This window comes from Oncorhynchus tshawytscha, linkage group LG05 (assembly GCF_018296145.1).
Source record: "Oncorhynchus tshawytscha isolate Ot180627B linkage group LG05, Otsh_v2.0, whole genome shotgun sequence".
NCBI lineage: Eukaryota > Metazoa > Chordata > Actinopteri > Salmoniformes > Salmonidae > Oncorhynchus > Oncorhynchus tshawytscha.
This window is the reverse complement of record NC_056433.1, coordinates 67,814,757-67,875,704: the sequence shown is the minus strand read 5'-3', so window position 1 is coordinate 67,875,704 and position 60,948 is coordinate 67,814,757. Positions and strand designations below refer to the sequence as shown.

The following is a 60,948-nucleotide window of genomic DNA, read 5'->3' as shown; positions in this document are numbered from 1 at the left end:
ATATAGTCACTCAGGAATGGATACCTAGAATAGAATAGATTTCAGAAAATTTTAGCAGACACTTATCCAGAGAGGCTTACAGGAGCAACTAGGGTTAAGTGCCTTGCTCAAGGGCACATCAACAGATTTTTTCACCTAGTTGGCTCTGGGATTCAAAGAAGCAACCTTTCGGTTACTGGCCTAACACTCTTAATCACTAGGCTACCTGCCGCCCCAGTCACTTGTAAAGTACTGCATAAAGAAATGGTAGTGTTCAAAGTAAAAATATGCTACTACAATAAAACAAAATAGTATGTCACATTTCAATTTGAGAGGAGAAGGGGTACAATCAGGAAGCTAATGGTGTGTGTATACAGTAATGTCATTTTCCCCACCCTTCCAATAAAATGTTGAGTGAAATCCATGTCCAGCACAATTAATTTAACATTTGATGGTGTCTGGCTACAATGTAACATTCCTCTGTCTAACAAACATTTCACCGTGTGTGTTAGACAACATTATCACTCTACCCCTACAGTTATTGCCATCTTCCAAGCTCCATTTAACCCAACGACTTTTCTACAGTGGGTCTGGGATGGTCCATATTTTGAATAGGGGACCGCTAGTTTTTGTCGTGAAGACCATTGCCATAAATCGAACATGAATGGAATAAAATACCGATTCTATTACATTATGTTCATTGCCTTTTGCAGTGTCGGCGAAAGAGAAGAAGTCCTATGCGCTGTGCTATTCAGCTAACGTTAACATTTATTTCCCTCCGCTGCAAACATCCCTCTCAGAATTATAGTTTAACCTGCAGAATTTTAAGCAAAATGGCGACACTGTAATGGATGGAGGACGAAAAACGTACAGTGTCAAGTGTAATGACAAACTTGATAATTGTTATTGTTTCCTGCATTGGGAAGGTAGGTCTCATGCTTCGATACACGCGTCTATAGACAATATATTATGATTTGGGGTATCTGGTGTTGACATGTTTAGAGGTTCGTGGTAGCCCTGGTTTTATTGAGCACGGAATACAGCGGACACACTGGCACCATACTGGCATAGAGATGAGATAATGCAAGACGTTGGCTCGACATGCATAATGGTCAGTATGGACTGATGGACTTGACTTCCATTCACCAATTTGTGCACTGTCAAGTTACCCGATACTCACTAAGCACTCCATTGTCCTGTATGTTGTAGTTAAGCACCGTTCCAAAAGTTCTTAGCTTTCAGCTACTCAATAGACTCTTTGTTGTTTCTTTAGCTACGCAATGGGGCTGTAGCCTACCTGTACCCAATAACTTAACACAGAGGGCTATACCTTTTAATTAAAGGGGGTGTTGTCAAACTCCAGACAGAGCTATACGTGTCACATCTGCAGCCAGTCTGATATTTTAGTCATTTGACACTTCAAGTATTCAAACAAGCATGGAGCAATGCATTCCTCAACTAATTAGGTCAGATTTGTAGCCACTACCCTAGGCTACCTCCTCAACTTTTTAGAATACTTACACGCATCGTGCACTTGACCTATTTGAAACTTAGACTGATTGTTTCAAAGTATTAAATACTATTATAATCGATTCCCACATTATTGGGGGGGTTCTGCTGTGTTGGAATGCCTTTCCCATACTAAAGATAGACTCAAGTGCTATTTGCATGTATAAATATCACTTTGCTCCACTGTGTCTATTCCATTCAAACATGAAAACAATATGTGAAATGCATTATATGGGTATCATGTCTCTGCATGCCCTAATGTTAACTGTAAACCATTGTTCTAGAAACAGATTCCTGCAGTAGCCTACTTTAAAGGCAATGGGATCTTTGCACTTTGAAGGTAATCTGCCGCAACAACTGCTAATTAAGTATGCCCACATTAATAGAACATTAATAACACCTTTCAGTTATGGGAGTCACTCACCCCAGTTACACTGTACCTGGAATTCATGCAAATTCTGAAGCATTTATAACATATTATGATAATCTATGATTATGACCTACCTCAAATAATATTGACTTTATGTGAAAGTTGATCTACAGTTGAAGTCAGAAGTTTACAAACACTTAGGTGGGAGTCATTAAAACTTGTTTTTCAACCACTCTACAAATTTCTTGTTAACAATCTATAGTTTTGGCAAGTCAGTTAGTGTATGACACAAGTAATTTTTTCCAACAATTGTTTACAGACAGATTATTTCACTTATAATTCACTGTATCACAATTCCAGTGAAGTTTACATACGCTAAATTGACTGTGCCTTTAAACAGCTTGGAAAATTCCAGAAAATTATGTCATGGCTTTAGAAGCTTCTGATAGGCTAATTGACATAATTTGAGTCAATTGGAGGTGTACCTGTGGATATATTTCAAGGCCTACCTTCAAACTCAGTGTCTCTTTGCTTGACATCATGGGAAAATCAAAAGAAATCAGACAAGACCTCATAAAAAAATGGTAGACCTCCACAAGTCTTATTCATCCTTGGGAGCAATTTCCAAACGCCTGAAGGTACCACGTTCATCTGGACAAACAATAGTATGCAAGTATAAACACCATGGGACCACGCGGCCGCCATATCGCTCAGGAAGGAGACGCATTCTGTCTCCTAGAGATTAATGTACTTTGGAGTGAAAAGTGCAAATCAATCCCAGAACAACAGCATAGGACCTTGTGAACATGCTGGAGGAAACAGGTACAAAAGTATCTATATCCACAGTAAAATGAGTCCTATATCGACATAACCTAAAAGGCCGCTCAGCAAGGAAGAAGCCACTGCTCCAAAACCGCAATTAAAAAGCCAGACTACGGTTTGCAACTGCACATGGGGACAAAGATGGTACTTTTTGGAGAAATGTCCTCTGGTCTGATGAAACAAAAATAGAACTGTTTGGCAATAATGACCATCGTTATGTTTGGAGGAGAAAGGGGAGGCTTGCAAGCCGAAGAACACCATCCCAACCGTGAAGCACGGGGGTGGCAGCATCATGTTGTGGGGGTGCTTTGCTGCAGGAGGGACTGGTGCACTTCACAAAATAGATGGCATCATGAGGATGGAAAATTATGTGGATATATTGAAGAAACATCTCAGACATTAAAGTTAAAGCTTGGTCACAAATGGGTCTTCCAAATGGACAATGACCCCAAGCATACTTCCAAAGTTGTGACAAAATGACAGAAAAGTCAAGGTATTGGAGTGGCCATCACAAAGCCTTGACCTCATCCCATAGAAAATTTGTGGGCAGAACTAAAAACGCGAGTGCAAGCAAGGAGGCCTACAAATCTGACTCCATTACTCCATCTCTGTCAGGAGGAATGGGCCAAAATACACCCAACTTATTGTTGGAAGCTTGTGGAAGGATACCCAAAACGTTTGACCCAAGTTAAACAATTTAAAGGCAATGCTACCAAATACTAATGTAGTGTATGTAAACTTCAGACCCACTGGGAATGTGATGAAAGAAATAGAAGTTTAAATAAATCATTCTCTCTACTATTATTTTGACATTTCACATTCTTAAAATAAAGTGGTGATCCTAACTGACCTAAAACAGAGACCTTTTACTAGGATTAAATGTCAGGAATTGTGAAAAACAGAGTTGAAATGTATTTGGCTAAGGTGTATGTTAACTTCTGACTTCAACTGTACACTCTGGCGTCACGCACACGCAAGCACAAACACACACACACACACACACACACACACACACACACACACACACACACACACACACACACACACACAGTAAATTCCTCCTTGTAAACCGATTTCCCAGTTTGACTTAATAAATGAGATGGACTAGGCAAGTTATCCTCATTGATTATATGTAACTTGACAAGGTCAAATGTAAGACGCCAGAATACGCAGAATGCACGGCATAGCAAAACATGTGTACAGAGTTGCATCCCAAATGGCACCCTATTCCCTACATAGTGCACTACTCTTGGCCAGGCCCCATAGGCCGCTCTGGTCAAAGGTAGTGCACTATGTAGGGAATAGGGTGCCATTTGGAACACATCTTGAGTCTGCTGTCTTGACGCGCTCATACTGCTATAAATGAAGACGCCAGGGACTACTGTAACGGGAGTACACTGCCCTGAATTATCAACTCAGATGAGCAGCTGCAGTGAGAGATGAGATATTTTAGTAATCCTTAGGAAGGATATAGTACCAAGGACCACATATCTTTTAGTAGCAAAAGGAAATAAGGGCAGAATGATTGGATGATGTGGCATACATTGACAATATCCTCTTAGTATAAACCATTGAATCTATAGGAAATGCCCTATTGCAGCTACTTCAGTAGCCAACACTGCCATTGTACCATTGCCATTGAAGGGAACATTTGTGTATCACTTTTAAAACTCAAGTTTTGATACTGTATGCTACGCTATATTAATGTGTGGATACATAAAGACCATTTTTATTTCTTTATTACAGGTGGGTTTTCAGAAGACCGTAGAGTGGAACCAATGGTTTGGAACAGATTGGTAAGGAATGACTGCTTTGGAATCATCTATTAGTAAACCACAAGCATTAGTAACATGTCTACAATTGTATTTTGTGCTGAACCATATTAACCATAACCTTTTACTGTAGTGTGCTAAATCAGGGTTTTGGTAGTCTTAAACAAATCTCATTTGAAACCAAAGTATACACTTCACACACATGGTTATGGGCTTAAGAAAAATACACCTGTACCATGTCAGATATGTCAGCTATAGAGTTGAAATGTATTCAATTTTGAGTCCCAATATTACACTTTATGACTGAAATATAACAAAACCATTTGACAAAGAAACACAATATTTTAAGCTGTTTTAAAAAATGTATGTTTATTAATTATGAAATTATAAAAATATTAACAACATTCCACCCATGAGGCCGCTAGTCATTTGACTGCAGGAAAGGGCTACTTATCTTTGTATACTTCAATGAATGCATATTAAATTCAAAATTTAAGAAGATGTCATGCATGACTGATCATTTTTTTCAGGTTATATTGAAGGAAAGGAATCTTAACGCACAATAATGTGACTGTATGTTGTTGAGGTGTGATGATTGTGAGACGCAGTTGTGTTTCTCCATACATACTGCCATAACACCTGAAACTGTAGCTCAGAGCTGTGAACTGCTCTGATACTATAGCTAGGTGTGATTAGATTAAGCAGAGTCAAATTAAATCTCAGATGTCACTTCCGTCGCTGCATCCCAAATTGCAAACTATTCCCTACAGTATATAGTGCACTAATTTTGACCAAGAGCCACAGGAAATAGGGTACCATTTGGGATGCACACCATTTGTCACTGCCATCTCCAACACTACACTACACTACACCACGCTTGGCAGGTCATAGGCAGTGTTAAGTCTATTTCCTGTTACTCTGATTATACCTCTAGTCATACACATAGACCAAGAAGAGATTGACACAAAACAATATGACTGTGATTTTAAGTGTTGTTATGTGATCTAGTAATATTGTAATATTGAAATTAATATTCTATTTTCTTGAATGACATACATTCATGGTACGTTTGATCTATATCCCAGGTAACAGGGGACGTCCTCAGGACAATCACAACATTCACTGTTGGTCCCTTACTGGGACTATATAGTGCATCATGTGTAGAGAGAGGGTTCTAGCCCCTTGCAGGTCTCCTGGGGTTTTGACCCCTAAGCTCACTGGGCACTCCAGTGACACAGGCTTGTTGAAGTATCTCTACAGTGTCAGCCAATCTGTCTGTTCTCCTCAAACATGTCTGTCAGCTTACAGAGGGTTCCCACCACTAAGGGGCACAATATGATCACTAATGCCTTAATTACCCCCCCCCCCATTCAGACGAGTTGAGTTACAGGTCTAGATGAACAATGGCACATAACAATAGGCAATCATTACAGTGATTAATTACTATTTTTGATTTGTCATTGCAGTCTATAATTTTTAGAGAAGTATATGTAGAGTCTGACAACAGTGAAGGTCGACAATCACAAAAAAAGCAATATTTCAGAGGAAAAAACATTTTCATTGTTTTCCATACTAAATTAAACTACATTTCTAAGATGCTAACTCTATACAAGATTTACTTATGACTGAATAGATACGTCTACACCAAGTCTACAGTATGTTGAATGCACATATAAATACAGGTACGTTTAGTGATATTTAAAAGAAATAGAAAGTATTTGTATTTCCATTCTATAGCTCTGTAGTAATAATATAATCTTCATAATGTGACCACATAATGTCATCCAAATTAACCACATGCTAGACCACAGACAAGAAGGCCCAATCAGAAAAGACGTTTGAAAATTCTTGTGCAGATTCCAGGATCAATACAACCAAGGCCGGAAGAATGTTCTATTGATGTGGAAGCTATTCACTCATTGAGCGCCAATTAACCAAAAATGGAAGCCCTGTGTTTGTATTGATTGAGAGGGTAACAGCAGAAGTTTGCCACTAAATTAGTAACAAGGCAGCTGGACCTTTCTGTGATATCTATCAAGGTTGTGGCCATCCTAATTAAATTTCTCATTTATTCTCAGTTGGATGTGACATTTTTGAGATTTGAGCATAGGGCTACACAGGCTAGACTTGGCGCTCCGGTACCGCTTGCCGTGTGGTAGCAGAGAGAACAGTCTATGACTAGGGTGGTTGGAGTCTTTGATAATTTTTAGGGCCTTCCTCTGACACTGCCTGGTGTAGAGGTCCTGGATGGCAGGAAGCTTGGCCCCAGTGATGTACTGGGCCGTTCACACTACCCTCTGTAGTGCCTTGCGGTCGGAGGCTGAGCAGCTGCCATACCAGGCAGTGATGCAACCACTCAGGATGCTCTCGATGGTGCAGCTGTAGAACCTTTTGAGAATCTGAGGACCCATGCCAAATCTTTTCAGTCTCCTGACGGGGAATAGGTTTTGTCGTGCCCTCTTCACAACTGTCTTGGTGTGCTTGGACATGTTCGTTTGTTGGTGATGTGGACACCAAGGAACTTGAAACTCTCAACCTGCTTCACTGTAGCCCCGTTGATGAGAATGGGGGCGTGCTCGGTCCTCTTTTTCCTGTAGTCCACAATCATCTCCTTTGTCTGGATCACGTTGATGGAGAGGTTGTTGTCCTGGCACCACATGGCCTGGTCTCTAACCTCCTTCCTAAAGGCTGTCTCGTCGTTGTCGGTGATCAGGCCTACCACTGTTGTATCATTGGCAAACTTAATGATGGTGTTTGAGTCGTGCCTGGCCGTGCAGTCATGAGTGAACAGGGAGTACATGAGGGGACTGTGCACGCAGAGGGGCCCCTGTGTTGAGGATAATCGTGGCGGATGTGTTGTTACCTACCCTTACCACCTGGGAGTGGCCCGTCAGGAAGTCCAGGATCCAGTTGCAGAGGGAGGTGTTTAGTCCCAGCTTATTGATGAGCTTTTTGGGCACTATGGTGTTGAACGCTGAGCTGTAGTCAATTAATAGCATTCTCACATAGGTGTTCCTTTTGTCCAGGTGGGAAAGGGCAGTGTGGAGTGCAATAGAGATTGTACCATCTGTGGATCTGTTGGGGTGGTATGCAAATTGGAGTAGGTCTAGGGTTTCTGTGATAATGGTGTTGTTGTGAGCCATGACCAGCCTTTCAAAGCACTTCATGGCTACAGACGTGAGTGCTACGGGTTGGTAGTCATTTAGGCAGGTTGCCTTAGTGTTTTTGGGCACAGGGCACAGGCTATGGTGGCTCCTTGAAAACGGCAGCTCTAGCCTTTAGCTCAGTGAGGATGTTGCCTGTAATCCATGACTTCTGGTTGGGGTATGTACGTACGGTCACTGTGGGGACGATGTCATCAATGCACTTATTGATGAAGCCAATGACTGATGTGGTGTACTCCTCAATGCCATTGGAGGAATCCCAGAACATATTCCAGTCTGTGATAACAAAACAGTCCTGTAGCTTAGCGTCTGTTTCATCTGACCACTTTTTAATTGATCTAGTCACTGGTGCTCCCTGTTTTCTGAGCATACCGTTATACTTCTGGTTAGTCGTTACATAGTGATGAACCTTCCTTTCTCTCCTCTCAACCATCTTAGGGAGACAAATCCTCATCTAATCAGCTCCTTCTAGACACATTCCTGCCAGCTTGATTTATAAATGACCTTCAAAAGGATAGATCAGGGACATTTTTTCATATTATATTTTTGAAGGATTTGTATGCCATTTTTAGGGCAGTGCAAATGCTCCCTCAAACTAAGTCCTGTTCTGATTGGAGTATGATTCACTTCTTAAGAGGGGTAAGATCGCTGCATGGTCAGCTGTTCATACTAATGCCGCTGTACTAAACTGCTGGGAATCTCATTATTCTGACTGCAGAGGTTATATTACAAATCTTTAAAAAATTGCATTGAAGGACTGCTACCTGGTAAATTACAGTATCCTACTCAGACATTTGGAATACGTGTTTGATATTATGAAGATAGGAGTAGAACAATATCTTTTTATCATTGGTACAGTTATTCAGTTATTGGTACAGTTATTGGTACAATAACTGGTACAGTTATTAATCTCATCAATGTTTATTGTTCACATACACAGATTAGCAGATGTTATCGCAGATGCAACGAAATGCTTGTTTCTAGCTCCAAAAGTGCAGTAATAACTAGCAAATAAAACAATACTCACATAATCTAAAAATAACGAAATTGAGAAATATCAGAACGAGCAATGTCAGAGTCCGGTATATAAATAAATATATATAGTGGTGTGTATAGACAGTATGAACCGTATGAATAGATAAGGTGTGTACAGCAGTAGTTATATAGGATGAGCCATGACTAGAATACAGTAAATCCATATAAAGTGGCTCATATATAACATCATGAAGTACACAGAATCGTGCCTTTCATAGTTCAGTCTTCTAGTGTTGTGTTGTGTGTTGAGTTTCTGCCTGTGAAGTGTCCAGTCCACCTGTGTGTACAGGACAGGAAGGCTGCAGCAGGGCCATCTGTTGGTTACTGTTGGTATTGGAAGAGGTCCAGTTATACACATGATCAGGTTACAGTAATATACCTCTCATGATACAAATCTGACAAGTACTCCCATGTGACTATGACAATCATAGATTAATGTTAGCTCAAACCAGTACTCAGTTATCTGATAGATAACTTGTAGGGGTAATTGAGGATTTGGTCAATCTCTACTTTATTACTCATATCTTGCTCTATTGATGTAAAGATATAAAAATATATATTTAAACAGAAAGCGATTAAGGGAGTGTGTCTTACAGATACACATGTTCAGCTGGTTGAGAGTAAGGATTGATAGTCTTAAATTGAATTGTTAGAGATTCAAATATTTTGAACGAGCTATAAGTTATAGTTTCAGACTCTCACTCTGCATGTTTGACTGATTGATCGTGACTAATAGTATTTAACTGTAATAAACTGAATCGTTAGAGATTAAAATATTTTTAGGGCTTCCAAATCAGGTTTTCAATGTGAGTAAATCTGATGAAAGCACTGCCTGGCGAACATTTGACTGAGAGTCTTTGAAGAGTCAACTTGAAATGAATCCCACAGCATAGGAAAGTTGGTGAGAAGAAAAGAACAAACTAACAAATTCAATAAAAGGAATGAAAGATTAAATCATCCTTCACGAAAACAGTATTCTGTGGATATTTTTTCTGAACGCTCACAAACTGATGCAATCACGCTCGCAGCAGCATAATAGATGAAGTTATATCATGTTATAGTCATATCATGCATTAGCAATAGATGCCATAAGCTCTGTCTATAATTCATGAATCTATATTTAAAATCACAGATAGCAGGTGGAAGAAGACTACTTCCAATGGTATTTAGTACAGTTGTAATGTTGCTACATCCTTACAATAAAATAAAATATCTCAGAACAATGGGGGGGTCAGTCAGTCGTCAAAAAAGGGACATTTGTGAACCTCTTTGATTTTTCTGATTTCTTTTGATCTGGAAATGAGAGGGAGGTTTTTAACATCTCCTTAAACTCCCCCAGGCCTAACCAGCCTCCCATAGGGTTAATGACCGGGGCCTAGTCTCTGTTGATTAATACACATACTCATAGGATGGACGTGGGGTCTGTGTTTGTGTAGAGTGTGTGTGTGTGTGTAGAGAGTGTGTGTGTGTGTGTGTGTGTGTGTGTGTGTGTGTCAAACCCTCGCCTGTGATCAGTGGCTAAGGGTTAGACGGTAGACGCCAGCCCACCCCACCTCTCCACGGTGTACCTCCATTGATAAGATTATATTAATTGGTATGAATAGAGAGCACTTTCTCCTCCTACTCCACCTCTCCTTGTATACGTTTACCATTATACTCATTAGATTCCCCAGTGCGGTGCCTCCCAGCCAGCTTCCCTTGTCCTCCACATCCCCCTGGGGTCTCCTGGGAGGCAATTTGCATCTCTCCATGGAGCCTCTCTGGGGTTATTGAGGAAATATTAGCCTCTTTTCTTCCCCGGCCGACCCTTTGATTTATTTGGAGGCTGGGCTGGTAGAGTGGCAGGCCCATGTTAATGACTGGTCCTGGTGCAGAACCCCTGGTGCAAGCCACTCTTTGATCCACGCTGGAAAGGTGCAATTGACAAGCACCACTGAATAATCATGTTATGTGTGTGTGTGTGTGTGTGTGTGTGTGTGTGTGTGTGTGTGTGTGTGTGTGTGTGTGTGTGTGTGTGTCTGTGTGGGGAAGAGGTCTGTGTGTATATCTCGATGTATATGTGTCTGTACTGTATGCACAGCTTAGATAGGTGGACCTTGAGAAATGACAAGAGGGAATCCCATTGCTGTCAGGGTCAGTGCGTTCAAGTTGCTCAGTGTCTCTGATCACCCAGAGTGCATTGTGAGTTAGATTATAAAGGTTAATAAATACAATTATGTTTGATTGGAAAGGGTTGTGTTTACTTACTGGTATCCCTAGCTATATCTATGTGTTTTTTATTATTTTATTTTTTGCTTGGAAGGGGAAAGTTATTTTCCTTCCTTCGAACCAGGAACAGTTCATGGGCAGTTGTTATTATTATTGTTAGTCTTTGCAGATAATTTACTTCTTGTTTATGGGCCTAGGACTAAGGACCACATCCCCACTTCTGGCCAGCCATATAGTTCAGCTCAGCTGCCACACAGTAGGTGTAGCAATCTAACAACACTCTAACGGCCTGCTAGATTACACGTTCTTTACCTGGAGAATACACTAATTGCCGAAAGTATTTTAAAACGGAATAATATTATCGGAGAACACACAGATTTAAAAGTATAAAGTACTTTAAATGGGGGACAATGCTCTGTTCTACTGATGAATAATGCTGAATCAATTGAGTTTAGGTTGCTTTGTACTGTAGCTAGCTAGTGAGAGGTCCTTGTTATACCCCCTTCTGCCTGATCCATCCTTGCCATGTACTCTGTACGACTGACGGAGCCAGATATTCATGTTATGTTTTTAAAGAAAGGTAATGAGAGGTTTTTCATCCTGATATGTGCGATGCTTGACATTCCTCCAGATGTAAGCGTGCTGATGCCTGCTCATTCGGCAGAGAGAGGAGCCTGTCCTCTGTTTGGAGAGGAGTTTGACACTGACATCTCTTTCATGTGATTGGTCACGTGTGTGACTACAGAAAAGTGGCAGTGACAAAGTTTTATAGGCCTATATTTTATATAATTCCATCTCAACAAAAAGACAGGGTGCAATCTGAGCATGCCCGATCATGATCATAGCAATTGCTTGTATCATGCATATAGCCCCAAAGTATTTATATATGGTGAGCTCTCACATTTATTAAAAGCCAAAATCCATACAACTAATAAATAAATTAAATAAATAAATAAAAATAGCAAAGCTACCAATGCATTCTACATCTAGGCCTACATCACACATTCAAAACAGATGAGAAGATATGAATCAACAGCTCATGTCATGAAGGATGCAACAAACACAGTAGTACATGGAAATGTGCCATTTTCAACAGGCATGAACAGCACTGCACAGCTTGCCAGAACCAGCCGAGTAGATGAGTGTGGCGGCGATATGCTTTAGTTAGAGTGTGTCCCAAATGGCAACTTATTCCCCATTTAGAGCCATAGGGCTCTGGTCAAAAGTAGTGCACTACTGTATATAGGGAATACAGTGCCATTTGGGACTTAGCCAGTGACTGTTTTCTTCTCAGTATTTGTGTGTATCTAAACAGAACAGATATGATGTTCATGAACCATCTGTCTGCTGTAGTATTCACAGTGACTATGTCCCAAATGGCACCCTACTCCCTATATAGAACACTGCCTTTGACCAGAGCCCATAGGGAAAGTAGCTGCTCCTCTGTGGCCACTGGCCCTGGTCTCCTCCTCATTGTGAAAGAGAGAGAACTCACTAAAACGGTCACATGAATGCTTGAAAAAAACCTCAGACCTCAGATTTTTTTTCTTCTCCTTAAAAAGGAGAGAAGTTTAAAACTAACAAAGCCCAGGGAAATCCCCATCAGACATCCCTCCCTTAATCCATTTAATTTTGAGAGGTATTGTTTAAAGCTTCAAAGTTTATATAGTTTAATCCCCTCTCTAACACTACGGGCAGAAAATGAGGCCATGTCAGCAGTTTGAACAGATATAATCTACTCCACACAACAGAAAAGCCTTGTGCTAGACAAGGTTGCATAGGTTCCCTGTGAACTCAAACGTTTGATGTTGCTACCTGCTATTGAACATGACTTCTGTCTTAACCCAACTGTCACTCGCTCCCTGTCCTCTTTTATCACTCCCAATGTTCTCTCTACACCTTTTTTTCATCAGTAATTCTTCCATCACAGCCATTTAATTTATTCTCTTTCTGTTTTTTCGAGAAAAGGGCATGAAAAGGTTTGGGGGTTTGGTGCGAGGTGTAGTTTTTTACATGCTCTTTAGTCTTAACTCTGTGAAAGGAAACTAGCCCACTTGGTTCTTACTGACAGGATGTATTATTCTTTTGTTTAGTGAAATTCGGGGCTTCTGGCTAGTTGAATTTGAGTCCACTCAACATTGCCACAACTTTACATCACTATTGCCTTCATGGTGTGTAATCAGCGTTTTTTTCCTCTCTGTTTTTGTTATTGTTCCATAGAATAGAAAGAAAGCTCAAGGCATGTTCTATTATTCTTACATTCTTCCGAACCTTTGTTTACTGAGTCCAAATATACACACCACAACCTATTTTAGAACATAGGCTATTAATATATAATTTTAATCTATAACAGTGTCTGTGTCCCAAATAGTTCCCTATTCCCTATATAGTACACTACTTTTGACCATAGCCCTGTCAGCCCTGGTCAAAAGTAGTGCACTTGTGACTAATGCATTTCTTCTAATTAGAACTGTTTAAGTCAAATACATGTCTTTTTACTCTAGCAGTAGATGACATTGTTTGGTTATCAAAGGCTTTGTGTAATTACATTACCATGATTCAGGCTGACAAGACTGAGTGCAGTGTGTCTGCTCAGGATACAGGCATACGTAATCACACCCCAAATCAGGATACAGGCATACATAATCACACCCCGATTCAGGATATAGGCTAGAGGTTGACCGATTAATCAGAATGGCCGATTAATTAGGGCCGATTTCAAGTTTTCATAACAATCAGAAATCTGTATTTTTGGGCGCCGATTTGACGATTAAAATAATATATATATATTTTACACCTTTATTTAACTAGGTAAGTCATTTAAGAACACATTCTTATTTTCATTGACGGCCTAGGAACCGTGGGTTAACTGCCTCGTTCAGGGGCAGAACGACAGATTTTTACCTTGTCAGCTCGGGTGACCCAATCTTGCAACCTTACAGTTAACTAGTCCAACACAATAACGACCTGCCTCTCTCTCGTTGCACTCCACAAGGAGACTGCCTGTTACGCAAATGCAGTAAGCCAAGGTAAGTTGCTAGCTAGCATTAAACTTATCTTATAAAAAACAATCAATCATAATTATAAGTTAACTACACATGGTTGATGATATTACTAGATATTATCTAGCATGTCCTGCGTTGCATATAATCTGACTGAGCATACAAGTATCTAAGTATCTGACTGAGCGATGGTAGGCAGAAGCAGGTGCGTAAACATTCATTCAAACAGCACGTTCGTGCGTTTTGCCAGCAGCTCTTCGTTGTGCGTCAATCATTGCGCTGTTTATGACTTCAAGCCTATCAACTCCCGAGATGCGGCTGGTGTAACCGAAGTGAAATGGCTAGCTAGTTAGCGCGCGCTAATAGCATTTCAAACATCACTCGCTCTGAGCCTTCTAGTAGTTGTTCACCTTGCTCTGCATGGGTAACGCTGCTTCGATGGTGGCTGTTGTCGTTGTGTTGCTGGTTCGAGCCCAGGGAGGAGCGAGGAGAGGGACGGAAGCTATACTGTTACACTGGCAAGACTAAAGTGCCGATAAGAACATCCAATAGTCAAAGGTTAATGAAGTACAAATGGTATAGAGGGAAATAGTCCTATAATTCCTATAATAACTACAACCTAAAACTTATTACCTGGGAATATTGAAGACTCATGTTAAAAGGAACCACCAGCTTTCATATGTTCTCATGTACTGAGCAAGGAACTTAAACATTAGCTTTCTTACATGGCACATATTGCTCTTTTACTTTCTTCTCCAACACTTTGTTTTTGCATTATTTAAACCAACTTGAACATGTTTCATTATTTACTTGAGGCTAAATTGATTTTATTGATGTATATAGTAAGTTAAAATAAGTGTTAATTCAGTATTGTTGTAATTGTCATTATTACAAATAAATAAAACAAAAAATTGGCTGATTAATCGGTATCGCCTGTTTTGGTCCACCAATAATCGGTATCGGCGTTGAAAAATCATAATCGGTCGACCTCTAATACAGGCATACATAATCACACCCCAAATTAGGATACAGACATAGATAATCATACCCCAAAATCCCTCTAGAGAGAGGGGATGCTATTATGATGTAGATGACCTTTTGTTGACAAGCTATCTGGATGATAAAAATGAACTTAATCAAGCCAAACGTCATGTCATGTACAAACGTCATGCAAGTCTGGAACCAACAGGGCCCTGCACAGCTTCTACCCTCAAGCCATAAGACTGATAAATAGCTAGTTAAATAGTTAACCAAATACCTACCTGGACTATCTGCGTTGACCCCCCTTTGCACTAACTCTTTTGACTCATCACACTGCTGCTACTGCTTATTATCTATCCTGTTGCTTAGTCACTTTACCTCTACCTACAGTATATGTACAGATCTACCTCAATTGCCTCGTGCCCCTGCACATCGACTCTGTACTGGTACCCCGTGTATACAGTATAGTCAAGTTAGCGTTACTCATTGTGTTTTTATTCCTTGTGTTATTATCTTTCTGTTATTTTCTGTTTTTCTCTCTGCGTTGTTGGGAAGAGCCCGTAAACAAGCATGTCACTGTTTGTCTATACCTGTTGTTTACCAAGCATGTGACACATAACATTTGATTTGATGTATGAAACTGCCCACTTTATTCTCTTTATTCTCTTTACAAGCACCATTGAATTTATTGTAAATTCATAATTGTGAGCTCTAAATTTACAGTAGTTGCTGAATAGCTGTGTTATTATTAATGTGTTATTATTACTGTGTTATTATGAGAGTTGTAGGCTACACTAATCTTTTTGGGCCTGTTTCTCTTGTGTCTCTGCATGGGTCTGTCTGGGTAAAGGTGCAGTCTGTGATATTAACTATCATTTGTTTAAGTATATAACTTGTTAATGCCTCAAAAGCTTACCCCATCCTAAGCAAAAATATCTGGTGTCGCTGGGTCTATGTGGTTATTGGTTAACTGTAGGCTTTAGACCACACTGCAGCATATGAACTGAACCAAGCCTTTCCTATTCACTGTGGCATTGAGGAGAACAGTGCTGTGCTCTCCTCTCATTGGGACTGCTGAAGAGTCAGACTGAATCTCTGCCTGTTTATTTTGATCCATGGGTTTTGATACTCACACTTGAGAGGCAGCTTCATAAATTCACTATGTGTCAAATAAATCAATAGTTCCCATTAGCTGAGGAAGTTGTGGAGCTGCTGCAGTACTTGAGGGGCAGCGCCACCCCCCCTTGTTGTTTAGATGTGTGTTTTCTCTCCCACTGAAGGCAGAGGCAGAGACATACTACATGGGGATGGGTGGCTGTCTGTTGATCCATCCAGACAGCTCCAGCGGTTGAACTGGTCTGGTTGACTGGTCCTGGTTGGGAAGTGGGAATTCCTTTGGACACTAGTCCCAAACACAAAAGCCTTTAGCACTGATTCTCTACTGATGTTAAGACTGGCTAGCCTGGCACTCTTTGTTTTGTGATGTTTTCAGGCTGTTCACATGATATTTTAGCCATTTCCTGGACATTATGATAAATATGGTGATGAATGGAGCAACACAGATATTTTCGTTATTTTTCTAATTGTAACACAAAATTGCAATAAAAAATGTAATAAATGTAATATTTTTTTGCAGGTTTTGGTGAGGGTCAAGAGTAAGACGTTTAAAGTTTTAAATGCTTTTCTACAATGCTTTTAAAGATAATGGGTCGTTGAGACAAGCTGGTTATTAAATATCTCAGAAAGGTTTATGTATCTTCAGGGAATCCAGAATAATAATGATAATATGCAATTATTGCCTCCCTTTTTCTTCTGTAGTAACCTCAAGATAAGGTGCTATACGAGTGTTCCTGAAAGTGCTGATAGACCCGTAAAAAAATATTCAAAGAAAGAATGAAAAAGCCAAGTAACATATTATACATATCTGGGAGGTGTTTCAGTAAGAGCTCTTGTTATTCCTTCAGTAGAATTTGGCTAAACATAACCGTTCCATTTCAGAGAATTCTAGAACATGATGATTACTGAACATTCTCTCATATAAGATGTCTTAGGGAATGATGCAGAACTGGATTAATGGTAATACATCTCATTGATAAGATACAGATCGATCTATGCATACGGCTTAAATGTATTTAAGATTATAATCCTTGCAAATAGCTTCCAGAAAGGCAAAGTCAGCCTTTTAACATTGACTAAATGAAGTAAATAGAAGCAAAAAATATGTTTTCAATCGCATCCCTGTTGAACCCTGAATGTTTGCTTTTGGTTGTTATATATGGAGCAGAGAGAGAGAGAGAGTCATATTGCATGCTAGTAGCCCCACTAATGAGCCTTTAAAGCTGAAATCATATTCTGATGGCTTTGCCACCCTGCTGTTCGGGGGGTAGCAGTGAAGTTAGATTTAAATGCAGAGCGTCTGTTCTGCCTCTCCCTCCCTGCTAACCCAAGCCCCTACAGTAACACCACAGCAGACGGAGGGAATAGGGAGCTCGGAAGGTTTTACCTCAGAGGTGGTAACAGTGAAGCCACTCATTAACACTGAATTTACCACTTTGTTAGCGACGTAGCTTCCTGCAGAGAGCAGCCAACACTGGATCATGTCAAATCCACTGAGCATACATTGTAGACTACACAATAGTTCCATCCCAAATGGCACCCTTTTCCCTATAAAGTGCACTACTTTTGACCAGAGCCCTTATCGGCCTTGGTCAAAAGTAGTGCAGTAAATAGGGAATAGGGTGTCATTTGGGATGCAATCTATGTCTATCAGCTTGGGTTACAACAACCCTGCCTGGACACTTCACATTGTACCAAGCTGTAAAATACATCACCTCGCCTCAGTCTCACAGCTTGGCTATTACAAGGCTGGGAAGAGTGTTAAATATTAGAAGATTTTATTAATGTATTTTCACTCTCTTAAGTGGCTTGTTTAACATGTTCAACAGTTGAGTCTATATTACATTTAGCAATCTGTCAAATGTTGATTGCTGTTTATATGTTTGTTAGTGATGGGGGGATCGAGACAGTAACATATTGTGATATTATTTTTCATTTTATCGGTATTTGACTCAAAGTATCGATTTGTTGGCTGCACCTGTGGCAAAACTCTTGCATCCTATAGCTTGGTGTCCATCTTCCAAAATAGTTTGCCAACATGTTTTCAGCATTTTATTTTTCTGACTGATCAAAACGTATTTTCTCATAAACCTATAGTGAGCAATATGTTTGGAGCATCAAATCGCAATACATATAGAATCATGAGAATCGTGAGAATAGTAATACATACCTTATCAGCACCTAAGTATTGTGATAATATCGTATCGTGAGGTCCCTGGCAATCCCCAACCCTAATGTTTGTGTGTGTGTGTTTGTGTATGTGTTTATGGGTGTGTGTGTGTTTATAGATGTATGTGTGTTTATATCTCTTTATGTATGTGTATATCTGTGTGTGTGTGTGTGTGTATGTGTGAGGGAGTGTTTCCATGCGTGTGTTTGTGTGAGTGTATGTGAGACAGACAGATTGTGTAGCCCGACGCATGCCAATTTGTCAGGATTGGAGCAACAACAGTGTCGTGCTGGGACCCGTGTTAGCACCATCACAGAGTGCTAAGACTGAGTATGATCTCATTGGAAGTCTACTTTGTTCACATGGAAATTGGTCAATTTTAGCAGGCGTCTGGGAGCGTTCGGGGGAGGAACAGGAAGGTTGTATCCCAGAGGTGTGCTATGGTAATTAAGAGCCCTCTCCGGGGTATCTGGGGCTAACAGCAGGGTTTGTTGTGAAGAGAAGTGGTGGACTAGGGTGTTAGGAAAATCATAATGCAGTACCAGAGAGCCGATCAGAAGAGTACTGTTAATGAAACTCTCATTGTGTGGAACAATTGGAGAGAAAGTAGGCAGAGCTGACACTGAACACTGACTGATTTTCTGTGTGTGTAAGGAATAATAATTGTTTGTTATTCAACATAATATTAGCCTGCATTTTGACTTTGAACCAATACAAGTGTTATGGGTTGGGCTGTATATATTTCCTTTTGCCACATTTAGACTTGTTTTAATCATCCATTTTTCATCGCCTTTAGCCCTCAAAACACAATATAAATTATTGAGTATGTTTTAAGCTGATTTTGTGTTTTTTCTCTGTTTCTCTCTTCTCAGAACATACTGGGGAGATGGCTGATATAAAGCCAAATGCACAAGAGGACAAAGAAGGAGATGTGGTGGAACCATTGTGTAATAGCTCCGTTGCCACTCAGGAGCCATTACAGCGTCACACATCCTCCCTTAAGAACAATGCTGCAAGGTTGTCAGAGCAGCTGTCCTCTGACAGACTCCCAAACCCTTTAAATGGAGCACAGCCCAGTCCAATTGTACCCAGCAGTGTCCCTGCTGTTCCCCACACAGCCCAAGCAGCCCATTCACTACCTTTCGTAGCACTTGTTAATGGACCTGCTTCACACCCTAACTCAGAGGAGAGCTGTGGCCTGAACAAAGACAGCACAACGCCCAACAATGTCCTGGTGGAGGCCCAGGACACCCAACTATGGCAAGCAGGGAGGGACACAAGCCCTCAGGTGTTACCGCCACCCAGTGAGCTTCAATCAGACGCCCTGAAGAACCCAGCAGGGCCAGGGCCTGTTCTGAAAACATTAGCCACCACGCAGCCAGAGGCCAACAACACGTCACCATCTGACTCTGGGGAGAGTGAGGCTGAACTTCCCTACCAGGCCCGTGACACCACCTTGTCAGACCACAGTCCACAGCCTCACCAAACGCCAGTTAACCAAATATGGACGGCTGAGGGAGTCAAGGCTAGAGCTAGATCTATATGGGACTTACACACCACAGAGTCCTCTGAGAGCTCGTCGGACGGTTCTGACGGGGCTAACTCACTACACTGGGATTCTCAGAAAGAGCTCATACGGGTGTTGTGGAACAATCGTAACGTTGACAACAGCTTACAGGAAAACACTGCGGGAGTGGGAGTGATGCCTCAGCTTACCAGCCAAAGACAGAGGAAGCGTAAAATACACCTGGTGGGTACGACAGGCTCTCCTGAAAAGGTTTACAACAGCAGCTCGAATCACACCTACAAAAAGTGGCATATTGAAGAGGAGGAAGATGATGACGAGGATTTTAACATCGCCAACGTAAATGATGAGGATTTCCCTTGTAAAAAGGCTGATGTACAATCTTCTGTGAATTCATGTCAAGAGCATCCCAGTGACAGTCCTGTAATCATCAAGAAAGTGATTATAAGAGCAGATTGCCACGAAGACAATCACTCCGACTCCCTCTTTAGTAGAAAACCCAAGCAGCTAAAGACAGAGCAATCCGAACAAGAACCATCGTTTTTCCCATGCACAAAGTGCAATGTTAATTTCAAGGAGAAAAGGCATTTGCATAGACATATGATGTATCATTTAGATGGGCATAATCATCAGATACGCCACCACGAGAACGTTCCAAGGCCTTTTATATGCAGGGAGTGTGGGCGTTCGTTCCGCGATCGCAACTCCCTCCTCAAGCACATGATTATCCACCAGGAGAGACGGGAGAAACTTATGGAGGAGATACAGGGACTCAACAAACTCCGAGACGAAGGCAGGAACGCCAAGCTGCAGTGCCCGCAGTGTGTGTTCGGGACCAACTGCCCCAAGACGTTCGTCCAGCACGCCAAGACACATGAGAAGGACAAACGTTATTACTGTTGCGAGGAGTGCAACCACATGGCCCTGACAGAACGGGAGCTTGAAGCACACCTGTACGCGGTGCACTGTGACACACTGCAGTACAAGTACAAGAACATGATCAAAGATGAGGAGTCAGAGTTTCCTACAAATAACAATGAAGATAATGAATCAAGATATGTTGTGTTTCACTGTAAAGTGTGCCCTTTCAGCACCCAGAATCAAAATGACCTGAAGAGCCATTGTGACCTAATACACCAGTTTTGTGAAGATGAATGTGAAAGTCCACCGTTTAACAAAGCATCTGACCATCAAGATCAATATAGGCTAGCTGGCCCGTCCAAAAAAGCAGATTTAAAACTCCTACAGCTGAAGCAAAATTTCTGTATTAAAAAGCCTGCTTTCTGGAAAAGAGCAGATTTGCCCTTTTGGTCTAGTAGTGTAGCTGACTTTTACACGAGAAACAAAGCAGACGCACAGAAGTATTATAAAGATCTTACCGCCTCCCAGTTCAAATGTAGTCTTGGCAGCTCAACAAACAAGCTGTCACCATCTATGTGGAGGAGCGACAAGCCAAACAAATTATCTCCCAAACCAACAGAGAAAATAGACGTGACAACAGGTCTCCCTTATGTTGAGGAAGACAATCAACAATACGACCATGTCATTTCAGGAATCTCAGAAAGGACAAAATATCCCTCAAATGTTGATGTGTTGGTTACATCCAAGATGGCTAAAATAGGCCAGATGCTAAATTATAGCTATGACTCTGACAAGAGTCAGGGAGATAGCAACGACTTGACCTGCAGGAAGTCAGAGCCCCAAAATGTTACCCGAAAGTCTCCATCCAAACGAAAAATGTCCACACCATTCCGCAACACTGTGGACAAGGTGGTTGATAATGTTTTTCCAAAACTGAACCCAAAGTTAAGAGAGACTACCACTCCTGAAGACACAGAAGATGATGATTATGAGGACACGTATGACTTTAGTGCCTACACCAGCGAGGCTACAGCCAATTTCCTGGATAGTAGTGAGAATGAGAGGAATCCCTATGCCCGTAGCTACTTCATACGCAGACAGAGGGGTTCTTTTGTTAAAGAAGATCCTACACCTGCTGCTGATGTCGGACATTTTGAAAAGAACGCTACTCAGGCTGACCACCATTTTGAAAAGACTGAAGTCAAGGAGGGGGAGTATGACAGCGATGACATACAGAAGCTTATCATCAAAGAGGAGTGTATAGAAAGCTCAGTGTGTGACGATTCTCCGGAGTCACCCACCACCACCAAAACACACAACCAAAGTCTCTCCTATGAGTATGACGTCTCCCCTCCATTTGGGTCAGAAAGAAAGTCCTGCCCCTATTGTCCTGCTGTGTTTGAGTCTGGGGTGGGCTTGTCCAATCACGTGCGAGGGCACCTGCACAGGGTGGGGCTGAGTTATGATGCTCGCCACGTGGTGTCACCTGAGCAGGTAGCTTCACAGGACCGACAGCCACGCATACGCAGGAAGATCCCCTCTGTGGCACGGAGGATCAAAAAAGGTGAGCAACTTATTATATTTTCCCTGTCTTTATTCAATTACTTATTGTTTCCTATTGTACTGTAATAGGTTAATCTGTAATAAAAGTAATCTGTAATCAAATCTAACAATATTTGTGACTGCTTCTTGCACAGTCAAGGGTGTCATGTTATTCTTTTATAGATAGTGTGTAATATTCAAAGTTACCACAAAGTTACATAGTAATTTACCTAGATCGCTTTGGGTAAAAGCATCTGCTAAATTACTAACATTTTCATGTAAATATAGATATTGTGTTAAAACCTTTTTTTAAATCTTCATGTTACAGCTGAGAAGCCGGAGTCTCAGGCGGAGCACACCTGTCCCTTGTGCTGTGGCTGGTTCGACACCAACACGGGCCTCTCCAATCATGTGAGGGGACATCTAAAGCGGATAGGGAAGACCAGCACCACCAGCACCAGTAAGAGTCCAGTGTGTATCCTTAACGAGCTGCTACAGGATGAGCAGGAACACCAGAACATCCTCCAGACCCTCAACAGGTAATTTAAACAATTCCTCCACAAGTTACTGTTTACACCTTTTAGGGATGTAATAGAATATTGTATCTTATATCAGCTATATATTTATTTTGAATTTGTCTTCATTTTAATGTATTTTTCATTTTGTCTACTTTTTCATGTACCTCCCTTGCTATATGCTGTGACTAGTGTATCCTATATCATTGTTGTGTTTCATATGAAATCTGAACAGGAAGCAGTTCCTCTCTCGACCAATCATCTCCCAGAAGTTCATCGGGAGTGATGGGCTCTTCCTGACACCCACAGGGTTCCCAGTGAAGATCCAACATGGCTGCCAGCCAGGCCAAGATGGCAATTCCACTTCATGGGGGCCCAGTGCAACTACACCCAGGCAGGAGGAAGTTAAGGGAGAGAAGTTCTTTTCTGAAAGGAAAAGTATAGAGGTATAGTTGTGTTGTATTTTGGTGCTATGTTCTTTTGTGTGTTGTACTTTTACTCTTAGTTATGTTGCTTATAATTAAATATTTTTTTATTCTGTATGTGTCCTTGGGTATCTTGAAAGGCGCAAGTAAAATGTATTATTGTTATTAATATTATTATTATTATTACAGATACGAGGGGTCAGGGAACCTTCCCAGGGCACTTTAGTAGAGCTGCTGAGGAAGAGGAAGTTGGACAAGGAGCAGGGGCAGCTGAGGGATAACAGCAGATCGTATGATGCAGATACTAATCACTTTACTGTGACCAAAGAGAGGTTTGAGGAGAGACAGAACCAACAGGCCAGCAATCTGGAACCACACTGGGCCCAAGGTAAGCAGATTCACAACTAATTTCTATACAAATCAGAATATCATGTCTTTTTAGCGACCAGAAAAAATAATACTTTTTTTTATTGTGATTAGATTTTGAACAGCGGATAAAAGGACCTAGATAGCCAAAATATAACAGAGTGAAAAACTATACAGTTAAAAACTACAGTTATTTTATCTGCCAAATATATTTTATTAATGGTACTGATTATTGTAGTGCAACAAGGCCCCTCTGTGACAGCAAAACATATGACATATGATCAGTCTGTTTCAAGTGATGTAGAATCAAAGAAGACAAGAAAGCCAGTTAAGCCAGATAGATGATGGATAGAAGTGACAGACAGCTTTATTAGCTTAATTGGGTCGCCAGTCTGTTCTTTTCACAGTGTTCTATCATTATTCATAGGCTTGATCAGTTTAGTCCTTTGCAGATAGGTATGATTATTTTAGGTGATCTTTAGAACAGTTTCATTGAGTGCAATGATACAGAGTTAAGATAGTAGTTTACCCTCCAATTACAGTAGATCAGCTTGCCATAATGAAACACAAACTTGTCTTGTTCCGCAGCTGTTTTGTGTCTTTTATTACCTGTACAGATTTTCATTATTTACAGGCGTTCATGTTAAATCACAAAATGTAATTCAAATTGAGCTTCATTAAATATGTATGTGAGCATCATCATAATACCCCAGTACTCTGTCTGCTCTTCTGTCAGCAACCTTGAAGTCACCAGGAAACATTATTATTGTAACGCACACAAAAATAATAAATTGGCTTTGAAATTGAAATTAAAACCTGTCACGTCCTTTTGATGTGGTTCTGGGAGCACATCAGCTGTGTTTACACACCTTTGTTTAATCTCTGTCCAAATAACAGTTTCCGTCCGTTTCGCAGAAAGATTAATAAAGATGTCTAAATCAGATATCGGAGCCTCCCGAGTGGCGCAGCGGTCTAAGGCATCACTACAGACTACACACTACGATCCCAGGCTGTGTCACAACTGGCTGTAACCGGGAGTCCCATAGGGCGCAGCACAATTGGCCCAGCCATCTCATCCGGGCTAGTGGAGGGTTTGGCCGGGGGGGCCGGCTCTGTAGTTGGCTCATTGCACTCTATCAACTCCTTGTGGCAGGCTGGGCACCTGCAGGCTGACTTCGGTCGTCAGTTGAACAGTGTTTCCTCCAACATATTGGTGTAGCTGGCTTCCGAGTTAAGCGGGCGGGTGTTAAGGAGCGCGGTTGGGTGGTCATGTTTCGGAGGACGCATAACTCGACCTTCGTGTCTCCCGAGCCTGTTGGGGAGTTGCAGCAATGAGACAAGAACGTAATTGAAATTGAGAGGGAAACGGGGGTAAAATACAAAATACAAAAAAAATATGGATTTTTTTAGATGTCCATCTCAATTCTAATGATTGGCCGTTCTGTGGCTGACATTGTTGAATGTCATAGTGACTTTTTACATTATAGCTGAAAGCTGAAACCTTAAAAGGGAGAATAGACTGACTCTGACATTCAGATTTAATCACCTAACTAAGGTTTTTACACCATTTTGGTGTAATCAGTGTTATGTTAAATGGAGATTTAACACATACAGTGGGGAGAATACTGTATAATATATACTTAAGCTTTTTTTATGGGCATTAGTTAATTAATCAAGAAGAGATTCATTTTGCACATGCAATTGTTGCAAACGATTTGCAGGTAATTTAAATAACCTTTAGTGGCTTGTCATGGTTAAAAAACACCTCCGTAGCAGATGTTTTCCCCCCTATTAGGTGTGAAATGAATGGGAAGCTGTCTCTATAATTTTCACACCACTGCCAGTAGCTTCAGGACAGCCTGCATAGAAACTTGGTGTGGGCTTGTCATACAATCAAATCTGCTCTAAAGGGTGTACAGAGAGACCTTTCCTAATGAAACGCTTTTATGATTTAACATGCTCTAGATGTAGCCTGTAGTGACATGCCAAACTATTGTAATTCATGTGCAATATTGACACAATCAGCACAGTATGAATTTCTTATCATAGCCTAAATCAAATTCTAAACCCAGGTGAAAATAGGCACCCTGGAGTTCTTAGATTGTGATAAACATTACTCTCAACAATACATCTCCAACTGCAGAGTGCAAAACAGATCTTTCCAATATGAAAACAGATGGAGGAAGAGGTGATGGCACTCAGGGAATAGCAGTTTACTTCATGTTCATCTCTATGTGCTCTGTAGTCACTTTTAGCCATATTTCTTCAGATTTTTCCTTAGTCACCTCAACTCACCTCCAGATTATATTTGTCAAAGACGCTCATCAAAGACCCTGAAACCAAACAATTTATTTAGATGTAATGTGTGTAGAAGTTGAACAAACAAAATGTCTCTAATGGAAGATAACTGATAATGAAGTAAAAAACTAATGGAGCGAGGTAATCCGGAGGCTTATGGGCATTTGAATAAAATGCTATACTCTTGACACTATTTCAAAGGCATTCTCTTGCAAGAAAAGTGTTGTTAAGGAGTGTTTTGAACATATTTTACATTTTGAACTGAAGTTCTGTGTGCTTTGCTTTCTTTTGAAATGTCTCTTTCCCTTTCACATGTTTCACTTTTCCAGAGAGAAATGAATCTAATAAGAAGATGTGCATTCACTGTAACACAACCTTCCCCAGTGCTGTTAGCTTGTCCAATCATCTTCGCGCTTACGCACGCAGGAAGAGGGTTGCCATGTTGGAAGGAAAAAGTAAGTTCTCTAAGCCTGGTCAGAAAAATCAAGAAAATAAAGGCACATTTTTGAAATTACAGTATTGAATGTTCCTTGTAGAAAATGTACACAACACTGCGTCCCAAATGGCGCCCTATTTTCTATATAGTGGACTACTTTTGACCAGAGCCCCATAGTGCTCTGGTCAAAATTAGTCCACTATATAGGTAGTGTTCTGGTCAAAAGTAGTCCATTATGTAGGTAGGGCTCTGGTCAGAAGTAGTCCACTACATAGGTAGTGTTCTGGTCAAAAGTAGTCCATTATGTAGGTAGGGCTCTGGTCAGAAGTCGTCCACTATATAGGTAGTGTTCTGGTCAAAAGTAGTCCATTATGTTGGTAGGGCTCTGGTCAGAAGTAGTCCACTATATTGGTAGTGTTCTGGTCAAAAGTAGTCCATTATGTAGGTAGGGCTCTGGTCAGAGATAGTCCACTATATGCAGTTGAAGTTGTAAGTTTACATACACTTAGGATGGAGTCATTAAAACTTGTTTTTCAACCACTCCACAAATTTCTTGTTAACAAACTATAGTTTTGGCAAGTCTGTTAGGACATCTACTTTGTGCATGACATAAGTAATGTTTCCAACAATTGTTTCACTTATAATTCACTGCATCACAATTCCAGTGGCTCAGAAGTTTACATACACTAAGTTGATTGTGCCTTTAACGAGCTTGAACAATTCCAGAAAATGATGTAATGGCTTTAGAAGCTTCTGATAGGCTAATTGACATAATTTGAGTCAATTGGAGGTGTACCTGAGGATGTATTTCAAGGCCTACCTTCAAACTCAGTGCCTCTTTGTTTTACATCATGGGGAAAAAATCAGTCCTCAGAAATACATTTGTAAACCTCCACAAGTCTGGTTCATCCTTGGCAGCAATTTCCAAATACCTGAAGGTACCACGTTCATCTGTACAAATAATAGTACGCAAGTATAAACACCATGGGACCACGCAGCCGTCATACCACTCAGGAAGGAGACGCGTTCTGTCTCCTAGAGATGAACGTACTTTGGTGCGAAAAGTGCAAATCAATCCAGCAAAGGACCTTGTGAAGATGTTGGAGGAAACAGGTACAAAAGTATCTATATCCACAGTAAAACAAGTCCTATATCGACATAACTTGAAAGGCCGCTCAGTAAGAAAGAAGTTACTGCTCCAAAACCGCCATAAAAAAGCCAGACTACGGTTTGCAACTGCACATGGGGAAAAAGATGGTACTTTTATGGAAAAATGTCCTCTGGTCTAATGAAACGAAAATAGAACTGTTTGGCCATAATGACTCGTTATGTTTTAAGGGGGAGGCTTGCAAGCCAAAGAACACCATCCCAACCATGACGCACGGGGGTGGCAGCATCATGTTGTGGGGGTGCTTTGCTGCAGGAGGGACTGGTGCACTTCACAAAATAGATGGCACCATGAGGAGGGGGAAATGATGTGGATATATTAAAGCAACATCTCAGACATCAGTCAGGACGTTAAAGCTTGGTCGCAATTGGGTCTATCAAATGGAAAATGACCCCAAGCATACTTCCTAAGTTGTGGCAAAATGGTTTAAGGACAACAAAGTCAAGGTATTGGAGTGGCCATCACAAAGCCCTGACCTCAATCCTATAGAAAATGTGTGGGCAGTACTGTAAAAGCATGTGCAAGCAAGGAGGCCTACAAACCTGACTCAGTTTCACCAGATCTGTCAGGAGGAATGGGCCAAAATTCACCCAACTTATTGTGGGAAGCTTGTGGAAGGCTACCTGAAACATTTGACCCAAGTTAAACAATTTAAAGGCAATGCTACCAACTACTAATTGAGTGTATGTAAACTTTTGACCCACTGGGAATGTGATGAAAGAAATAAAAGCTGAAATAAATAATTCTCTCTATTATTATTCTGACATTTCACATTCTTAAAATAAAGTGGTGATCGTAACTGACCTAAGACAGGGACTTTTTACTCTGATTAAATGTCAGTAATTGTGGAAAAACTGAGTTTAAATGTTTTTGGCAAAAGTGTATGTAAACTTCCGACTTCAACTGTAGTGGTCTAAAGTAGTCCATTATGTAGGTAGGGCTCTGGTCAGAAGTAGTCAACTATATAGGTAGGGCTCTGGTCAGAAGTCGTCCACTATATAGGAAATAGGGTGCCATTTGGAACACAACCTGTGACTCTCTCTGTCCTGGTGTCAATCAGTTGTACGGAGTAAGTCTGTAGTAAGTTGGTCTGTACTGACTTGGCCTGTACTGAGATGGTCTGTGTTTTCTAGCCTATTCCTGTATACAGAAGAAGCCTAGGTTGAGGGCTGGACCAAAGAAGAAACTATTCTCAGCTCTCCCACCTGCTGTTGAGGAGATGTACAGACTCACCTGCAGGTATGTAGGACCACAACAAGATTCTGTCACTTGTCGGTTTTGTTGGCGTCTTGATCTGTTGTGCGTATCATCCTGTGGCCACAAGGCACAAATATATCCCGGATTACCCTTTTAATACTGTGAAATGGTCATGTATTGGTTCTAAAATATACACTACATGGCCAAAGGTATGTGGACACCCCTTCAAATGAGTGGATTCAGCTATTTCAGCCACACCCGTTGCTGACAGGTGTATAAAATCGAGCACACAGCCATGCAATCTACAAACAGTAGCAGTAGAATGGCCTTACTGGAGAGCATAGTGGCACTGTCATAGGATGCCACCTTTCCAACAAATCAAATCAAATATATTTATAAAGCCCTTCTTACATCAGCTGATATCTCATAGTGCTGTACAGAAACCCAACCTAAAACCCCAAACAGCAAGCAATGCAGGTGTAGAAGCACGGTGGCTAGGAAAAACACCCTAGAAAGGTCAGAACATAGGATGAAACCTAGAGAGGAACCAGGCTATGAGGGGTGGCCAGTCCACTTCTGGCTGTGCCGGGTGGAGATTATAACAGAACATGGCCAAGATGTTCAAACGTTCATAGATGACCAGCAGGGTCAAATAATAATAATCACAGTGGTTGTTGAGGGTGCAACAGATCAGCATCTCTGGAGAAAATGTCAGTTGGCTTTTCATAGCCGATCATTCAGAGTATCTCGACCGCTCCTGCTGTCTCTAGAGAGTTGAAAACAGCAGGTCTGGGACAGGTAGCACGTCCGGTGAACAGGTCAGGGTTCCATTGCCGCAGGCAGAACAGTTGAAACTGGAGTAGCAGCACGGCCAGGTGGACTGGGGACAGCAAGGAGTCATCAGGCCAGGTAGTCCTGAGGCATGGTCCTAGGGCTGAGGTCCTCCGAGAGAGGGAAAGAAAGTGAGAAAGAGAGAGAGAATTAGAGAGAGCATACTTAAATTCACACAGGACACCGGATAAGAAAGGAGAAATACTCCAGGTATAACAGGCCCAAGCCCCCCGACACATAAACTAAGGCATAAATACTGGAGGCTGAGACAGGAGGGGTTGGGAGACACTGTGGCCCCATCCGACGATACCCCCGGACAGGGCCAAACCCCACCCACTTTGCCAAAGCACAGCCCCCACACCGCTAGAGGGATATCTTCAACCACCAACTTACCATCCTGAGACAAGGCCGAGTATAGCCCACAAAGATTACTGCCACGGCACAACCCGAGGGTGGGCGCCAACCCAGACAGGAAGATCACGTCAGTGACTCAACCCACTCAGGTGACGCACCCCTCGTAGGGACGGCATGGAAGAGCTCCAGTTAGCCAGTGACTCAGCCTCTTTAATAGGGTTAGAGGCAGAGAATCCCAGTGGAAAGAGGGGAACCGGCCAGGCAGAGACAGCAAGGGCAGTTCGTTGCTCCAGTGCCTTTCTGTTCACCTTCACACTCCTGGGCCAGACTACACTCAATCAAAGGACCTACTGAAGAGATGAATCTTCAATAAAGACTTAAAGGTTGATGCTGAGTCTGCCTCTCACACATGGTTTGGCAGACCATTCCATAAAAATGGAGCTCTATAGGAGAAAGCCCTGCCTCCAGCTGTTTGCTTAGAAATTCTAGGGACAGTTAGGAGGCCTGCGTCTTGTGACCATATCGGACGTGTAGGTATGTACGGCAGGACCAAATAGGAAAGATACGTAGGAGCAAGCCCATGTAATTCTTTGTAGGTTAGCAGTAAAACCTTGAAATCAGCCCTTACCTTAACAGGAAGCCAGTGTAGAGAGGTTAGCACTGGAGTAATATGATCACATTTTTGGGTTCTAGTCAAGATTCTAGCAGCCGTGTTTAGTACTAACTGAAGTTTATTTAGTGCTTTATCCGGGTAGCCGGAAAGTAGAGCATTGCAGTAGTCTAACCTAGAAGTGACAGAAGCATGGATTAATTTTTCTGCATAATTTTTGGACAGAAAGTTTCTATCAGTTTGTCAGTCAGTTTGTCAAATGTCTGTCCTGCTAGAGCTTCCTCAGTCACCTGTAAGTGCTGTTATTGTCAAGTGGAAACGTCTAGGAGCTACAATGGCTCAGCCGCGAAGTGGTAGGCCACACAAGCTCACAGAACGTGACCCCCCCAAGTGCTGAAGCACGTAGCACGTACAAATCGTCTGTCCACGGTTGCAACACTCACTACCAAGTTCCAAACTGCCTCTGGAAGCAACGTCAGCACAATAACTCTTCGCTTGGGAGCTTCATGAAATCGTTTTCCAAGGCCGAGCAGCCACACACAAGCCTAAGATCACCATGCGCAATGCCAAGCGACGGCTGGTGTGGTGTAAAGCTCGCCACTCTTGAGGGATGAATCATGCTTCACCATCTGGCAGTCCGAGGAAGAATCTGGGTTTGGCCAGGATAACGCTACCTGTTTGGTGAAGGAGGATTAATGGTCTGGGGCTGTTATTCATGGTTTGGGCTAGGCCCCTAAGTTCCAGTGAAGGGAAATCTTAACACTACAGCATACATTGACATTCTTGAAGATTCTGTACTTTTTGGGCAACTGTTTCAGCATGCCAATGCCCCATGCACAAAGCGATGTCCATACATAAATGGTTTGTCGAGATCAGTGTGGAAGAACTTGACTGGCCTGCACAGAAGCCAGCGGCACCAATGTGTCGGAGGAAACACCATACAACTGGCAACCGTGTCAATGTGCATGCGCCTGGCCCACCACAGGTGTCGCTAGAGCGTGAAGGGACAAGGACATCCCGGCCGGCCAAACCCTCACCTAACCTGGACGACGCTGGGCCAAATTGTGCGACGCCTCATGGGTCTCCCAGTCGCAGCAGGCTATGACACAACCCGGGATCGAACCCGGATCTGTAGTGATGCCTCAAGCACTGCAGTGCCTTAGTCCTCTGTGCCACTCGGGAGGCCCCAAAACTCCATATTAAAATGTCCATGATTCTGGATTGAGATGTTTAACGAGCTTGTGACCACATATTGTATTGTATGAATAGTGTTGCCTCCTCAGATACTAAGTTGTAGGGGTGTAACTGTACATACCAAACCGTTCGCTACCAGGACCTCGGTTCGGTCTGCCCTGTGAACCATAATGAAACATAAAAAAACTATATTTTACGCAATAAAAACAATAGGCCTATAGGCCTCTGCCTCTTGAGTAAATCAAAAAAACATTTCAGGCTATTCCGTTAAAACAACTAGAGCGTATGCACATGTTGTAATCAAAATTTGAATCTTAATTTGCGCATTTCATACTGTCCTTTTGTGAGGAATTAGTTCTGTACGATGGTGTGTGGTTGGGTCGATAAACCAGAATTGGAGTATCCTCCATCATCGTTTAAATCTCCAGTTTTTGAACATTTTGGCTTCCCAGTAGATTACAATGGCGATGGACAGAGAGTTGTGGATGCAACGTTAACAGTATGTTTCCACACTCAACGAGAATAGCCTATGCAGCTGCCAACACCTTAAATATGTTGACACATTTACACCGATATTACCCCAGTTTACCGGAGCAAGACGGAAACGCAAATAAACAATAACTCAACATCGTCTCCCCTCTGCATTCAAGCTGATTCTGATTCTGACCGGACCAAAGCTGATTCTGACCGGGCTAAAGAAATTACAAGAGTGATAGGTAGGCTACGTTTATATTTTTTTACAGCAATTGATTTATAGCTGCGCATATGCACCCATTCTCGGAGGTTGAGAATAGAGGGTTTCAGCACCTTGTGAAAGTGCTCGAACCACGTTATGAACTTCCCTCTTGCATTGCACCCATTTCAGAAAACATGTAGTACACGCTCTATATAAGCAAACAAAGCCTAAGTTTACAATGAATTGCACGCATTGACCACCTATCACATTACCCCGGAATGGTAGATGTACCGTGCTACAGACACAGCCTCATTATAAGATTCACAAGTGCATATCTGGTACTGAAGGAGGCAGTTGCATGGTCCGTTCGAACCAAGTGGAAAGTGGGAATTTACCACATACGACTGGGGGAAAAAATGTACTCTAACGCCCCTCCAACTGGTATATACTAGTTTGAAACTCGTCAATCATCCTGAGTACCCACTTCTCCCACATGGTATCCTCTGATGTCACCTACTAAGGAAATGGCTTCTATAACAACATTTTCAGCAGTTATATGCAACAACAAAACATTTATAAAAAGCAATCTATTAATGTGGTTTTTGAACTCTATCATTTGCTTACAAGCATGATATCTGTACTTTTAGTGTATGGTTGACACAGCTTGTTGGCCATTAGCCAATCAGCATTTCTGAATGCATCCAACTGGTATTTATGACTTCACAACTGGTAGATTCCCACTTCCTACATGGTTACAAATGCAGCATCAGAGTTGAAACTTGAGAATCCCAACATAACAATCCGGTCACAACAGACAATGCAAGTAACATTGTGAATGCTGAACAATGTGAATGGCATTTCATTTTACCACCGTACCAAAACCAAACTGCAATATGCACCGAACCGTGGGTTTGGTGAACTGTTACACCCCTACTAAATAGTATCCATGTCTGCAAACCAAACCTAACCTAGCCTAGCCTAGCCTATCCTTCCTTAACCAAACCTAACCTAGCACTCTCTCCCATGCAGATTCTGTGACCTGGTCTTCCAGGGTCCTCTGTCCATCCAGGAGGATTGGATCAAGCACTTACAAAGACACCTCATGCACACCAGTGTCCCTCATACAGGGGCTGGCATGGTAGAGGTCCTGGGATTACACAAAGAGATGTCCTCCTTTCCCCCCCAGCAGCACCCCTGTCTGGAGCACCCAATGTCCAAATTGCACCCCACAGCCCACGAGCCACTGGAGCACCATGGGCACCCCTGCTTGGAACACCCCGAAACCCACGAGCACCCTGAGCCACATGATGAGCACCCCTTGCATTATGCATATCCCTCATCCAATGAGCACCCCAGCCTGGAGCAGCACACGGCCACGCCCCCTCCGGAGCTTCTTCCAGTGGCTTCCTGAGCTAAAGGGTTGTTTACAACATTTTCACTTTAGATCTTTATCCTGCACATGTAAATATGGATAGATACATAGAAATATATAGAGATAAATACAAATATTCTAAAGCTATACATATGTTTTTCTTAATATGCACATGGACCTACTAGCCCTTCTCTCTATTTTTTAAGACTGGTATCTATACTATACTGTAGATGATAAATCTTGTTACTTAGACGTACAGAAACGTTACAGAATTTACAGTTACAGAGAACTCTACTTGAGATGCAAAAAGGCCAACAACATTCGCTGAAGCTAGAACAGCTGTCAGAACCTTGTATCTCAATTTTTTTAACCTAATGTATGCAGTGCAGTTACCTCTTCTACGTTTAAGTGAAGTTTTACTTACAGATAATCTTGCCATATTGCAACATGGACGCATGTTAAATGTGTCTTCTTGTTTCCTTCTTTACACTGTTTAGCAGTCAGTCAGAACTTTGAACCCAATACCAATGGGGCGGCAGGTAGCCTAGTGGTTGGACCGTTGGGCCAGTAAATGAAAGGTCGCTAGATTGAATCCCTGAGCTGACAAGGTAAAAATCTGTCGTTCTGCCCTGAACAAGGCAGTTAACCCAATGTTCCTAGTCAGTTATTGTAAATAAGAATTTGTTCTTAACTGACTTGCCTAGTTAAATAAAAATAAACCAAAAGAGACAACTCACACCTCAACATTCTGATAATAGTAAATGCTTTGCCCATTACTTTGAGGCTTTTCTCATTGACAAACATTTAAGGAGACAGCGTGATAAGATTTAAATTTACACAATATGTACAGTACCAGTCAAAAGTTTGGACACACCTACTCATTCAAGGGTTTTTCTTTATTTGTACTATTTTCTACATGGTAGAATAATAGTGAAGACATCAAAACTATGAAATAACACATATGGAATCACATAGTAACCAAAAAAGTGTTAAACAAATCAAAATATATTTTATATTTGAGATTCTTCAAAGTAGCCACCCTTTGCCTTGATGACAGCTTACACACTCTTGGCATTCTCTCGACCAGCTTTACCAGGAATTATTTTCCAACAGTCTTGAAGGAGTTCCCACATATGCTAAGCACTCGTTGGCTGATTTTCCTTCACTCTGCGGTCCAACTTATCCTAAACCATCTCAATTGGGTTGAGGTCGGGTGATTGTGGAGGCCAGGTCATATGATGCAGCACTCCACCACTCTCCTTCTTGGTCAAATAGCCATTACACAGCCTGGAGGTGTGTTGGGTCATTGTCCTGTTGAAAAACAAATGATAGTCCCACTAAGCGCAAACCAGATGGGATGGCGTATCGCTGCAGAATGCTGTGGTAGCCATGCTGGTTAAGTGTGCCTTGAATTCTAAATTAATCACTGACAGTGTGACCAGCAAAGCACCCCCACACCATCAAACCTCCTCCATGCTTCACAGTGGGAACCACTCAAATCAAATTGTATTGGGCACATACAGGTGCAGGTGTAGTGAAATGCTTGTGCTTCTAGCTCCAACAGTGCAGTAATATCTAACAAATTACACAACATATACCCAATACACACAAATCTAAGTAGGAATGAATTAAGACTATATACATATGGACTAGCGATGTCAGAGTGGAATGGACTAAGATACAGTAGAATAATATAGAAAACAGTATATACATGAGATGAGTAATGCAAGATATGTAAACATTACTTGTTTGAATGAGATACCGTAGAATAGTATAGAAAATCGTACATACAGTTGAAGTTGGAAGTTTACATACACTAAGGTTGGAGTCATAAAAACTTGTTTTTCAACCACTCCAGGTTGAAGTCGGAAGTTTACATACACCTTAGTCGGATGTTTACATACACGTTTACATTCACATGCTTAAATTAAGGTGTAATGTCAGAATAATAGTAGAGAGTGATTTATTTCAGCTTTTATTTCTTTCATCATATTCCCAGAGGTTCAGAAGTTTACATACAGTCAATTAGTATTTGGTAGCATTTCCTTTAAATGGTTTAACTTGGTTCAAACGTTTCAGTAGCCTTCCACAAGCTTCCCACAATAAGTTGGGTGAATTTTGGCCCATTCCTCCAAACAGAGCTGGTGTAACTGAGTCAGGTTTGTAGGCCTCCTTCCTCATACACGCTTTTTAAGTTCTGCCCACACATTTTCAAAGTAGGAATGCATTAAGATAGGATTGAGGTCAGGGCTTCATGATGGCCACTCCAATACCTTGACTTTGTTTTCCTTAAGCCATTTTGCCACAACTTAGGAAGTATGCTTGGGGTCATTGTCCACTTGGAACGCCCATTTGCGACCAGTCCCTCCTGCAGCAAAGCACCCCCACAACATGATGCTGCCATCCCCGTGCGTCATGGTTGGGTTGGCGTTCTTTGGCTTGCAAGCATCCCCCTTTTTGCTCCAAACATAACGATAGTCATTATGGCCAAACAGTTCTATTTGTGTTTCATTAGACCAGAGAACATTTCTCCAAAAAGTACCATCTTTGTCCCCATGTGCAGTTGCAAACCGTAGTCTGGCTTTTTTATGGTGGTGTTGGAGCAGTGGCTTCTTCCTTGCTGAGCAGCCTTTTAGGTTATGTCGATATAGGACTCGTTTTACTGTGGATATAGATCATTTTGTACCTGTTTCCTCCAGCATCTTCACAAGGTCCTTTGCTGTTCTGGGATTGATTTGCACTTATTGCACCAAAGTACGTTAATCTCTAGGAGACAGAACGTTTCTTCTTCCTGAGTGGTATGATGGATGCGTGGTCCCATGGTGTTTATGCTTGCGTACTATTGTTTGTACAGATAAACGTGGTACCTTCAGTTGTTTGGAAATTGCTCCCAAAGATGAACAAGACTTGTGGAGGTCTACAATTCTTTTTTTAGGTCTTTGCTGACTTCTTTTGATTTTCAATGTCAAACAATGAGGCACTGAATTTGAAGGTAGGCCTTGAAATACATCCACATGTACACCTCCAATTGACTCAAATTATGTCAATTAGCTTATCAGAAGCTTCTAAAGCCATGACATCATTTTCGGGAATTTTCCAAGATGTTTAAAGGCACAGTCAACTTAGTGTATGTAAACTTCTGACCCACTGGAATTGTGATACAGTGAATTTTAAGTGAAAATATCTGTCAACAATTGTTGGAAAAATTACTTGTGTCATGCACAAAGTAGATGTCCTAACCGACTTGCCAAAACTATAGTTTGTTAACAAGACATTTGTGGAGTGGGTGAAAAATGAGTTTTAATGACTCCAACCTAAGTGTATGTAAACTTCTGACTTCAACTGTACATATGAGATGAGTAATTCCAGATAAGTAAACATTAAAGTGACTGGTGTTCCATTCCTTAAAGTGGCCAGTGATTCCTAGTCTATGCCTATAGGCAGCAGCCTCTAATGCTCTAGTGATAGCTGTTTAACAGTCTGATGGCCTTGAGATAAAAGCTGTTTTTCAGTCTCTCTGTTCCAGCTTTGAAACACCTGTACTGACCTTGCCTTCTGGATGATAGCGGGGTGAACAGGCAGTGGCTTACGTGGTTGATGTCCTTGATTATCTGTTTGACCTTCCTGTGACATAGGTGTCCTGGAGGGTGGGTAGTTGGCACCCGTGTGGAGATCATCCGTTCACCTACTTTGCGTCTCACAACGACACGGTGGTTGGAACCAAAAATCTCAAATTTGGACTCATCAGACCAAAGGACAGATTTCCAACGGTCTAATGTCCACTGCTCATGTTTCTCAGCCCAAGCAAGTCTCTTATTATTATTGGTGTCCTTTAGTAGTGGTTTCTTTGCAGCAATTCGACCATTAAGGCCTGATTCACGCAGTCTGAACAGTGAGTGTTGAGATGTGACTGTTACTCTGTGAAGAATTTATTTGGGCTGCTATCTGAGGTGCAGTTAACTCTAATGAACTTATCCTCTGCAGCAGAGGTACCTCTGGGTCTTCCTTTCCAGTGGCAGTCCTCATGAGAGCCAGTTTCAGCATAGCACTTGATGGGTTTTGCGACTGCATTTGAAAAAACCTTTGAAGCTCTTGAAATTTTCCACATTGACTGACCATGTCTTAAAGTAACAATGGACTGTTTTCTCTTTGCTTATTTGAGCTGTTCTTGCCATAATATGGACTTGGTCTTTTACCAAATAGGGCATTTTTCTGTATACCATCCCTAACTTGTCACAACACAACTGATTGGCTCAAACGCATTAAGGAGGAAAGATATTCCACAAATGTACTTTAAGGCACACCTGTTAATTGAAATGCATTCCACGTGACTACATCATGAAGCTGGTTGAGAGAATGCCATGAACGTGCAAAGGTGACATCACATCAAGGCAAAGGGTGGCTACTTTGAAGAATCTCAAATACTATATTTTGATTCCATATGTGGTATTTCATAATTTTGACATCTTCACTATTATTCTACAATGTAGAAAATAGTATTTAAAAAAAAATTTAAACCTTTGAATGAGTAGGTATGTCCAAACCTTGACTGGTACTGTATATACACTTTCTGGCTCTGCAGCTCCAAATTTACCGTAAAAATCAGTATCACAGTTATCACTGACTTTGTAACCTTGCGTACTGTTCGACAATGCAAACAACTTTTCCTCTAAAACATATTAGTTACACTTGAATAATGCAACGATTCACAAGTATATAGACAATTAAGGGGTTTATTTATGTTCGTACACGCATTAAATGTAGCTTGCAAGACAATGAGCACAGATAGCATGTTAGCATATCAAACATGAACAATTCCCCCTCTCATTCGAATATAAAAGTACAGTTTCAGCACATTAAAGTTACCTTAGAACAAACCAGGCTTCATCTTATCAGTATCATGGAAGTCATTATATGAGGTAAATGCAAAATTGCGAATGAAAACGTTTTTCCTGGTGAGTTGAGCAGCTTCTTGCTACATGCTTCTTGACTGGATTGTGACTGAGCAGCCAAAGCAGGAAAACGCAGTTGAGCTTCCCTTTCTTAAAGCTACGGTGACAATTTCAGAACGTAACCGGCTGTTACTGCAATTTCAGGTGAATGCTCAATCAAACAAGTCTCAAATATAATGAAAATGTCTTTACATTTCAGCTGTTTCAAAAACATTGTTCTGCTATTAGTATTTTTAATGTTGGGCTCATCGAGACAATTCTGTTTACACTGCGCTGCTCAGAGGGAGGAAACTGTCGGGCGAGTGTCATGTGCGAGCTCCGGAGGTAGCATTCGAGATGTGAGAAATAAGCAAGTTTACATTACAGTTATGTCTCAAGAATCGATACCTCTCAAGAATCTCTCGAGATTATCCTTAAAAGGGATATTTCGGGATTTTGGCAATGGCCCCTTATCTATTTCCCCAGAATGTTTTCCCCAGAGATGAAATATTGGATACCTTGTGTGACCAGTATGAAGGAAGTTAGAGGTAGTTTCCCAATTCAATGCTAACTAGCATTAGCGCAATGGCTGGAAGTCTATGGGTATCTGCCCATAGACTTCCAGCCATTGCGTTAACTCTAGGTACTGTAGCAATTGCTCTAGCGTAAATGATACAAATGGTATCCACAAGCTCTGGGGAAGTAGATAAAATCACGAATTATCCCTTTAATTCTCATCAATGAGAATATACCCTTTAACTGTAGCCATACGAGTCACAATCAGAATACAGGGTCAATCATTCATATCACAAATTATATGCATTGCTAAAACTGTCCTTATTGTATGTATGGACACAATATCTGCTTTCTCTCCAACGTTTATGCTGATTATTTACTATTTGGCTTGTTCTGATTTAAACAGTAGGCAAACTGTAATTACGATATGTTCTAATTTTATGCTAATCAAGCAAAGATCTCAAAGATCAATATTAGATTTTATTTACTGAAATATTCTAAACAAGTTTGAATGTTGGGTTACTGGATTTGTGTAGAGTGTAAACTGAGTAGCCTATCAATATCATGCAATGCAATCTTACCTCTGAAGTGTTTCATGGGAATCGACTTGCTTCAAACCACTGCTTCATTAGTTTAACTAGCAACCTTTGCTAATTTGCTAACGTTATCAAATAAGCATACAGAAGCAGTGGATTGAAGCTACCTACTGCCGCACACTGGTTGAATCAACGTTGTTTCAATGTAATTCGTCAACGTATTGTGACGTGAACTCAACGTGGAAAATACATTGGATTTGAAAGAAGTCACAAACCAGTAGTATTTTCATCTAATTTCAACCAGTGTTGTAAACATTGAAATTAGGGTAAAACTTCAACTTAAATACATTCACTTAACCTGATTAACAGGTTGTTACACCAATTAAATTTCTACATAATCATAAAAGCTATGTATACATTGAAATTGTGTTGAAAATGTAATAGAAATGTATAAAACAAATGTCATCCTATATTCAATATGCACTGAGTATACCAAACATTAGGAACACCTTCCTAATATTGACTTGCACTCCCCCATTTACCCTCAGAACAGCCTCAATTCGTCGGGGGATGGACTCAACAAGGTGTCAAAAACGTTCCACATGGATGCTGGCCCATGTTGATTCCAATGCATCCCACAGTTGTGTCAAGTTGGCTGGATGTTCTTTGGGTGGTGGACCATTCTTGATACACACAGGAAACTGTTGAGTGTGAAAAACGCAGCAAGTGTTGCAGTTCTTGACATAAACTTGTACTCCTGGCACCTTCAAAGGCACTTAAATATCTTGTCTTGCCCATTCACCCTCTGAATGGCATGCATACACAATCCATGTCTCAATTGTCTCAAGGCTTAGAAATCCTTCTTTAACCTATATCCTTCCCTTCATCTACACAGATTGAAGTGCATTTAACAAGTGACATCAATAAGGGATCGTAGCCTACTGGTATATGAGGAGTAATGCATTTCAGTGAGAAATAATCTACATTGCCAGATGCATACCTCTTTGTACCCCGCTTAGTTTTGGAAACAAGCTGTGTTTGTTTCAGCTGAGCTACCATGTCAACACATTTAGACATTGATCAGCTTCCAAACTCATTTGCGTAGACTACCTAAATAACATTGAATATTTGAAAGTAACTCCTCTTCACAAGCAGTATGTGAAAGTAAATTCACAGTGAGGTGGGTTTATGTAGGCTACATCTTATTTGCCCAAAGGACACCATCATTTCAATGTGAAGCTAGGTATACTATCATTCATCCATGGTTGATTGGATCTTTGGAAGTTTAGAAGTTGTTACTATTACCATTACCATACCGTTCAGGGTGTGCAAGTGCTCCTTCAAATGTTAATAATTGATATTTGGTTGTGTTCACAATTCAATATCCAGTTTATCTTCTAATTACTTATTAATATGTTGGATTCACATCTCCATGTAAACCAAAAATTGGAGTAAAATGATAGCACTAAATCAAATCAAACTTTAAATGCACTTCAAATAAAGTTTAATATTTTTCAACTTAGATTTTTGGTTGACATGGAGACGTGAATCAAACATATGAATAACTTCTAGATTACATTTGAAATCAACCAATCATCCTTCATATTCAAAACAATATCCAAAACAATATCCATAATACATTAAAAGTGTATTATTAATATCATCAATTTGGCATCCTATTTATAGGGCTAATGGTAACTACTTCTAAACTTCCAAAGATGCAATCAACCTTGGATGAATGATAGAATACCTAGCTTCAAGTTGAAATGATGGTGTCCTTTGGGCAAATCAAATGTTAACGTAGCCTACGTAAACCCTACCTCACTCCAAATGTACTTTCACAATCAGCTTGTGTGAGAAAAGTTAGAGGAGTTATTTAGTTATTTGGGCCTAGGTTGTCTACACAAATTAGTATGGAATCAATGTGTAACTGTCTTGACATAATAGCTCAGCTGAATCGAAAACACATCTTGTTTCTGAAGCTAAGCAGAGTACATAGTGTTAGGTATCTGGCTGGTAGACTTGTTCTCACTGAATTGCATTACCCTTTATATAACAGTAGGAGTCAATGTTCAGGCAGGACTTGTTGGACGGTAAGCTTCACATTTTATTTCAATATACCTCTTTATTTATGTCGATAGCATGACGTTGAAACAATGACGTTGATTCCAACATACCATTTTACCATTCAGTTTAAATAAAATGTCTAATCAAATATGAAATTCAACAAAATATGTTTTATGTTTTCAACGTAATTTTAACATTTACATAGGTCTGATGATTATGTTGAAATTAGATTGATGTAACAACCTGTTAGTCAGGTTAAGTCAATGTATTTAAGTTGAAGTTTTACCCTAATTTCAATGTTTAAGTAAAGACGCTGGTTGAAATTAGATGAAAACAGTACTGGATGATGACATTCTTCAAATGAATTTTCAACGTTGATTCCACGTCACAATATGAATTACATTGATTCAACCAGTTTGTGCCCAGTGGGTAGTCTCTCTTCCATAAAAACATTAAGATGTAAGACAAAAGATTAAGCAAGGCTGAGATAGTGGTGAAATATTGCTTTAAGGCATTTATTAGGCCTAGTTAATGAAGCACATTCTTCTGTACCGTTCTTTGATGATTCAACACCACCAAGCACTACTTTCTAATATTATGGAGAACCTTAACTTTCCCTTCCGAAATTGATTTTACAGCCCAATAAAAGGACTAGGAGCATTTTAATCTAAGTCAAGTTACAATGTAAATCACATTTTCATGGCGCTTAAACTTCCAGATATATATTATATTATGCTAAGTAAAATACATAAGCTTAATGTTTTATTCATCTGGACAGCACTAGATGATGTCTGAGAGATGTGAATGTACTGTAATAAGGTCTGGTTGGTTTAACATCCATACCTCATTTTGGATGTATTAAGAAAGAAGGCTCTATATACCATGTATTCATTCAGCTTTCTGTAGTAAATATAGCAAAAACTTGCTGAAATAAGATACTGAAATAAAATACTTGAATTGGCCTTTTTACTTTTTTGCTTCATATATTTTAACTTGTTGAAGTACATCAAATACATTTTTCCCCCAATTTTTGTTTTGTGTTTTTTATTATTATTGGTCTCTTACCCCCTAACATATCCTGCTGACTTGGTCTATACAGTTGTGGCTCTACAGAATAAATATACACTGATTTTATATAACCTTCCATTCACCTTTTGTTTTCAGCTTTTGTGTGTAGAATGTTTGGTTGGTGTGACTGCTGTTTTATCATAACCATTTCTGGGTTCCTCGTAGGGCCCTGGTCAAAAGTATTGCATTATATATGGAATAGCAGGCCATTTGGGATGCACGCACATCTGCTAGAAACCCAACCCATGGCACAGGGGGCCAACCCTGCAGTTTATCCTGGACGATCAAAGCTGTACAAACCAATTGTCATCATGTTCCTCCGGAGGGGATTCTCAAGTACATTAATGCTCCTTCTCAGGGAAATAATTGTGCCACTCTGCGACTTCATTAGGTCTCCTGGCTGTTTCAAAAGATGATCTCTGTGGAGGTTGGGAGCCACGTCGCGGGCAGACAGCGTCCCAAGGGGCCCCATGAATAAAAAACAGAGAGAGATTATAATGAGATTGTGCCAGCCATGACCAGGAGTGTAGTTTTTATTATTTCACTGGCAACCAGGAGAGAGAGAGAAAGAGAGGAACATAAATGTGTTATGGTGGAAGGAGCCACAATGGCCATCTGCCATAGTGGTGCGGTGATAGGACCATGCTTCTGCCATAGTGGTCTGGTGGTAGCTAGTAGCAAACCAGAGCATTAGGGCCTGAGAATTATTATTATTTTTTAACCTTTATTTTACTTGGCAAGTCAGTTAAGAACAAATTCTTATTTTCAATGATGGCCTGTTCAGGGGTAGAACAACAGATTTGTACCTTGTCGGCTCGGGGATTTGAACTTGCAACCTTTCGGTTACTAGTCCAACGCCCTAGCCACTAGGCTACCCTGCCGCCACGAGAATCAACATCATCCCCTTATTCCCCTGATTGAATAAAGAGAAAACATGTAACGTATATGCAGCGAGTCAGGAAGCAGGTGAGTTTAATAATAATAAACATGAAGATAACACAAAACAGGAGAAGCTTACTAAACATAACCAAAAAAAGACTGCCTGATGACTGAGGCTACTGAGGGCTATATGAAAGGAGAGTAATCAGGGTGGTGATGAAGTTCAGGGGAGCAGGTGTGCGCAATGTCGGTTTCCAGGACCGGTGGTTAGTGGACCGGAGACGATGAGCGCTGGAGGGAGGGAACAGGATTAGGCGTGGCAGTACCCCCCGGTGCACGGCTCCAGCCGCAGGACGACGATAGCCAAGAGAACAGCCTCGAGGGCGAGGAGCGGACTGGTCCGGACGGCTGAAATGGAAATCCCGGATGATGTTAGGGTCCAGGATATCCGCCACCAGGACCCAAGTGCGCTCCTCAGGACCGTACCCTTCCCAGTCCACCAGGTACTGGAGCCAACCCCTACAACATTGGGATTCCAGGAGGGACCTAACAGCATAGGTGGGGGTCCCCTCAATTCCCTGCACCACCTTTTCAGCTGAATGGGGGGTGGAGTTCCCTGAGCGTTGGACTAGTAACCGAAAGGTTGCAAGTTCAAATCCCCGAGCTGACAAGGTACAAATCTGTCGTTCTGCACCTGAACAGGCAGTTAACCCACTGTTCCTAGGCCGTCATTGAAAATAAGAATTTGTTCTTAACTGATTTGCCTACTTAAATAAAGGTAAATTAAAAAAATAAAAACAGCACTATCATGCGTTTGCCAGCATCTGTTTATGACTTCGAGCCTATCAACTCCCGAGATTAGGCTCGTGTAAACAATGTGAAATGGCTAGCTAGTTAGCGGGATGCGCGCTAATAGTGTTTCAAACGTCACTCGGACTTGGAGTGGTTGTTTCCCTTGCAGCTTTAGTGGAGTGATGGGTAACACTGCTTCGAGGGTGACTGTTGTTGTTGTGTTCCTGGTTCGAGCCCAGGTAAGAGCGAGGAGAGGGACGGAAGCTATACTGTTACACTGGCAATACTAAAGTGCCTATAAGAACATCCAATAGTCAAAGGTTGATGAAATACAAATGGCATAGGGAGAAATAGTCCTATAATTCCTATAATAACTACAACCTAAAACTTCTTACCTGGGAATATTGAAGACTCATGTTAAAAGGAACCACCAGCTTTCATATGTTCTCGTGTACTGAGCAAGGAACTTAAACGTTAGCTTTCTTACATGGCACATATTGCACTTTTACTTTCTTCTCCAACACTTTGTCTTTGCATTATTTAAACCAAATTTAACGTTTCATTATTTATTTGAGGCTAAATTGATTTTATTGATGTATTATATTAAGTTAAAATAAGTGTTCATTCAGTATTGTTGTAATTGTCATTATTACAAATAAATGTTAAAAAACGGCAGATTAATCGGTATCTGCTTTTTTGGGTCCTCCAATAATCGGTATCGGCGTTGAAAAATCATAATCGGTCGACCTCTAGTGTAGATTGATGAGTTAAAAAATTAAGGCTGTAATGTAATAAAATGTGGAAAAAGGGAAGGGGTCGGAATACTTTCCGAATACACTGTATTTGGATACCTCCATAACAATGCTCTAAGAGACGCTATTTTGCCTGGCATAGAAAATGTGCTCTCTCGTCAGGACACAGGAGCTAGCCAACAAAACAACAAACACAATCACTTCAAACTGAAGCTGTAAAGACTGCAAACTAGCTGCACTTCGTTTCGTTTACCATTTCCTTGTATATATCCATAAAAATGATACCAGCTGATTCATGATTTCGACTGGCAGAGAAACGCTGCCTGCCTGTCTGTCTTGTCCCGACTTCAATCCCTACATGTTCATTACTATGGGACAGCTGGAGATTGAATTTGAATTTTGAAACAATGTTGCAAATGTTGGAGAGACAGACAGCAAGGTTTATACAAATCTCTGCTGTTGAAAATGAAATGTTACTCTAAATGAAATGTGAGATAACGTCTAAATGCTTTTTCTAGTGGAGATCAGGTTCATAACTTGCCTGGCTGGGCTGATGAGACAGTGGGATTGCGGAGTCAGATGGAACAGAGTAAATAGTAATTTTAACATCATAGATTTATCCGGTGGTAATTTGTGGAATAGACACTGGCTGGAATGCTGTTTTATACAATCAGCAATCAGGATTAGACCCACCAGTTGTATAACATTAGCTAAAGCAGACACAAGCCAAACAAGCTACTGCCACCTCGTGGCCTGGAGTGTTTAAACGAAGCAAATTGGTTCTATGTGAACATCAAAAAGTTAACTGCCGACACTGTGGGCAGAGGTACTAAGTAAGCATACCTATCGGCAGTCAGATTTCTCGGTGTGGCTGACCCTTTAGGGTGTTTCAGGTGGACTAGTAGACTATGGATACGTCTTAAATGGCACCTTATTCCCTATATAGTGTACTTCTTTTGACCAAAGCCGGAACCCTATGGGTGTAGGGAATAGGGTGTATTTTGAAATGCAGCTGCACCATAAGAAACTAGATTGACTGATAGCCCTTCCCTGTCTGTTGGCCTGGCTTTTTTCACCCACCTTTCCGTCTGTGGCAGTGGAGCTCCAGAGTTCAAGTCCATTGATCACGTCCTTCTCTCTCTTTCTTTTCTGTCTGGTTATTCTGACGTGCCAACCTAGCCATCGCTGTCCGCCAGCTTCCTGTACAAAAAAAGAAGAGAAAATCAATAGTTTTCCATTATCCATTTGGGCAGTGTCACTGGCCTGTCACTGATCCCGTTACAGGAGAGGTACAGGGGTGAGATGGCATGTGTGGCACCCTATTCCCTACATATGGCACTACTTTTGTCCAGAGCCCTCTGGGTCATATGGGTCAAAAGTAGTCCATTATATTGGGAATAGGGTGCCATTTGGGACAACATCCATTGCCCCACTCCGCTGACAAGAGAAAAACATGCTGACAGACACCAGGAACAAGTTGGAACACAGATTTGCACTTCAAGCGGTCGTCAGAAGAGGCCGGGTGTGAGAGGCCACCACATGACAAGGGGGCAAGTTCAGAGGGGGTGGGGATGGAGGGGTGATAGGGGGATAGTCAGGGAGGGAAGAGGGTGGGGGTGAGGATGGAGGGGTGATGGGGAGTAGTCAGGGAGGGAGAAGGGAAAGGATGGGCAGAGAGGGATGGAAGGGTGTGTGTGTGGGGGGGGCACTGTTTCTTGCCTGTCTGTCTGACTGTCTCGATCCCCCAACACTCACACTTTTATCCTCCCATTAATAATTTACTTCTGGATGCACCAAATGAAAGAAAACCCAGGTGCCCTGATTGTGGTTGAAGGATATTAATCAAATACATTGCCCTTTGGTCTCCTCTCTATACTTATACCCCTAGCCTGTCCTGACACTTACTACAGCCACAGCATACACTAGTGGGTTAAATAGTACATTAATTGGATGTTTTCATATGTTTGAATGGTTCTTATTATTTATGAAAACATACAAATTATGGAAAGTTTTCCTATTGAGGACAGGCCTGGTTGTAATGAGCTCTCAAAAAGTGTTCCAAAATGCATAATTAGTAGCCTATATTATTAATTATTTAATAGACTAAGTGCTGTTATACATTTTAATAATAATGTTTTAATAATAAAGAGTGAGGAGTAGAATTGTATATGTTTTATTTAGACTATGGCTGAACATGTGCACAGTGTATTATTGACCTGGAACAAATCTAAAACACTTCGAAAATAGGTTACAATGTATTCAATGTTGGACCTATGGGATCAATCTATGGTGTATAATGGGTGAATTTCATAATTTCCCCGTAACATTTGTTCCAAGAATGGTCAACTCCTCCCACTGACCAGCTAAGGTAAGTAAGGAAGACATCAACCACCATACAAAAGCACGGAAATCAATACATTTAGACAAGAATAAAAACCGCTTGCAATGCACCATTTTGGTCCTCCAAAAATATGCTTAATCTCTTGTCAAATGCCATTACGTTTTTTTCCCTGCCTGACCAAGATTAAAAGAAGACATATATTTAATGGACAGTGCTCCTTTGCCATTCCCTGTAATGTACACACAAAATACAACCAGGCTACTCTCCAAGTCAGTTGTATAGTAACAGTAAATATGTTTCCAATTCCCTTGTAATTTTATGCGGGGAAAATAACGATCGTTTTAAAGAAAGAAACCATTATTTGAATCTATGACACATCAGTGAAGGTTAACAAGGAATACCCTTGTTATTTCACTGTAAAGTACTTTAATCTGGACAGTTTAAATCCTGACGCGATCATCCGCCATCCGGTAAAATGCTCCTCCATCACTAACACTCTTTTCGATAATAAAATGCCAACTGTTTTTCAATTAGAACATCCCTTTTCTCATCCTTTTTTTCATTTTTTTTCACCCCTCCATTAAAAATATCTAACGTACCAATTCAGTTCATGATGACTGTAGGGAATAGTCAGGTTAATATGTTGACAAGCTTTAACAATAGCGGGTCATGTTGCTCAACACGCTCGACTGGTTCCGTTCAGCTCAGTGGCTGACAGGTCCTAATCACGCGCTGCCCTAAAGGCACGGGGCACAGAACATTTTAATTACTGAATTATAGACTAGCTTGAGCTCGCCGGCGTTAAACTGAGACATAATTAGGGCCAGAGTTATAATAATTGTTTCTGCTAATTGGGCGGACAAGTGCGTTATGGTGCAATTATAGGACTATCTATGCAATAATTATAAATGTGTTCTTAATAATATAAATGTGATATAATTGCTACCGGACTTTGTTTGAATTCGTTTTCGTCACTATAAATGTAGGGTTTTCAAACATAGGCAAATCAGTGAGCTTGTCAGGTTTTATAGGTCTATAAAATAGGCCTGCACTGCCTTATACATTATTTTAGGAGGATACGTCAATACAATATAGCCAATCTTTTTTGGGCTACTATCCAGAGATAAACTTCACAAAATATATATTGCATGAACAGTTTGAATAAGGCTGCAATATTTTTTGTTTGCATTATAAGTAAGGGACATTTACACGCCAGCTATACTGTGTTGTTGACAGATTCGTCCTCTTTCCTCAGTGAAATATGTTGTGCATACTGACTGCTATATGAACCAGCCAAGCGTAGCGGATGTCAATTCCAATAGCACGTTTCAGCAGCTAATGTGTCATTTACAATAACAAAAATAATAATGTAGTGAAAAGAGAGATAGAGTCCTCCTTCCTTAGACCGTGACATTCTGGAAAGTGATGTGGCACCTCTGGCAACGCCATTATTTCCTATTAATTACTCGCTAAAGAATGCCTTTAGAAATAGCGCGAGGTGTGACGGGGAGCTGGTCAGCGAGAGAGCAGCTGCCCCTTCAGCCCTCCAGGCGCGCGCTGACCTCCTTTTTCACTTCCATAAATTGGCGGGTTGACAAGCCATAAAACGGAAGAGATTTGATTTGGATATGGGAAGAAATGCAGAATATGAGCCAGAAATGACGAGTCAGAATAGATCTCGTTGTCAAGAAGACATGTCGCGCATGAAAAATGAATCCATGATGTCCCCTTTTACAAGCATAAATATGTTTTGGAAACAGAATGTCTATGTTTATAGTCCATCCGGTTTAAGCTTATAGCAGCCTATTCATTGGAATTGCTTAGTTCAGTTAATTGTTATTTTTACTTTGTAGACATAACAAACTAGAGCTGTTTGGATGTGTAGCTTATTTATTGAATTCATATTTACGACAGAAAAGTTAGGTTCTTCGAAATCACCGTCGAATAGAAAAGCAAACAGCACTCTTATAAACTTAACACAATTTGGGAACAGTGGGAGTTCCCAATATTTGCTGGTGTTAATTGATTGTTTCAAATTAATAGAACATTTGGATATGAGCCAATCAAACTGAAATAACGTGGGCTGCATTTGGCTTTGTTCCTCCTCTTGTCAGCTTTACAAGTCATGAGCCTTATTACTGTAGAAAAACTGTATGTAGACTTTGGATTGTAACAGGTATGCAGTTCTACCATTTGACGCCAGGAGACACTGCGGTTCGCGTTCTGAAAGTCCCACGACCTAATAGGCGATACACTATATCCTTGCACTAATGTCTGCTATTTGAAACGAACAAAACAAAAATACAGGATCTAATGAGATGTTTAAATGTGACACTTGGTTATTATGACAGGTGCTGTTTCCATTTAGTTTCCCACTATAATTCCCAGTAAAAATGTGTTTTGGAAATGAATGTGGCATAAAATAAGACCATTAACAAAAGCTCAGTCCAGATAGGCCCTATTGGCTGCTAAAGTGCAACATGCAAATATACATTTCTATTGCTGATGCATTTCATACTATATTGAATTGATAGGCCTAATCATAGGAGCCTATGAAAGCAAACTAGCAGCAGGCTGAAAAAATACATGTTATGGAATTGTCTTATTTACAAAATATAAACAATAGGTAGACTGTACTATTATGGTATAGTTGTATTTTTAGTCGTTATAAATGTAAATTTGTCGACTCTTCCTTCATGTTGACAAACAGAATTAGGGCTTTTATTCCAGCTATGTGTAAATGACTTTGTCCTATTTAGGCCTACTGTGGCTTGCAATACTGAAAGGGATATTTTAGACTGACAACGATATAATTCAGTAAAAGCTTTAACGTTTCTTAAATCTATTACTTTGTACAGTACTTGTCTATTCAATCTAAACAATTTTGTATTTGTTCCCTTCATTTTCCTCATCCTTTTATATTTGCTTTGCACACTTTCTCAAATGTCATAATTCCCAACATTACCGCAGGCATCACTCGCTTTTTCATGCTGTTTTGTTTGCTATTGTGCCAAACACGCCGCTATTGTAAAGATGACATTAGAGTGTCTCATGGTTTAAATCCCTTGAGCTGCTCCGTCTCCCTGGGCACTGAGGTCATAGGTCGAATCTTGAGATCAGTAGTAAACGTCTGCTGTCTGAGTGAGCTTGCATGGTGAAATTAAGTAAGACCCATTGGCAATAGCCCTCTGGGAGTTCCCGTTGTGTACGTTTTAGTAAAAACTATTTAAAATGGGGTCCGTTTGAGCATATAATCTTCACCTTTGATTTGTGTAGGTCTATAGGAAGTGGTCGTTGGTGTCTCTCGGATAGACTAAACATGCTAAAAGTCTAAATGTCCTGGCCTGAATATGAGGAGTGAGGAGGTCTATTTTTACACAATAAAATGCATACTAATTTAATTTTTGGGACCTGTTGGTGTGCAGGGCTAAGACTACAACTCATCACTATTTCATGCAACGACGATATATGCATGCCTTGGGAAAGTGTGCATGGGAATCAGAGTGATACCCCCCACTGACATGGATGTTATCATGATGCTGTCCTATTAACCTTGAAATAATACATCGATATTATATTCTTCAATCTCTCTGTCAGAGAAAATCAGAATGGCACATTTGGAAACAATGACATGTCTGTTGTTTGTTTTAACACCAGACATAAACAAACAAACACAAATCTGCAGCAAACATGTCATATGGTTTTCTGGTGTCTATTTACTCTGCTACAATTTAAGCATGGAATAACTCTCTACAATGTGTACTTTTTTTGTTGCTTTGTTGATATAGGCCTATTTAATTGCAACCCAACTGTATACCGCTGTCGAAAAAAGTTCCAGGCGACAAGTGAATATATAGAGCAAATGACAAAACAGAGAGTGAATAAGTGACAGTTAAAAAGACAAGAGGATGTGCAGCTAACAGGGAAACGCAGCAGCTACAAAGTCACACATACCTTTGAGAGCGCAGTTTGTTTTATAGCACATCTCCCGGGTTGTATCTCCTGTCGATTTGCTAGGGAAAAAAGCCGAAGCGAACATGCCCTGTTTAAGAAACAAACATGCAGATTTAGATGGGATTGTGACAGCAGCATACCTTACTTAGAGACTTCATGTCCCACAAGACTCATATTATAACAACAGTGGAGAAAAGGCTATAATGCAGAAAGAAGAGACTCAGCACGGTTGACAACATTTATCGTCACTCTGAAAGAAGTAAATGCAAATAATGGGATGCCAACTAAGAGCTAATAATATGTTTGAACCTTTAGATACAGAATAGAATAAACAGTTGCGATAGTCACAGGAGTTGCTTCTCAGAGCAACCTGCTCTAGGCTATAGGGTAATTATTATCGCCCCATATAAGGTAACATTTAAATCAAGATACGTACTCTATTCTACAGTGGCTATGATGTGTTAGCACATTGAAATCTGACAATTAGCGGCAATAAATTGTTTTCATAATCAGGTGTAAAGGTAGTCAAATGTAAAGGAGCAACTCGTCATCATAGCCTAACCTTTCAGTTTAATAATTCATTTTCTGTTCGGATCTTTCTGGCTTCTTCAAAAGACTCAAACCTGACAAGGCGTGTGTTAAATCTCTGCTCGTCCAGGGAGTTGTCACCTGTTATGTGTGGTACTTACTGGCTGTCACCGCGGGCTTACCGCTTCTCCCCTCGTCACGCTTCGCTCATCTTCCAAACCGATGCCGTAGTCATGCACTTGGCGCGGTCGCTCTTGATTCACTGGCTGCCATAATGGTTCCAAAATGTATCTTCTAGGAGTTTAGAAATTGTATTGCCAAAAAAGTTATTGCCTACCTACGGTGAGGTTACAAATGCAAATAATGTAAATCGGTTTGATGTTTTCAAGTACACTCCCCTTTCCCACCCTCCGGACAAGGATATCAATATACACTGAACAAAAATAAAAACACAACATGCAAAAATGTCAATGATTTTACTGAGTTACAGTTCATATCAAGGAAATCAGTCAATTTAAATACATTTATTAGGTCCTAATCTATATATTTCACATGACTGAGAATACAGATATGCATCTGTTGGTCACAGATACCTTCCAAAAAAGGTAGAGGCATGGATCATAAAACCAGTCAGGTTTGGTTTGACCACCATTTGCCGCATGCAGCAGGACACATCTCCTTCACATAGAGTGATCCAGATGTTGATTGTGGCCTGTGAAATGTTGTCCCACCCTCTTCAATTACTGTGCGAAGTTGCTGGATTTTGGCGGGAACTGTAACACATTGTCCTACACATCGATGCAGATCATCCCAAAAATGCTCAATGGGTAACATGTCTGATGAGTATGCAGGCCATGGAAGAGTTGGGACATTTTGAGCGTCCATGAATTGTGTACATGTCCTTGCGACATGGGGCCGTACAAGATCATGCTGAAACATGAGGGGATGGCGGCGGATGAATGGCGCGACAATGGGCCTCACAGCATCTCTGTGCACTCAAATTGCCATCGATAAAATGCAATTGTGTTCATTGTCCAGAGCTTATGCTTGCACATACCATAACAACACCGCGACCAGGGTGCATGCACTCTGTTCACAACATTGACATCAGCAAACCGCTAGCCAGCATGATGTCATACACGCTGTCTGCCAGCTGCCTTGTACAGTTGAAACTGAGATGAATCGGTGAAGAGCACACTTCTCCAGCGTGCCAGTGACCATTGAAGGTGAGCATTTGACACTGAAGTCAGTAACAATGCCGAACTGCAGTCAGGTCAAGACCCTGGTGAGAATGAGCAGCACGCAGATGAGCTTCCATGAGATGGTTTCTTACAGTTTGTGCAGAAATTATTTGGTTGTGCAAACCTACAGTTTCATCAGCTGTCCAGGTGGCTGGTCTCAGACAATCCCCCAGGTGAAGTAGCCGGATGTGGATGTCCTGGGCTGGCATGGTTACATGTGGTCGTGAGGCCGGTTGGATATACTGCCAAATTCTCAAAAATGATGTTGGAGGTGGCTTATGGTGGATACGTTAACATTAGATTCTCTAGCAACAGATCTGGTGGACATTCCTGCAGCCAGCATGCTAATTGCACACTCCCTTAAAACTTGAGATGTTTATGGCATTGTGTTGTGTGACAAAACTGCACATTTTAGAGTGGCCTTTTCTTGTCCCCCAGCACAAGGTGCACCTGTGTAATAATCATGCTGTGTAATCAGCTTCTTGAAAGGCCACACCTGTCAGGTGAATGGATTATTTTGGCAAAGGAGAAATGGTCACTAACAGGGATGCAAACACGTTTGTACACAACATTTGAGAGAAATAAGCTTTTTATGCATATGGCCATTTCTGGGATCTTTTATTTCAACTCATTAATTATGTGAACCACACTTTACATGTTGCGTTTATATTTTTGTTCACTATAGATAGCATCAATATTATAATTCTGTTGTTATTCCACACTTCATTTTACACTACATCTTACAAATGATTATTTCTTTATTATAGGCCTATTTCACAATGTAAATATATATATATATATATATTTTATGTAATCTAATCAAACCAGTAAAACCTGAACTATAACATTACATCTTAATGTTATAGGTCTGTAACCTTAAACTACGTATACGACTACAGATAATACTATCTCAAGAGTCTTTCATCTGTGCCACTTCGGCTCCCGAGTGGCGCAGTGGTCTAAGGCACTGCATCTCAGTGCCAGAGGCATCACTACAGATATCCTGCATCGAATCCAGGTTGCATCACACCCGGCCGTGATAGGGCGGTGCACAATTGGTTTGGCTGGTGTAGGCTGTCATTATATATAAGAATTTGTTCTTAACTGACTTGCCTAGTTAAATAATACACTTTAAAAAAAAATGTTTTAATCAACACCAGGCAATAGGCTACACTGGGCTTACTCAGTGTATATCATATTGGTCCTAGGGAAACACGGTATGCTATGCTGGATTGTCTTCCAGCTGTGTGTCAATTAGACTGTAATTAGTAACCTTTCTGCCTGGTTAAGAGCAGCCACATAATGTAAAGACACTTCGAATGATCAATTTTAGAAGTATTGTCAGAAATGTACACAGACACATGCCATCATTTGGAATAGGCCGAGTTACAGTATTTAGAATAGCTAGGTCTATACCTCGTGTCTTGGTATAGGCCTAAGAAAGAATAGACCAATGCAGTGAACTGGAGTTGATCTAAAATATATTATGCCATCATCTTTCTGGATATAAAAACCCATTAAAAAAGATAGAAAAACAAGAGTTAGAAGCTATTAAAAAACATTTAGGGGTTGGTTGACTTACAACCTGACGTCAATGATGATGATGAATCTATGTTGAAGACTTCAGCCGTGCAGGACAATGTTGAGCCCATAGAGTCTGCCCAATGTGCAATGAGTGTGTGGCTAATGTGAGCAAAATGTGAGCCAAACTCTGTGAATTACTGACCTCCACACCACCACCAGTCTGTTAAGTATTCTATTCTACCCTCCTCTCTCTGCTATTCAAGGTTGATCTAATCTAATCACCAGATCAACAACTGAAATGTATGAGAGAACAAATAATGGAGATGAAATGAACAAATGATTAGCATGCTGTGAAAAGTACAATTTGTTTCTTATTTAGCATTTAGATAACTGTCTATCCTGAGGAGCAAGCTTCAAAGTTGAACCCACTTTTGGCGAGGGGGATTAATTCTCTCTGCTGCATGCTTCATTGAATCTCTCATTACCAAACTTTGTCTGTATTGATGTTAGATTTGATTGAAGATTAGAGCATTTAGCAAATCTTGCTTTTCCTCGTGTATCATGCTTTTTCAAGCACAGCAGCAGAGCGCCCGCTGGTCAATACCCTCACTTTTATCCAGTGTCTGCTTCATTTAAACTTAATCAACTCCATCAATGAACTGGAACAGAGAAACGTCCCTGTGGAACAATGCTGTTCTTTTGTTAGATAATTCTCTGCTCTCCTTCCCAACCCGGTGGCTTTAAACCTAAAATTACACTATGATGAACGATTTCAATCAATATGATAATGAAAATTGGTTTGGGCAACTGTTTGCAGCGGGTTTGCAGGGCTTAAGAAGAAGCTATCCTATGTGACATTACTAATACATCCTCTCCTCCATGTGCAACTAGAGAGATCTCCTCTCTCTCTCCACCCCCCGCTGTTGTTGCAACCCCTACCTCTCTTTTTTTTATCGCCCCATCTTCTCTGACATTGACTATTGCTCACAGGACTGAAAATGATGTATCTTCGCTGAGGTAATGCTCGTGCCATATTGGAAACTGAGCCCATCGGTGTTGTATCATGCATACATGCATTGTTTTCTCTTTTTTTTCTGCAATAAATTATGTTCACAGCAGCATCTCCTGTATGCCAACAAACGTCCCTATGCTGAGGCCAGGCATATATCAATCATTGGTGGAACCTTGGTAGTCAGTGGAGGTAGGCTGGGATGTGATTTCTGTTTTAGAATAGGTGACGTGCTGTATATCATACTAAGTATCACAGATTTACGTTTACAATGTTACGTCTAGCCTTTGAGGCCAGGCTGGGACGTTTTGCCCTTGCGAGTCACTGCAATCTTATGCCTTGTACTGTAGCCTAGGCTGCTGCCTTGTTCATCATTTTTCTACTGCCACCAAAGAGCAATTTCAGAAATGATTTGCAAGGTAAACGCAACCCTCCATCTGTTGCCATAATATTACATGTATAACCTTTTCAAAGATAATCATACATTTAATGATCAACTGAAGAATGATATAGAGCTTCTCATAAAAATACTACTTCACATTTTCTTCTGTTTTTACAGAATACTAGCTCCTGTAGGCCCAAGTCAAAAAAAGGTGTTTCTGAGTCTATTATGGAACGTGTCCACTAAGCACAATTTTGTGCATAGTGGACACCACTTTCCGAGTGGAATCGAAAAAGTGTCAACATAAGTAGCCTACAATCCCCTTTCTCAACCACAGGAGGTTGGTGGCACCTTCATTGGGGAGGATGGGCTCATGGTAATGGCTGGAGCAGAATCAGTGGAATGGTATCAAATACATCAAACACATGGTTTGATGCCATTCAATTTGCGTCATGCCAGACGTTATTATGAGCCGTCCTCCCCTCAGTAGCCCCCACTGTTCTCAACTTATTAAGCCTCATGCCTTTATTTTAGGCCTTTATTATAAGCTAATTGCCACAGTCCATATTGGAGTAGATGTGTCCAGATGACTTCTTGGTAATGTTGTGACTTCTTGGTAATGTCTAAACCTTTAATAATGAATCTCATTTAGGCTATATCGAAACACTATTCGTTTCAGGAATTGACTGAATATCTCTTTATAGATGCATTAGGCCTACATACTTTATACCCAGGATTACTGATTTTATTAATCAAAACCTCTGGGTAAAGAATTACCATATTTCTACATCTCAATTACACATCTTGGTGAAAGGGTTTAATTCAAGTACCAGTCATAATTCCTACCTTTAATTAAGAATAGACCAGGCAACTTCCTCAAAATGTTCTTTAAAACATATTTTTGCCATTTCTTTGGCAGTAAATGTTAAGACTATATTTTTATTAGGGCCTTTTGCTGAGAATTATGATAGGTGATTAGCTTAGAGTTGCTGAAAAGCACGCATAAATGCACTATTAATGTCAATGGAAATTTGAACGGAAGAGTGCCATTTAGGCCTGAATGTAAAGGTTAAGGTGTTGTTGGCGGGATATAGAAGGTGGTGGAACTTTACATTTCCATGGAAATATAGAACATTTCCCTGATAATTTCTAAATCAGTTGAGTGGCTTACCTTAGGTGTAATCATCAATCCAAACAGAACAACTAAAATGAGTTTCTATTGGACAAATTCATGTAGGCTCCTCTCCGTTTTGTTCTGTTTGCTTCTGTTTAAGAAATGTTTTGCAACAGAATCGGCATAATGAATACGCCCCTGCTGTTGGCAGTCTTCCATCCCACGATTATCCATTCAAGCAAAGAACACCTGCTTAATGGTTTCCCTGATTCTCTCCCATGTGAGATTCCAAAGATGATGGCACACATGTAAAAAATAAAGTAGGTGTACATGGCTACGCCTCAACTTGATTCAATACAATTTCCACCGTTAAGGCGGTAGAAATCCCTCAAGAGGGAAGGATCTAAAATGTCCCTCCCCGGTACCCAGCACCTCTCCTCCGGACCGTACCCCTCCCAGTCCACGAGGTACTACAGGCCCCTCACCCGGCGTCTCGAGTCCAGAATAGCTCGTACTGTGTACGCCGGGGACCCCTCGATGTCCAGAGGAGGCGGAGGGACCTCCGGTACCTCACCTTCTTGTAGGGGACCAGCTACCACCGGCCTGAGGAGAGACACATGGAACGAAGGGTTAATGCGATAGTAAGAGGGAAATTGCAATCTATAACACACCTCGTTTATCCTCCTCAGGACTTTGAATGGTCCCACACACTGCGGCCCCAGCTTCCGGCAGGGCAGGTGGAGGGGCAGGTTTCGGGTCAAGAGCCAGACGCTGTCCCCTGGTGCGAACACAGGGGCCTCACTGCGGTGGCGGTCAGCGCTCTTTTTCTGCCGTTCACTGGCCTGCCTGAGAGAATCCTGGACTGCCCGCCAGGTCTCTCTAGAGCGCTGTACCCACTCCTCCACTGAAGGACCTTTGGTCTGACTCTGATGCCACGGAGCCAGGACCGGCTGGTAGCCCAGTACGCATTCGAATGGCGACATGTTCGTGGATGAGTGACGAAGTGAGTTCTGGGCCAACTCTGCCCACGGGACGTACCTCACCCATTTCCTTGCTGGTCCTGGCAATACGACCTCAGAAACCTACCCACAACCTGGTTTACTCTCTCCACCTGCCCATTACTCTCGGGGTGATAACCAAAGGTAAGGCTGACCGAGACCCCCAGACGCTCCATAAACGCCCTCCAAACCCGGGACGTGAACTGGGGACCTCGATCAGATACGATGTCCTCCGGAACCCCATAGGGCCGGAAGATGTGGGTAAATAGAACCCTAGCAGTCTGTAGGGCCGTAGGGAGACCAGGCAATGGGAGGAGACGGCAGGACTTAGAGAACCGATCCACAACGACCAGAACGGTAGTGTTCCCCTGAGATGGGGGAAGATCAGTAAGAAAATCTACTGAGAGATGAGGCCATGGCCGTTGTGCAACCGGACGGGGTTGTAAATTCCCTCTAGGCAGATGCCTAGGAGCCTTACTCTGAGCGCATACCGAACAGGAAGAGACATAGAGCTTCACATCCTTAGCTAAGGTGGGCCACCAGTATTTCCCCCTAAGACCCCGCGCTGTCCTATCAATCCCCGGATGACCCGAAGAAGGTAGTGTGTGAGCCCACCGAATCAATTTATCACGGACACCAAGCGGCACGTACCTCAGACCGGTCGGACACTGTGAAGGCGCAGGTTCAACCCTCAACGACCGCTCGATGTCCGCGTCCACCTCCCATACCACCGGGGCCACCAGTCGAGAGGCTGGAAGGATGGGAGTAGGATCGATGGACCGGTCCTCTGTGTCATAGAGACGGGACAGCGCGTCGGCGTTAGTGTTTTAAGGGAACCTGGTCTATAAGAGATCGTAAATCTAAAGCATGTAAAGAACATGGCCCATCTAGCCTGACGCGGATTCAGTCTCCTCGCTGCTCGAATATACTCCAGATTGCGGTGGTCAGTCCAGATGAGGATAGGGTGTTTAGCCCACTCTAGCCAGTGTCTCCACACCTTCAGGGCTTTTACCATAGCTAGTAACTCCTGGTCCCCCACATCATAGTTCCGCTCCGCTGGACCCAGCTTCTTAGAAAAGAAAGCGCAGGGACGGAGCTTCGGTGGCGTGCCCGAGCGCTGAGACAGCACGGCTCCAACCCCAGCCTCGGACGCATCCACCTCCACTATGAATGCTAACGAAGGGTCCGGATGCGCCAACACGGGAGCTTCAGTAAACAGAGCCTTCAACTGGTTGAAGGCTCCATCGGCCTCGGCCGACCATCGTATACGCACCTGCCCCCCCTTCAGCAGTGAGGTAATGGGCGCCGCCACTTGGCCAAAACCCCGGATAAACCTCCGGTAGTAATTGGCAAACCCTAAAAACCGCTGCACCTCCTTTACCGTGGTCGGACTCGGCCAATTACGCACGGCACTAACGCGGTCACACTCCATCACCACCCCTGAGGTGGAAATGCAATAACCCAGGAAGAAAACGGCTTGTTTGGAGAACACACATTTCTCAGCCTTGACATATAGGTCATGCTCCAGCAGTCGCCCAAGGACCTTGCGCACCAGGGAGACATGCGCAGCGTGTGTGGCAGAATAAATCAAGATGTCATCAATATATACTACCACACCCTGCCCGTGCAAGTCTCTGAGAATCTAATCTACAAAGGATTGAAAGACGGCTGGAGCATTCTTCAACCCATACGGCATGACGAGGTACTCATAGTGGCCTGATGTGGTACTAAACGCTGTTTTCCACTCGTCTCCTCCCCGAATACACACCAGATTATACGCGCTCCTGAGGTCCAGTTTTGTGAAGAAACGCGCTCCGTGGAATGATTCCACCGCCGTAGCGATGAGAGGTAACGGATAACTAAATCCCACTGTGATCGAATTGAGACCTTGATAATCAATGCACGGACGCAGTCCTCCCTCCTTTTTCGTCACAAAAAAGAAACTCGAGGAGACGGGTGACATGGAGGGCCGAATGTACCCCTGTCTCAGAGCTTCCGTGACATATGTCTCCATAGCCAACGTCTCCTCCTGTGACAATGGGTACACGTGACTCCTGGGAAGTGCAGCGTTCTCCTGGAGGTTTATCACGCAATCCCACTGTCGATGGGGTGGTAATTTGGTCGCCTTTTTCTTACTAAAAGTGATAGCCAAATCGGCATATTCTGGAGGAATGCACACGGTGGAAACCTGGTCTGGACTCTCCACCGACGTGGCACAGATGGAAACCCCTATACACCTACCTGAACACTCATCTGAAGAGCCCCCTGTCTCCAGGAAATGAGGGGATTGTGAATAGCTAGCCAGGGAACCCCCAACACCATTGGAAACCCAGGTGAATTAATAAGGTAGAAACTGATCTGCTCCCTATGATCCCCCTGCGTTACCATGTCCAGCGGAATCGTGGCCTCCCTGACCAGCCCTGACCCTAACGGTTGGCTATCTAAGGAGTGCACGGGGAAAGGTGGGTCTATCTGCACCAACGGAATACCCAACTTACGGGCGAGTCCGCGATCCATAAAACTCCCAGCTGCGCCTGAATCGACTAGCGCCTTATGCTGGAGAGAGGGGAAAAACGCAGGGGAAAAAATAAACAAAAACATGTGACCAACAGGGAGCTCTGGGTGAGTTTTGTGCTTACTCACCTGGAGTGGCCGAGAAGTGTTCCGCCTGCCAGCTCGTCTCCCAGAGGGACTCCTCCAGCACAGGTCCGAAGTGTGTCCTCTCCGGCCACAGTAGGCGCAGGAGGAGCCTCCTCCTCCGGTCCCCCTAGATGCAGCTCCTTCCAACTCCATCGGAGTTGGAGCGGGATGGCTGGAA

General features: G+C 41.7%; 1 protein-coding gene across 4 annotated transcripts; it reads left to right on the top strand.

Annotated features, from left to right (window-relative positions):
• Positions 1–788: 788 nt before the first annotated feature.
• LOC112251174 (zinc finger protein 644-like) lies at positions 789–34,398 on the top strand. 4 transcript variants are annotated; one of them, XR_002953630.2, is made up of 10 exons: positions 789–905; positions 4,427–4,476; positions 19,001–22,078; positions 22,385–22,595; positions 22,807–23,017; positions 23,186–23,384; positions 25,990–26,115; positions 28,398–28,503; positions 32,101–32,166; positions 33,156–33,255. XR_002953630.2 is itself a non-coding variant. In XM_042322268.1 (10 exons), exons 4-10 carry the CDS (start codon positions 19,015–19,017, stop codon positions 33,535–33,537), a joined length of 4,299 nt encoding a protein of 1,432 aa, XP_042178202.1. In that variant the 5' UTR covers positions 791–905; positions 1,773–1,828; positions 4,427–4,476; positions 19,001–19,014; the 3' UTR covers positions 33,538–34,398. The 4 variants fall into 4 exon arrangements, 3 of the variants coding, with proteins under 3 accessions (XP_024277746.1, XP_042178203.1, XP_042178202.1); XM_042322268.1 differs by lacking the exon at positions 32,101–32,166 and adding an exon at positions 1,773–1,828 and having other exon boundaries at positions 791–905; positions 33,156–34,398; XM_024421978.2 differs by lacking the exon at positions 32,101–32,166 and having other exon boundaries at positions 33,156–34,398.
• Positions 34,399–60,948: the final 26,550 nt, after the last annotated feature.

What these genes read in the sequence shown, in the direction of transcription:
- LOC112251174 (XM_024421978.2), top strand. Translation starts at nt 19,015, where the DNA reads ATGGCTGATATAAAGCCAAATGCACAAGAGGACAAAGAAGGAGATGTG. An exon ending in GGCACGGAGGATCAAAAAAG is followed by an intron (nt 22,079 to 22,384) that starts GTGAGCAACTTA and finishes TTCATGTTACAG; the next exon opens with CTGAGAAGCCGGAGTCTCAG. An exon ending in TGCCATGTTGGAAGGAAAAA is followed by an intron (nt 26,116 to 28,397) that starts GTAAGTTCTCTA and finishes TGTGTTTTCTAG; the next exon opens with CCTATTCCTGTATACAGAAG.